General features: G+C 41.5%; 15 non-coding genes across 15 annotated transcripts; all 15 read left to right on the top strand.

Annotated features, from left to right (window-relative positions):
• Positions 1 to 8,623: 8,623 nt before the first annotated feature.
• TRNAY-GUA (transfer RNA tyrosine (anticodon GUA)) lies at positions 8,624 to 8,709 on the top strand. The gene is given in 2 exon segments: positions 8,624 to 8,660; positions 8,674 to 8,709. It is a non-coding gene; the product is annotated as a tRNA-Tyr (tRNA).
• A 5,036-nt stretch (positions 8,710 to 13,745) lies between these two features.
• Positions 13,746 to 13,831, top strand: TRNAY-GUA (transfer RNA tyrosine (anticodon GUA)). The gene is given in 2 exon segments: positions 13,746 to 13,782; positions 13,796 to 13,831. It is a non-coding gene; the product is annotated as a tRNA-Tyr (tRNA).
• Positions 13,832 to 16,327: 2,496 nt separating this feature from the next.
• TRNAY-GUA (transfer RNA tyrosine (anticodon GUA)) lies at positions 16,328 to 16,413 on the top strand. Its single transcript is given in 2 exon segments — positions 16,328 to 16,364; positions 16,378 to 16,413. It is a non-coding gene; the product is annotated as a tRNA-Tyr (tRNA).
• A 1,835-nt stretch (positions 16,414 to 18,248) lies between these two features.
• TRNAY-GUA (transfer RNA tyrosine (anticodon GUA)) lies at positions 18,249 to 18,334 on the top strand. Its single transcript is given in 2 exon segments — positions 18,249 to 18,285; positions 18,299 to 18,334. It is a non-coding gene; the product is annotated as a tRNA-Tyr (tRNA).
• Positions 18,335 to 22,769: 4,435 nt separating this feature from the next.
• Positions 22,770 to 22,855, top strand: TRNAY-GUA (transfer RNA tyrosine (anticodon GUA)). Its single transcript is given in 2 exon segments — positions 22,770 to 22,806; positions 22,820 to 22,855. It is a non-coding gene; the product is annotated as a tRNA-Tyr (tRNA).
• A 1,835-nt stretch (positions 22,856 to 24,690) lies between these two features.
• Positions 24,691 to 24,776, top strand: TRNAY-GUA (transfer RNA tyrosine (anticodon GUA)). The gene is given in 2 exon segments: positions 24,691 to 24,727; positions 24,741 to 24,776. It is a non-coding gene; the product is annotated as a tRNA-Tyr (tRNA).
• Positions 24,777 to 27,920: 3,144 nt separating this feature from the next.
• TRNAY-GUA (transfer RNA tyrosine (anticodon GUA)) lies at positions 27,921 to 28,006 on the top strand. Its single transcript is given in 2 exon segments — positions 27,921 to 27,957; positions 27,971 to 28,006. It is a non-coding gene; the product is annotated as a tRNA-Tyr (tRNA).
• Positions 28,007 to 33,731: 5,725 nt separating this feature from the next.
• TRNAY-GUA (transfer RNA tyrosine (anticodon GUA)) lies at positions 33,732 to 33,817 on the top strand. The gene is given in 2 exon segments: positions 33,732 to 33,768; positions 33,782 to 33,817. It is a non-coding gene; the product is annotated as a tRNA-Tyr (tRNA).
• Positions 33,818 to 42,402: 8,585 nt separating this feature from the next.
• On the top strand, positions 42,403 to 42,488 carry TRNAY-GUA (transfer RNA tyrosine (anticodon GUA)). The gene is given in 2 exon segments: positions 42,403 to 42,439; positions 42,453 to 42,488. It is a non-coding gene; the product is annotated as a tRNA-Tyr (tRNA).
• A 1,851-nt stretch (positions 42,489 to 44,339) lies between these two features.
• TRNAY-GUA (transfer RNA tyrosine (anticodon GUA)) lies at positions 44,340 to 44,425 on the top strand. The gene is given in 2 exon segments: positions 44,340 to 44,376; positions 44,390 to 44,425. It is a non-coding gene; the product is annotated as a tRNA-Tyr (tRNA).
• A 1,206-nt stretch (positions 44,426 to 45,631) lies between these two features.
• Positions 45,632 to 45,717, top strand: TRNAY-GUA (transfer RNA tyrosine (anticodon GUA)). The gene is given in 2 exon segments: positions 45,632 to 45,668; positions 45,682 to 45,717. It is a non-coding gene; the product is annotated as a tRNA-Tyr (tRNA).
• A 545-nt stretch (positions 45,718 to 46,262) lies between these two features.
• On the top strand, positions 46,263 to 46,348 carry TRNAY-GUA (transfer RNA tyrosine (anticodon GUA)). Its single transcript is given in 2 exon segments — positions 46,263 to 46,299; positions 46,313 to 46,348. It is a non-coding gene; the product is annotated as a tRNA-Tyr (tRNA).
• A 5,346-nt stretch (positions 46,349 to 51,694) lies between these two features.
• On the top strand, positions 51,695 to 51,780 carry TRNAY-GUA (transfer RNA tyrosine (anticodon GUA)). The gene is given in 2 exon segments: positions 51,695 to 51,731; positions 51,745 to 51,780. It is a non-coding gene; the product is annotated as a tRNA-Tyr (tRNA).
• Positions 51,781 to 52,986: 1,206 nt separating this feature from the next.
• Positions 52,987 to 53,072, top strand: TRNAY-GUA (transfer RNA tyrosine (anticodon GUA)). The gene is given in 2 exon segments: positions 52,987 to 53,023; positions 53,037 to 53,072. It is a non-coding gene; the product is annotated as a tRNA-Tyr (tRNA).
• A 1,191-nt stretch (positions 53,073 to 54,263) lies between these two features.
• TRNAY-GUA (transfer RNA tyrosine (anticodon GUA)) lies at positions 54,264 to 54,349 on the top strand. The gene is given in 2 exon segments: positions 54,264 to 54,300; positions 54,314 to 54,349. It is a non-coding gene; the product is annotated as a tRNA-Tyr (tRNA).
• The last annotated feature ends 2,618 nt before the right edge of the window (positions 54,350 to 56,967 follow it).

Here is a 56,967-nt window from a genome sequence, read left to right as displayed (position 1 = left end):
TACTCTGAGGAGATGGCCTGTGAGGTGCCGCCTTTCAACTTTTCCCCCTTAGTATGGTGGTCAGTAACATGCGGGAGACTGCGGAGGGGGTCATTTTTTTAATTGGGAACTGATGTGCTTTTACTCAATTCGGGAACCTCACAAGCCAAATTTGTAGTATTTTGCACGAATTGCAAGAGATGTTTGAATGTCGACGGTTGAAGTGGAAGCTCGTATTGAGCTTGCTAGAGACTGATTTGCCAAGCCTTCGATAGCTCAGTTGGTAGAGCAGAGGACTGTAGTGGTAAAACAGGCATCCTTAGGTCGCTGGTTCAAATCCAGATTGAAGGACTTTTGCCAAATGCAAATTTTATTGAATACTTGGAAAGTAAAATGCTTGGAAAATAAAATAACAGACAATTTATAATTATATTATATTTCATCACTGAAAATAGATGCCTTTTGCTTTGAGGCTGTCGCCACGTTATGTTTCTGTCCAACACCAATCTTCATTGGTTTCCTGTGAGGTGTTTTGGATCCCCATCTCTTGCTATGAACTGAGAAAACAGCAGAATCCCCTTGACAATCTTGATTTCTCAAGGGAAATGGGAGAACACTATACAACATCCAAGATATTAAAATATTGTCAAGGCCCAACACGGCTGAATACTCTGAGGAGATGGCCTGTGAGGCGCGCCTTTCAACTTTTCCCCCTTAGTATGGTGGTCAGTAACATGCGGGAGACTGCGGAGGGGGTCATTTTTTTAATTGGGAACTGATGTGCTTTTACCCAATTCGGGAACCTCACAAGCCAAATTTGTAGTATTTTGCACGAATTGCAAGAGATGTTTACAAGTCGACGGTTGAAGTGGAAGCTCGTATTGAGTTTGCTAGAGAATGATTTGCCAAGCCTTTGATAGCTCAGTTGGTAGAGCGGAGGACTGTAGTGGTAAAACAGGCATCCTTAGGTTGCTGGTTCAAATCCGGCTCAAAGCACTTTTGCCAAATGCACATTTTATTGAATGCTTGGAAAGTAAAATACTTGGAATGTAAAATAACAGACAATTTATAATTATATTATATTTCATCACTGAAAATAGATGCCTTTTGCTTTGAGGCTGTGGCCACGTTATTTTTCTGTCCGACACCAATCTTCGTTGGTTTCCTGTGAGGTATTTTGGATCCCCATCTCTTGCTATGAACTGACAAAACAGCAGAATCCCCTTGACAATCTTGATTTCTCAAGGGAAATGGGAGAACACTATACACCATCCAAGATATTAAAATATTGTCAAGGCCGAACACTGATGAATACTCTGAGGAGATGGCCTGTGAGGCGCCGCCTTTCAACTTTTCCTCCTTTGTATGGTGGTCAGTAACATGCGGGAGACTGCGGAGGGGGTCATTTTTTTAATTGTGAACTGATGTGCTTTTACTCAATTCGGGAACCTCACAAGCCAAATTTGTAGTATTTTGCACGAATTGCAAGAGATGTTTGAATGTCGACGGTTGAAGTGGAAGCTCGTATTGAGCTTGCTAGAGACTGGTTTGCCAAGCCTTCGATAGCTCAGTTGGTAGAGTGGAGGACTGTAGGGGTAAAACAGGCATCCTTAGGTCACTGGTTCAAATCCGGCTCGAAGGACTTTTGCCAAATGCACATTTTATTGAATACTTGGAAAGTAAAATACTTGGAAAGTAAAATAACAGACAATTTATAATTATATTATATTTCATCACTGAAAATAGATGCCTTTTGCTTTGAGGCTGTGACCACGTTATTTTTCTGTCCAACACGAATCTTCATTGGTTTCCTGTCAGGTGTTTTGGATCCCCATCTCTTGCTATGAACTGGCAAAACAGCAGAATCCCCTTGACAATCTTGATTTCTCAAGGGAAATGAGAGAACACTATACACCATCCAAGATATTAAAATATTGTCAAGGCCCAACGCGGCTGAATACTCTGAGGAGATGGCCTGTGAGGTGCCGCCTTTCAACTTTTCCCCCTTAGTATGGTGGTCAGTAACATGCGGGAGACTGCGGAGGGGGTCATTTTTTTAATTGGGAACTGATGTGCTTTTACTCAATTCGGGAACCTCACAAGCCAAATTTGTAGTATTTTGCACGAATTGCAAGAGATGTTTACAAGTCGACGGTTGAAGTGGAAGCTCGTATTGAGTTTGCTAGAGTTGATTTGCCAAGCCTTCGATAGCTCAGTTGGTAGAGCGGAGGAATGTAGTGGTAAAACAGGCATCCTTAGGTCGCTGGTTCAAATCCGGCTCGAAGCACTTTTGCCAAATGCACATTTTATTGAATACTTGGAAAGTAAAATACTTGGAAAGTAAAATAACAGACAATTTATAATTGTATTATATTTCATCACTGAAAATAGATGCCTTTTGCTTTGAGGCTGTGGCCACGTTATTTTTCTGTCCAACACGAATCTTCATTGGTTTCCTGTGAGGTGTTTTGGATCCCCATCTCTTGCTATGAACTGGCAAAACAGCAGAATCCCCTTGACAATCTTGATTTCTCAAGGGAAATGGGAGAACACCATACACCATCCAAGATATTAAAATATTGTCAAGGCCGAACACTGATGAATACTCTGAGGAGATGGCCTGTGAGGCGCCGCCTTTCAACTTTTCCTCCTTAGTATGGTGGTCAGTAACATGCGGGAGACTGCGGAGGCGGTCATTTTTTTAATTGGGAACTGATGTGCTTTTACTCAATTCGGGAACCTCACAAGCCAAATTTGTAGTATTTTGTACGAATTGCAAGAGATGTTTGCATGTCGACGGTTGAAGTGGAAGCTCGAATTGAGCTTGCTAGAGAACGGTTTGCCAAGCCTTCGATAGCTCAGTTGGTAGAGGGGAGGACTGTAGTGGTAAAACAGGCATCCTTAGGTCGCTGGTTCAAATTCGGCTCAAAGGACTTTTGCCAAATGCAAATTTTATTGAATACTTGGAAAATAACATAACAGACAATTTATAATTATATTATATTTCATCACTGAAAATAGATGCCTTTTGCTTTGAGGCTGTGACCACGTTATTTTTCTGTCCAACACGAATCTTCATTGGTTTCCTGTGAGGTGTTTTGGATCCCCATCTCTTGCTATGAACTGGCAAAACAGCAGAATCCCCTTGACAATCTTGATTTCTCAAGGGAAATGAGAGAACACTATACACCATCCAAGATATTAAAATATTGTCAAGGCCCAACACGGCTGAATACTCTGAGGAGATGGCCTGTGAGGGGCCGCCTTTCAGCTTTTCCCCCTTAGTATGGTGGTCATTAACATGTGGGAGACTGAGGAGGGGGTCATTTTTTTAATTGGGAACTGATGTGCTTTTACTCAATTCGGGAACCTCACAAGCCAAATTTGTAGTATTTTGCACGAATTGCAAGAGATGTTTGAATGTCGACGGTTGAAGTGGAAGCTCGTATTGAGTTTGCTAGAGAATGATTTGCCAAGCCTTCGATAGCTCAGTTGGTAGAGCGGAGGAGTGTAGTAGTAAAACAGGCATCCTTAGGTCGCTGGTTCAAATCCGGCTCGAAGGACTTTTGCCAAATGCAAATTTTATTGAATACTTGGAAAGTGAAATACTTGGAAAGTAAAATAACAGACAATTTATAATTATATTATATTTCATCACTGAAAATAGATGCCTTTTGCTTTGAGGCTGTGGCCACGTTATTTTTCTGTCCGACACCAATCTTCGTTGGTTTCCTGTGAGGTGTTTTGGATCCCCATCTCTTGCTATGAACTGACAAAACAGCAGAATCCCCTTGACAATCTTGATTTCTCAAGGGAAATGGGAGAACACCATACACCATCCAAGATATTAAAATATTGTCAAGGCCGAACACTGATGAATACTCTGAGGAGATGGCCTGTGAGGCGCCGCCTTTCAACTTTTCCTCCTTAGTATGGTGGTCAGTAACATGCGGGAGACTGCGGAGGCGGTCATTTTTTTAATTGGGAACTGATGTGCTTTTACTCAATTCGGGAACCTCACAAGCCAAATTTGTAGTATTTTGTACGAATTGCAAGAGATGTTTGCATGTCGACGGTTGAAGTGGAAGCTCGAATTGAGCTTGCTAGAGAACGGTTTGCCAAGCCTTCGATAGCTCAGTTGGTAGAGGGGAGGACTGTAGTGGTAAAACAGGCATCCTTAGGTCGCTGGTTCAAATTCGGCTCGAAGGACTTTTGCCAAATGCAAATTTTATTGAATACTTGGAAAGTAAAATACTTGGAAAATAACATAACAGACAATTTATAATTATATTATATTTCATCACTGAAAATAGATGCCTTTTGCTTTGAGGCTGTGACCACGTTATTTTTCTGTCCAACACGAATCTTCATTGGTTTCCTGTGAGGTGTTTTGGATCCCCATCTCTTGCTATGAACTGGCAAAACAGCAGAATCCCCTTGACAATCTTGATTTCTCAAGGGAAATGAGAGAACACTATACACCATCCAAGATATTAAAATATTGTCAAGGCCCAACGCGGCTGAATACTCTGAGGAGATGGCCTGTGAGGTGCCGCCTTTCAACTTTTCCCCCTTAGTATGGTGGTCAGTAACATGCGGGAGACTGCGGAGGGGGTCATTTTTTTAATTGGGAACTGATGTGCTTTTACTCAATTCGGGAACCTCACAAGCCAAATTTGTAGTATTTTGCACGAATTGCAAGAGATGTTTACAAGTCGACGGTTGAAGTGGAAGCTCGTATTGAGTTTGCTAGAGAATGATTTGCCAAGCCTTCGATAGCTCAGTTGGTAGAGCGGAGGACTGTAGTAGTACAACAGGCATCCTTAGGTCGCTGTTTCAAATCCGGCTCGAAGGACTTTTGCCAAATGCAAATTTTATTAAATACTTGGAAAGTAAAATACTTGGAAAGTAAAATAACAGACAATTTATAATTATATTATATTTCATCACTGAAAATAGATGCCTGTTGCTTTGAGGCTGTGGCCACGTTATGTTTCTGTCCAACACGAATCTTCATTGGTTTCATGTGAGGTGTTTTGGATCCCCATCTCTTGCTATGAACTGGCAAAACAGCAGAATCCCCTTGACAATCTTGATTTCTCAAGGGAAATGAGAGAACACTATACACCATCCAAGATATTAAAATATTGTCAAGGCCCAACACAGCTGAATACTCTGAGGAGATGGCCTGTGAGGCGCCGCCTTTCAACTTTTCCCCCTTAGTATGGTGGTCAGTAACATGCGGGAGACTGCGGAGGGGGTCATTTTTTTAATTGGGAACTGATGTGCTTTTACTCAATTCGGGAACCTCACAAGCCAAATTTGTAGTATTTTGCACGAATTGCAAGAGATGTTTACAAGTCGACGGTTGAAGTGGAAGCTCGTATTGAGTTTGCTAGAGAATGATTTGCCAAGCATTTGATAGCTCAGTTGGTAGAGCGGAGGACTGTAGTGGTAAAACAGGCATCCTTAGGTCGCTGGTTCAAATCCGGCTCGAAGGACTTTTGCCAAATGCACATTTTATTGAATACTTGGAAAGTAAAATACTTGGAAAGTAAAATAACAGACAATTTATAATTATATTATATTTCATCACTGAAAATAGATGCCTTTTGCTTTGAGGCTGTGGCCACGTTATTTTTCTGTCCGACACCAATCTTCGTTGGTTTCCTGTGAGGTATTTTGGATCCCCATCTCTTGCTATGAACTGACAAAACAGCAGAATCCCCTTGACAATCTTGATTTCTCAAGGGAAATGGGAGAACACTATACACCATCCAAGATATTAAAATATTGTCAAGGCCGAACACTGATGAATACTCTGAGGAGATGGCCTGTGAGGCGCCGCCTTTCAACTTTTCCTCCTTTGTATGGTGGTCAGTAACATGCGGGAGACTGCGGAGGGGGTCATTTTTTTAATTGTGAACTGATGTGCTTTTACTCAATTTGGGAACCTCACAAGCCAAATTTGTAGTATTTTGCACGAATTGCAAGAGATGTTTGAATGTCGACGGTTGAAGTGGAAGCTCGTATTGAGCTTGCTAGAGGTTGATTTGCCAAGCCTTCGATAGCTCAGTTGGTAGAGCCGAGGACTGTAGTGGTAAAACAGGCATCTTTAGGTCACTGGTTCAAATCCGGCTCGAAGGACTTTTGCCAAATGCACATTTTATTGAATACTTGGAAAGTAAAATACTTGGAAAGTAAAATAACAGACAATTTATAATTATATTATATTTCATCACTGAAAATAGATGCCTTTTGCTTTGAGGCTGTGACCACGTTATTTTTCTGTCCAACACGAATCTTCATTGGTTTCCTGTGAGGTGTTTTGGATCCCCATCTCTTGCTATGAACTGGCAAAACAGCAGAATCCCCTTGACAATCTTGATTTCTCAAGGGAAATGAGAGAACACTATACACCATCCAAGATATTAAAATATTGTCAAGGCCCAACGCGGCTGAATACTCTGAGGAGATGGCCTGTGAGGTGCCGCCTTTCAACTTTTCCCCCTTAGTATGGTGGTCAGTAACATGCGGGAGACTGCGGAGGGGGTCATTTTTTTAATTGGGAACTGATGTGCTTTTACTCAATTCGGGAACCTCACAAGCCAAATTTGTAGTATTTTGCACGAATTGCAAGAGATGTTTACAAGTCGACGGTTGAAGTGGAAGCTCGTATTGAGTTTGCTAGAGAATGATTTGCCAAGCCTTCGATAGCTCAGTTGGTAGAGCGGAGGACTGTAGTAATACAACAGGCATCCTTAGGTCGCTGTTTCAAATCCGGCTCGAAGGACTTTTGCCAAATGCAAATTTTATTAAATACTTGGAAAGTAAAATACTTGGAAAGTAAAATAACAGACAATTTATAATTATATTATATTTCATCACTGAAAATAGATGCCTGTTGCTTTGAGGCTGTGGCCACGTTATGTTTCTGTCCAACACGAATCTTCATTGGTTTCATGTGAGGTGTTTTGGATCCCCATCTCTTGCTATGAACTGGCAAAACAGCAGAATCCCCTTGACAATCTTGATTTCTCAAGGGAAATGAGAGAACACTATACACCATCCAAGATATTAAAATATTGTCAAGGCCCAACACAGCTGAATACTCTGAGGAGATGGCCTGTGAGGCGCCGCCTTTCAACTTTTCCCCCTTAGTATGGTGGTCAGTAACATGCGGGAGACTGCGGAGGGGGTCATTTTTTTAATTGGGAACTGATGTGCTTTTACTCAATTCGGGAACCTCACAAGCCAAATTTGTAGTATTTTGCACGAATTGCAAGAGATGTTTACAAGTCGACGGTTGAAGTGGAAGCTCGTATTGAGTTTGCTAGAGAATGATTTGCCAAGCATTTGATAGCTCAGTTGGTAGAGCGGAGGACTGTAGTGGTAAAACAGGCATCCTTAGGTCGCTGGTTCAAATCCGGCTCGAAGGACTTTTGCCAAATGCACATTTTATTGAATACTTGGAAAGTAAAATACTTGGAAAGTAAAATAACAGACAATTTATAATTATATTATATTTCATCACTGAAAATAGATGCCTTTTGCTTTGAGGCTGTGGCCACGTTATTTTTCTGTCCGACACCAATCTTCGTTGGTTTCCTGTGAGGTATTTTGGATCCCCATCTCTTGCTATGAACTGACAAAACAGCAGAATCCCCTTGACAATCTTGATTTCTCAAGGGAAATGGGAGAACACTATACACCATCCAAGATATTAAAATATTGTCAAGGCCGAACACTGATGAATACTCTGAGGAGATGGCCTGTGAGGCGCCGCCTTTCAACTTTTCCTCCTTTGTATGGTGGTCAGTAACATGCGGGAGACTGCGGAGGGGGTCATTTTTTTAATTGTGAACTGATGTGCTTTTACTCAATTCGGGAACCTCACAAGCCAAATTTGTAGTATTTTGCACGAATTGCAAGAGATGTTTGAATGTCGACGGTTGAAGTGGAAGCTCGTATTGAGCTTGCTAGAGGTTGATTTGCCAAGCCTTCGATAGCTCAGTTGGTAGAGCTGAGGACTGTAGTGGTAAAACAGGCATCTTTAGGGCACTGGTTCAAATCCGGCTCGAAGGACTTTTGCCAAATGCACATTTTATTGAATACTTGGAAAGTAAAATACTTGGAAAGTAAAATAACAGACAATTTATAATTATATTATATTTCATCACTGAAAATAGATGCCTTTTGCTTTGAGGCTGTGACCACGTTATTTTTCTGTCCAACACGAATCTTCATTGGTTTCCTGTGAGGTGTTTTGGATCCCCATCTCTTGCTATGAACTGGCAAAACAGCAGAATCCCCTTGACAATCTTGATTTCTCAAGGGAAATGAGAGAACACTATACACCATCCAAGATATTAAAATATTGTCAAGGCCCAACGCGGCTGAATACTCTGAGGAGATGGCCTGTGAGGTGCCGCCTTTCAACTTTTCCCCCTTAGTATGGTGGTCAGTAACATGCGCGAGACTGCGGAGGGGGTCATTTTTTTAATTGGAAACTGATGTGCTTTTACTCAATTCAGGAACCTCACAAGCCAAATTTGTAGTATTTTGCACGAATTGCAAGAGATGTTTACAAGTCGACGGTTGAAGTGGAAGCTCGTATTGAGTTTGCTAGAGTTGATTTGCAAAGCCTTCGATAGCTCAGTTGGTAGAGCGGAGGACTGTAGTGGTAAAACAGGCATCCTTAGGTTGCTGGTTCAAATCCGGCTCGAAGGACTCTTGCCAAATGCACATTTTATTGAATACTTGGAAAGTAAAATAACAGACAATTTATAATTATATTATATTTCATCACTGAAAATAGATGCCTTTTGCTTTGAGGCTGTGGCCACGTTATTTTTCTGTCCGACACCAATCTTCGTTGGTTTCCTGTGAGGTGTTTTGGATCCCCATCTCTTGCTATGAACTGACAAAACAGCAGAATCCCCTTGACAATCTTGATTTCTCAAGGGAAATGGGAGAACACCATACACCATCCAAGATATTAAAATATTGTCAAGGCCGAACACTGATGAATACTCTGAGGAGAAGGCCTGTGAGGCGCCGCCTTTCAACTTTTCCTCCTTAGTATGGTGGTCATTAACATGTGGGAGACTGAGGAGGGGGTCATTTTTTTAATTGGGAACTGATGTGCTTTTACTCAATTCGGGAACCTCACAAGCCAAATTTGTAGTATTTTGCACGAATTGCAAGAGATGTTTACAAGTCGACGGTTGAAGTGGAAGCTCGTATTGAGTTTGCTAGAGAATGATTTGCCAAGCCATCGATAGCTCAGTTGGTAGAGCGGAGGACTGTAGTGGTAAAACAGGCATCCTTAGGTCGCTGGTTCAAATCCGGCTCGAAGGACTTTTGCCAAATGCAAATTTTATTGAATACTTGGAAAGTAAAATACTTGGAAAATAAAATAACAGACAATTTATAATTATATTATATTTCATCACTGAAAATAGATGCCTTTTGCTTTGAGGCTGTGGCCACGTTATGTTTCTGTCCAACACCAATCTTCATTGGTTTCCTGTGAGGTGATTCAGATCCCCATCTCTTGCTATGAACTGGCAAAACAGCAGAATCCCCTTGACAATCTTGATTTCTCAAGGGAAATGAGAGAACAGTATACACCATCCAAGATATTAAAATATTGTCAAGGCCCAACACGGCTGAATACTCTGAGGAGATGGCCTGTGAGGCGCCGCCTTTCAACTTTTCCCCCTTAGTATGGTGGTCAGTAACATGCAGGAGACTGCGGAGGGGGTCATTTTTTTAATTGGGAACTGATATGCTTTTACTCAATTCGGGAACGTCACAAGCCAAATTTGTAGTATTTTGCACGAATTGCAAGAGATGTTTACAAGTCGACGGTTGAAGTGAAAGCTCGTATTGAGTTTGCTAGAAAACGATTTGTCAAGCCTTCGATAGCTCACTTGGTAGAGCGGAGGACTGTAGTGGTAAAACAGGCATCCTTAGGTCGCTGGTTCAAATCTGGCTCGAAGGACTTTTGCCAAATGCACATTTTATTAAATACTTGGAAAGTAAAATAACAGACAATTTATAATTATATTATATTTCATCACTGAAAATAGATGCCTTTTGCTTTGAGGCTGTGGCCACGTTATTTTTCTGTCCAACACCAATCTTCTTTGGTTTCCTGTGAGGTGTTTTTTTGATCCCCATCTCTTGCTATGAACTGGCAAAACAGCAGAATCCCCTTGACAATCTTGATTTCTCAAGGAAAATGAGAGAACACTATACACCATCCAAGATATTAAAATATTGTCAAGGCTCAACACGGCTGAATACTCTGAGGAGATGGCCTGTGAGGCGCGCCTTTCAACTTTTCCCCCTTAGTATGGTGGTCAGTAACATGCGGGAGACTGCGGAGGGGGTCATTTTTTTAATTGGGAACTGATATGCTTTTACTCAATTCGGGAACCTCACAAGCCAAATTTGTAGTATTTTGCACGAATTACAAGAGATGTTTACAAGTCGACGGTTGAAGTGGAAGCTCGTATTGAGTTTGCTAGAGAATGATTTGCCAAGCCTTCGATAGCTCAGTTGGTAGAGCCGAGGACTGTAGTGGTAAAACAGGCATCCTTAGGTCGCTGGTTCAAATCCGGCTCGAAGGACTTTTGCCAAATGCACATTTTATTGAATACTTGGAAAGTAAAATACTTGGAAAGTAAAATAACAGACAATTTATAATTATATTATATTTCATCACTGAAAATAGATGCCTTTTGCTTTGAGGCTGTGGCCATGTTATTTTTCTGTCCGACACCAATCTTCGTTGGTTTCCTGTGAGGTATTTTGGATCCCCATCTCTTGCTATGAACTGGCAAAACAGCAGAATCCCCTTGACAATCTTGATTTCTCAAGGGAAATGAGAGAACACTATACACCATCCAAGATATTAAAATATTGTCAAGGCCCAACGCGGCTGAATACTCTGAGGAGATGGCCTGTGAGGTGCCGCCTTTCAACTTTTCCCCCTTAGTATGGTGGTCAGTAACATGCGGGAGACTGCGGAGGGGGTCATTTTTTTAATTGGGAACTGATGTGCTTTTACTCAATTCGGGAACCTCACAAGCCAAATTTGTAGTATTTTGCACGAATTGCAAGAGATGTTTACAAGTCGACGGTTGAAGTGGAAGCTCGTATTGAGTTTGCTAGAGAATGATTTGCCAAGCCTTCGATAGCTCAGTTGGTAGAGCGGAGGACTGTAGTAATACAACAGGCATCCTTAGGTCGCTGTTTCAAATCCGGCTCGAAGGACTTTTGCCAAATGCAAATTTTATTAAATACTTGGAAAGTAAAATACTTGGAAAGTAAAATAACAGACAATTTATAATTATATTATATTTCATCACTGAAAATAGATGCCTGTTGCTTTGAGGCTGTGGCCACGTTATGTTTCTGTCCAACACGAATCTTCATTGGTTTCATGTGAGGTGTTTTGGATCCCCATCTCTTGCTATGAACTGGCAAAACAGCAGAATCCCCTTGACAATCTTGATTTCTCAAGGGAAATGAGAGAACACTATACACCATCCAAGATATTAAAATATTGTCAAGGCCCAACACAGCTGAATACTCTGAGGAGATGGCCTGTGAGGCGCCGCCTTTCAACTTTTCCCCCTTAGTATGGTGGTCAGTAACATGCGGGAGACTGCGGAGGGGGTCATTTTTTTAATTGGGAACTGATGTGCTTTTACTCAATTCGGGAACCTCACAAGCCAAATTTGTAGTATTTTGCACGAATTGCAAGAGATGTTTACAAGTCGACGGTTGAAGTGGAAGCTCGTATTGAGTTTGCTAGAGAATGATTTGCCAAGCATTTGATAGCTCAGTTGGTAGAGCGGAGGACTGTAGTGGTAAAACAGGCATCCTTAGGTCGCTGGTTCAAATCCGGCTCGAAGGACTTTTGCCAAATGCACATTTTATTGAATACTTGGAAAGTAAAATACTTGGAAAGTAAAATAACAGACAATTTATAATTATATTATATTTCATCACTGAAAATAGATGCCTTTTGCTTTGAGGCTGTGGCCACGTTATTTTTCTGTCCGACACCAATCTTCGTTGGTTTCCTGTGAGGTATTTTGGATCCCCATCTCTTGCTATGAACTGACAAAACAGCAGAATCCCCTTGACAATCTTGATTTCTCAAGGGAAATGGGAGAACACTATACACCATCCAAGATATTAAAATATTGTCAAGGCCGAACACTGATGAATACTCTGAGGAGATGGCCTGTGAGGCGCCGCCTTTCAACTTTTCCTCCTTTGTATGGTGGTCAGTAACATGCGGGAGACTGCGGAGGGGGTCATTTTTTTAATTGTGAACTGATGTGCTTTTATTCAATTCGGGAACCTCACAAGCCAAATTTGTAGTATTTTGCACGAATTGCAAGAGATGTTTGAATGTCGACGGTTGAAGTGGAAGCTCATATTGAGCTTGCTAGAGGTTGATTTCCCAAGCCTTCGATAGCTCAGTTGGTAGAGCTGAGGACTGTAGTGGTAAAACAGGCATCTTTAGGGCACTGGTTCAAATCCGGCTCGAAGGACTTTTGCCAAATGCACATTTTATTGAATACTTGGAAAGTAAAATACTTGGAAAATAAAATAACAGACAATTTATAATTATATTATATTTCATCACTGAAAATAGATGCCTTTTGCTTTGAGGCTGTGGCCACGTTATGTTTCTGTCCAACACCAATCTTCATTGGTTTCCTGTGAGGTGATTCAGATCCCCATCTCTTGCTATGAACTGGCAAAACAGCAGAATCCCCTTGACAATCTTGATTTCTCAAGGGAAATGAGAGAACAGTATACACCATCCAAGATATTAAAATATTGTCAAGGCCCAACACGGCTGAATACTCTGAGGAGATGGCCTGTGAGGCGCCGCCTTTCAACTTTTCCCCCTTAGTATGGTGGTCAGTAACATGCAGGAGACTGCGGAGGGGGTCATTTTTTTAATTGGGAACTGATATGCTTTTACTCAATTCGGGAACGTCACAAGCCAAATTTGTAGTATTTTGCACGAATTGCAAGAGATGTTTACAAGTCGACGGTTGAAGTGAAAGCTCGTATTGAGTTTGCTAGAAAACGATTTGTCAAGCCTTCGATAGCTCACTTGGTAGAGCGGAGGACTGTAGTGGTAAAACAGGCATCCTTAGGTCGCTGGTTCAAATCCGGCTCGAAGGACTTTTGCCAAATGCACATTTTATTAAATACTTGGAAAGTAAAATAACAGACAATTTATAATTATATTATATTTCATCACTGAAAATAGATGCCTTTTGCTTTGAGGCTGTGGCCACGTTATTTTTCTGTCCAACACCAATCTTCTTTGGTTTCCTGTGAGGTGTTTTTTTGATCCCCATCTCTTGCTATGAACTGGCAAAACAGCAGAATCCCCTTGACAATCTTGATTTCTCAAGGAAAATGAGAGAACACTATACACCATCCAAGATATTAAAATATTGTCAAGGCTCAACACGGCTGAATACTCTGAGGAGATGGCCTGTGAGGCGCGCCTTTCAACTTTTCCCCCTTAGTATGGTGGTCAGTAACATGCGGGAGACTGCGGAGGGGGTCATTTTTTTAATTGGGAACTGATATGCTTTTACTCAATTCGGGAACCTCACAAGCCAAATTTGTAGTATTTTGCACGAATTACAAGAGATGTTTACAAGTCGACGGTTGAAGTGGAAGCTCGTATTGAGTTTGCTAGAGAATGATTTGCCAAGCCTTCGATAGCTCAGTTGGTAGAGCAGAGGACTGTAGTGGTAAAACAGGCATCCTTAGGTCGCTGGTTCAAATCCGGCTCGAAGGACTTTTGCCAAATGCACATTTTATTGAATACTTGGAAAGTAAAATACTTGGAAAGTAAAATAACAGACAATTTATAATTATATTATATTTCATCACTGAAAATAGATGCCTTTTGCTTTGAGGCTGTGGCCATGTTATTTTTCTGTCCGACACCAATCTTCGTTGGTTTCCTGTGAGGTATTTTGGATCCCCATCTCTTGCTATGAACTGACAAAACAGCAGAATCCCCTTGACAATCTTGATTTCTCAAGGGAAATGGGAGAACACTATACACCATCCAAGATACTAAAATATTGTCAAGGCCGAATACTGATGAATACTCTGAGGAGATGGCCTGTGAGGCGCCGCCTTTCAACTTTTCCTCCTTTGTATGGTGGTCAGTAACATGCGGGAGACTGCGGAGGGGGTCATTTTTTTAATTGTGAACTGATGTGCTTTTACTCAATTCGGGAACCTCACAAGCCAAATTTGTAGTATTTTGCACGAATTGCAAGAGATGTTTGAATGTCGACGGTTGAAGTGGAAGCTCGTATTGAGCTTGCTAGAGACTGATTTGCCAAGCCTTCGATAGCGCAGTTGGTAGAGCGGAGGACTGTAGTGGTAAAACAGGCATCCTTAGGTCGCTGGTTCAAATCTGGCTCGAAGGACTTTTGCCAAATGCACATTTTATTGAATACTTGGAAAGTAAAATACTTGGAAAGTAAAATAACAGACAATTTATAATTATATTATATTTCATCACTGAAAATAGATGCCTTTTGCTTGAGGCTGTGACCACGTTATTTTTCTGTCCAACACGAATCTTCATTGGTTTCCTGTGAGGTGTTTTGGATCCCCATCTCTTGCTATGAACTGGCAAAACAGCAGAATCCCCTTGACAATCTTGATTTCTCAAGGGAAATGAGAGAACACTATACACCATCCAAGATATTAAAATATTGTCAAGGCCCAACGCGGCTGAATACTCTGAGGAGATGGCCAGTGAGGTGCCGCCTTTCAACTTTTCCCCCTTAGTATGGTGGTCAGTAACATGCGGGAGACTGCGGAGGGGGTCACTTTTTTAATTGGGAACTGATGTGCTTTTACTCAATTCGGGAACCTCACAAGCCAAATTTGTAGTATTTTGCACGAATTGCAAGAGATGTTTACAAGTCGACGGTTGAAGTGGAAGCTCGTATTGAGTTTGCTAGAGTTGATTTGCCAAGCCTTCGATAGCTCAGTTGGTAGAGCGGAAGACTGTAGTGGTAAAACAGGCATCCTTAGGTCGCTGGTTCAAATCCGGCTCGAAGGACTTTTGCCAAATGCACATTTTATTGAATACTTGGAAAGTAAAATACTTGGAAAGTAAAATAACAGACAATTTATAATTATATTATATTTCATCACTGAAAATAGATGCCTTTTGCTTTGAGGCTGTGGCCACGTTATTTTTCTGTCCGACACCAATCTTCGTTGGTTTCCTGTGAGGTATTTTGGATCCCCATCTCTTGCTATGAACTGACAAAACAGCAGAATCCCCTTGACAATCTTGATTTCTCAAGGGAAATGGGAGAACACTATACACCATCCAAGATATTAAAATATTGTCAAGGCCGAACACTGATGAATACTCTGAGGAGATGGCCTGTGAGGCGCCGCCTTTCAACTTTTCCTCCTTTGTATGGTGGTCAGTAACATGCGGGAGACTGCGGAGGGGGTCATTTTTTTAATTGTGAACTGATGTGCTTTTACTCAATTCGGGAACCTCACAAGCCAAATTTGTAGTATTTTGCACGAATTGCAAGAGATGTTTGAATGTCGACGGTTGAAGTGGAAGCTCGTATTGAGCTTGCTAGAGGTTGATTTGCCAAGCCTTCGATAGCTCAGTTGGTAGAGCCGAGGACTGTAGTGGTAAAACAGGCATCTTTAGGTCACTGGTTCAAATCCGGCTCGAAGGACTTTTGCCAAATGCACATTTTATTGAATACTTGGAAAGTAAAATACTTGGAAAGTAAAATAACAGACAATTTATAATTATATTATATTTCATCACTGAAAATAGATGCCTTTTGCTTTGAGGCTGTGACCACGTTATTTTTCTGTCCAACACGAATCTTCATTGGTTTCCTGTGAGGTGTTTTGGATCCCCATCTCTTGCTATGAACTGGCAAAACAGCAGAATCCCCTTGACAATCTTGATTTCTCAAGGGAAATGAGAGAACACTATACACCATCCAAGATATTAAAATATTGTCAAGGCCCAACGCGGCTGAATACTCTGAGGAGATGGCCTGTGAGGTGCCGCCTTTCAACTTTTCCCCCTTAGTATGGTGGTCAGTAACATGCGGGAGACTGCGGAGGGGGTCATTTTTTTAATTGGGAACTGATGTGCTTTTACTCAATTCGGGAACCTCACAAGCCAAATTTGTAGTATTTTGCACGAATTGCAAGAGATGTTTACAAGTCGACGGTTGAAGTGGAAGCTCGTATTGAGTTTGCTAGAGAATGATTTGCCAAGCCTTCGATAGCTCAGTTGGTAGAGCGGAGGACTGTAGTGGTAAAACAGGCATCCTTAGGTCGCTGGTTCAAATCCGGCTCGAAGGACTTTTGCCAAATGCACATTTTATTGAATACTTGGAAAGTAAAATACTTGGAAAGTAAAATAACAGACAATTTATAATTATATTATATTTCATCACTGAAAATAGATGCCTTTTGCTTTGAGGCTGTGGCCACGTTATTTTTCTGTCCGACACCAATCTTCGTTGGTTTCCTGTGAGGTATTTTGGATCCCCATCTCTTGCTATGAACTGACAAAACAGCAGAATCCCCTTGACAATCTTGATTTCTCAAGGGAAATGGGAGAACACTATACACCATCCAAGATATTAAAATATTGTCACGGCCGAACACTGATGAATACTCTGAGGAGATGGCCTGTGAGGCGCCGCCTTTCAACTTTTCCTCCTTTGTATGGTGGTCAGTAACATGCGGGAGACTGCGGAGGGGGTCATTTTTTTAATTGTGAACTGATGTGCTTTTACTCAATTCGGGAACCTCACAAGCCAAATTTGTAGTATTTTGCACGAATTGCAAGAGATGTTTGAATGTCGACGGTTGAAGTGGAAGCTCGTATTGAGCTTGCTAGAGGTTGATTTGCCAAGCCTTCGATAGCTCAGTTGGTAGAGCCGAGGACTGTAGTGGTAAAACAGGCATCTTTAGGGCACTGGTTCAAATCCGGCTCGAAGGACTTTTGCCAAATGCACATTTTATTGAATACTTGGAAAGTAAAATACTTGGAAAGTAAAATAACAGACAATTTATAATTATATTATATTTCATCACTGAAAATAGATGCCTTTTGCTTTGAGGCTGTGACCACGTTATTTTTCTGTCCAACACGAATCTTCATTGGTTTCCTGTGAGGTGTTTTGGATCCCCATCTCTTGCTATGAACTGGCAAAACAGCAGAATCCCCTTGACAATCTTGATTTCTCAAGGGAAATGAGAGAACACTATACACCATCCAAGATATTAAAATATTGTCAAGGCCCAACGCGGCTGAATACTCTGAGGAGATGGCCTGTGAGGTGCCGCCTTTCAACTTTTCCCCCTTAGTATGGTGGTCAGTAACATGCGCGAGACTGCGGAGGGGGTCATTTTTTTAATTGGGAACTGATGTGCTTTTACTCAATTCAGGAACCTCACAAGCCAAATTTGTAGTATTTTGCACGAATTGCAAGAGATGTTTACAAGTCGACGGTTGAAGTGGAAGCTCGTATTGAGTTTGCTAGAGTTGATTTGCAAAGCCTTCGATAGCTCAGTTGGTAGAGTGGAGGACTGTAGTGGTAAAACAGGCATCCTTAGGTTGCTGGTTCAAATCCGGCTCGAAGGACTCTTGCCAAATGCACATTTTATTGAATACTTGGAAAGTAAAATAACAGACAATTTATAATTATATTATATTTCATCACTGAAAATAGATGCCTTTTGCTTTGAGGCTGTGGCCACGTTATTTTTCTGTCCGACACCAATCTTCGTTGGTTTCCTGTGAGGTGTTTTGGATCCCCATCTCTTGCTATGAACTGACAAAACAGCAGAATCCCCTTGACAATCTTGATTTCTCAAGGGAAATGGGAGAACACCATACACCATCCAAGATATTAAAATATTGTCAAGGCCGAACACTGATGAATACTCTGAGGAGAAGGCCTGTGAGGCGCCGCCTTTCAACTTTTCCTCCTTAGTATGGTGGTCATTAACATGTGGGAGACTGAGGAGGGGGTCATTTTTTTAATTGGGAACTGATGTGCTTTTACTCAATTCGGGAACCTCACAAGCCAAATTTGTAGTATTTTGCACGAATTGCAAGAGATGTTTACAAGTCGACGGTTGAAGTGGAAGCTCGTATTGAGTTTGCTAGAGAATGATTTGCCAAGCCTTCGATAGCTCAGTTGGTAGAGCGGAGGACTGTAGTGGTAAAACAGGCATCCTTAGGTCGCTGGTTCAAATCCGGCTCGAAGGACTTTTGCCAAATGCAAATTTTATTGAATACTTGGAAAGTAAAATACTTGGAAAATAAAATAACAGACAATTTATAATTATATTATATTTCATCACTGAAAATAGATGCCTTTTGCTTTGAGGCTGTGGCCACGTTATGTTTCTGTCCAACACCAATCTTCATTGGTTTCCTGTGAGGTGATTCGGATCCCCATCTCTTGCTATGAACTGGCAAAACAGCAGAATCCCCTTGACAATCTTGATTTCTCAAGGGAAATGAGAGAACAGTATACACCATCCAAGATATTAAAATATTGTCAAGGCCCAACACGGCTGAATACTCTGAGGAGATGGCCTGTGAGGCGCCGCCTTTCAACTTTTCCCCCTTAGTATGGTGGTCAGTAACATGCAGGAGACTGCGGAGGGGGTCATTTTTTTAATTGGGAACTGATATGCTTTTACTCAATTCGGGAACGTCACAAGCCAAATTTGTAGTATTTTGCACGAATTGCAAGAGATGTTTACAAGTCGACGGTTGAAGTGGAAGCTCGTATTGAGTTTGCTAGAGAATGGTTTGTCAAGCCTTCGATAGCTCACTTGGTAGAGCGGAGGACTGTAGTGGTAAAACAGGCATCCTTAGGTCGCTGGTTCAAATCCGGCTCGAAGGACTTTTGCCAAATGCACATTTTATTGAATACTTGGAAAGTAAAATACTTGGAAAGTAAAATAACAGACAATTTATAATTATATTATATTTCATCACTGAAAATAGATGCCTTTTGCTTTGAGGCTGTGGCCATGTTATTTTTCTGTCCGACACCAATCTTCGTTGGTTTCCTGTGAGGTATTTTGGATCCCCATCTCTTGCTATGAACTGACAAAACAGCAGAATCCCCTTGACAATCTTGATTTCTCAAGGGAAATGGGAGAACACTATACACCATCCAAGATACTAAAATATTGTCAAGGCCGAATACTGATGAATACTCTGAGGAGATGGCCTGTGAGGCGCCGCCTTTCAACTTTTCCTCCTTTGTATGGTGGTCAGTAACATGCGGGAGACTGCGGAGGGGGTCATTTTTTTAATTGTGAACTGATGTGCTTTTACTCAATTCGGGAACCTCACAAGCCAAATTTGTAGTATTTTGCACGAATTGCAAGAGATGTTTGAATGTCGACGGTTGAAGTGGAAGCTCGTATTGAGCTTGCTAGAGACTGATTTGCCAAGCCTTCGATAGCGCAGTTGGTAGAGCGGAGGACTGTATTGGTAAAACAGGCATCCTTAGGTCGCTGGTTCAAATCTGGCTCGAAGGACTTTTGCCAAATGCACATTTTATTGAATACTTGGAAAGTAAAATACTTGGAAAGTAAAATAACAGACAATTTATAATTATATTATATTTCATCACTGAAAATAGATGCCTTTTGCTTTGAGGCTGTGGCCACGTTATTTTTCTGTCCGACACCAATCTTCGTTGGTTTCCTGTGAGGTGTTTTGGATCCCCATCTCTTGCTATGAACTGACAAAACAGCAGAATCCCCTTGACAATCTTGATTTCTCAAGGGAAATGGGAGAACACCATACACCATCCAAGATATTAAAATATTGTCAAGGCCGAACACTGATGAATACTCTGAGGAGATGACCTGTGAGGCGCCGCCTTTCAACTTTTCCTCCTTAGTATGGTGGTCAGTAACATGCGGGAGACTGCGGAGGCGGTCATTTTTTTAATTGGGAACTGATGTGCTTTTACTCAATTCGGGAACCTCACAAGCCAAATTTGTAGTATTTTGTACGAATTGCAAGAGATGTTTGCATGTCGACGGTTGAAGTGGAAGCTCGAATTGAGCTTGCTAGAGAACGGTTTTCCAAGCCTTCGATAGCTCAGTTGGTAGAGGGGAGGACTGTAGTGGTAAAACAGGCATCCTTAGGTCGCTGGTTCAAATTCGGCTCGAAGGACTTTTGCCAAATGCAAATTTTATTGAATACTTGGAAAGTAAAATACTTGGAAAATAACATAACAGACAATTTATAATTATATTATATTTCATCACTGAAAATAGATGCCTTTTGCTTTGAGGCTGTGACCACGTTATTTTTCTGTCCAACACGAATCTTCATTGGTTTCCTGTGAGGTGTTTTGGATCCCCATCTCTTGCTATGAACTGGCAAAACAGCAGAATCCCCTTGACAATCTTAATTTCTCAAGGGAAATGAGAGAACACTATACACCATCCAAGATATTAAAATATTGTCAAGGCCCAACGCGGCTGAATACTCTGAGGAGATGGCCTGTGAGGTGCCGCCTTTCAACTTTTCCCCCTTAGTATGGTGGTCAGTAACATGCGGGAGACTGCGGAGGGGTCATTTTTTTAATTGGGAACTGATGTGCTTTTACTCAATTCGGGAACCTCACAAGCCAAATTTGTAGTATTTTGCACGAATTGCAAGAGATGTTTACAAGTCGACGGTTGAAGTGGAAGCTCGTATTGAGTTTGCTAGAGAATGGTTTGTCAAGCCTTCGATAGCTCACTTGGTAGAGCGGAGGACTGTAGTGGTAAAACAGGCATCCTTAGGTCGCTGGTTCAAATCCGGCTCGAAGGACTTTTGCCAAATGCACATTTTATTGAATACTTGGAAAGTAAAATACTTGGAAAGTAAAATAACAGACAATTTATAATTATATTATATTTCATCACTGAAAATAGATGCCTTTTGCTTTGAGGCTGTGGCCATGTTATTTTTCTGTCCGACACCAATCTTCGTTGGTTTCCTGTGAGGTATTTTGGATCCCCATCTCTTGCTATGAACTGACAAAACAGCAGAATCCCCTTGACAATCTTGATTTCTCAAGGGAAATGGGAGAACACTATACACCATCCAAGATACTAAAATATTGTCAAGGCCGAATACTGATGAATACTCTGAGGAGATGGCCTGTGAGGCGCCGCCTTTCAACTTTTCCTCCTTTGTATGGTGGTCAGTAACATGCGGGAGACTGCGGAGGGGGTCATTTTTTTAATTGTGAACTGATGTGCTTTTACTCAATTCGGGAACCTCACAAGCCAAATTTGTAGTATTTTGCACGAATTGCAAGAGATGTTTGAATGTCGACGGTTGAAGTGGAAGCTCGTATTGAGCTTGCTAGAGACTGATTTGCCAAGCCTTCGATAGCGCAGTTGGTAGAGCGGAGGACTGTAGTGGTAAAACAGGCATCCTTAGGTCGCTGGTTCAAATCTGGCTCGAAGGACTTTTGCCAAATGCACATTTTATTGAATACTTGGAAAGTAAAATACTTGGAAAGTAAAATAACAGACAATTTATAATTATATTATATTTCATCACTGAAAATAGATGCCTTTTGCTTTGAGGCTGTGGCCACGTTATTTTTCTGTCCGACACCAATCTTCGTTGGTTTCCTGTGAGGTGTTTTGGATCCCCATCTCTTGCTATGAACTGACAAAACAGCAGAATCCCCTTGACAATCTTGATTTCTCAAGGGAAATGGGAGAACACCATACACCATCCAAGATATTAAAATATTGTCAAGGCCGAACACTGATGAATACTCTGAGGAGATGGCCTGTGAGGCGCCGCCTTTCAACTTTTCCTCCTTAGTATGGTGGTCAGTAACATGCGGGAGACTGCGGAGGCGGTCATTTTTTTAATTGGGAACTGATGTGCTTTTACTCAATTCGGGAACCTCACAAGCCAAATTTGTAGTATTTTGTACGAATTGCAAGAGATGTTTGCATGTCGACGGTTGAAGTGGAAGCTCGAATTGAGCTTGCTAGAGAACGGTTTTCCAAGCCTTCGATAGCTCAGTTGGTAGAGGGGAGGACTGTAGTGGTAAAACAGGCATCCTTAGGTCGCTGGTTCAAATTCGGCTCGAAGGACTTTTGCCAAATGCAAATTTTATTGAATACTTGGAAAGTAAAATACTTGGAAAATAACATAACAGACAATTTATAATTATATTATATTTCATCACTGAAAATAGATGCCTTTTGCTTTGAGGCTGTGACCACGTTATTTTTCTGTCCAACACGAATCTTCATTGGTTTCCTGTGAGGTGTTTTGGATCCCCATCTCTTGCTATGAACTGGCAAAACAGCAGAATCCCCTTGACAATCTTGATTTCTCAAGGGAAATGAGAGAACACTATACACCATCCAAGATATTAAAATATTGTCAAGGCCCAACGCGGCTGAATACTCTGAGGAGATGGCCTGTGAGGTGCCGCCTTTCAACTTTTCCCCCTTAGTATGGTGGTCAGTAACATGCGGGAGACTGCGGAGGGGGTCATTTTTTTAATTGGGAACTGATGTGCTTTTACTCAATTCGGGAACCTCACAAGCCAAATTTGTAGTATTTTGCACGAATTGCAAGAGATGTTTACAAGTCGACGGTTGAAGTGGAAGCTCGTATTGAGTTTGCTAGAGAATGATTTGCCAAGCCTTTGATAGCTCAGTTGGTAGAGCGGAGGACTGTAGTGGTAAAACACGCATCCTTAGGTCGCTGGTTCAAATCCGGCTCGAAGGACTTTTGCCAAATGCACATTTTATTGAATACTTGGAAAGTAAAATACTTGGAAAGTAAAATAACAGACAATTTATAATTATATTATATTTCATCACTGAAAATAGATGCCTTTTGCTTTGAGGCTGTGGCCACGTTATTTTTCTGTCCGACACCAATCTTCGTTGGTTTCCTGTGAGGTATTTTGGATCCCCATCTCTTGCTATGAACTGACAAAACAGCAGAATCCCCTTGACAATCTTGATTTCTCAAGGGAAATGGGAGAACACTATACACCATCCAAGATATTAAAATATTGTCACGGCCGAACACTGATGAATACTCTGAGGAGATGGCCTGTGAGGCGCCGCCTTTCAACTTTTCCTCCTTTGTATGGTGGTCAGTAACATGCGGGAGACTGCGGAGGGGGTCATTTTTTTAATTGTGAACTGATGTGCTTTTACTCAATTCGGGAACCTCACAAGCCAAATTTGTAGTATTTTGCACGAATTGCAAGAGATGTTTGAATGTCGACGGTTGAAGTGGAAGCTCGTATTGAGCTTGCTAGAGGTTGATTTGCCAAGCCTTCGATAGCTCAGTTGGTAGAGCCGAGGACTGTAGTGGTAAAACAGGCATCTTTAGGGCACTGGTTCAAATCCGGCTCGAAGGACTTTTGCCAAATGCACATTTTATTGAATACTTGGAAAGTAAAATACTTGGAAAGTAAAATAACAGACAATTTATAATTATATTATATTTCATCACTGAAAATAGATGCCTTTTGCTTTGAGGCTGTGACCACGTTATTTTTCTGTCCAACACGAATCTTCATTGGTTTCCTGTGAGGTGTTTTGGATCCCCATCTCTTGCTATGAACTGGCAAAACAGCAGAATCCCCTTGACAATCTTGATTTCTCAAGGGAAATGAGAGAACACTATACACCATCCAAGATATTAAAATATTGTCAAGGCCCAACGCGGCTGAATACTCTGAGGAGATGGCCTGTGAGGTGCCGCCTTTCAACTTTTCCCCCTTAGTATGGTGGTCAGTAACATGCGCGAGACTGCGGAGGGGGTCATTTTTTTAATTGGGAACTGATGTGCTTTTACTCAATTCAGGAACCTCACAAGCCAAATTTGTAGTATTTTGCACGAATTGCAAGAGATGTTTACAAGTCGACGGTTGAAGTGGAAGCTCGTATTGAGTTTGCTAGAGTTGATTTGCAAAGCCTTCGATAGCTCAGTTGGTAGAGTGGAGGACTGTAGTGGTAAAACAGGCATCCTTAGGTTGCTGGTTCAAATCCGGCTCGAAGGACTCTTGCCAAATGCACATTTTATTGAATACTTGGAAAGTAAAATAACAGACAATTTATAATTATATTATATTTCATCACTGAAAATAGATGCCTTTTGCTTTGAGGCTGTGGCCACGTTATTTTTCTGTCCGACACCAATCTTCGTTGGTTTCCTGTGAGGTGTTTTGGATCCCCATCTCTTGCTATGAACTGACAAAACAGCAGAATCCCCTTGACAATCTTGATTTCTCAAGGGAAATGGGAGAACACCATACACCATCCAAGATATTAAAATATTGTCAAGGCCGAACACTGATGAATACTCTGAGGAGAAGGCCTGTGAGGCGCCGCCTTTCAACTTTTCCTCCTTAGTATGGTGGTCATTAACATGTGGGAGACTGAGGAGGGGGTCATTTTTTTAATTGGGAACTGATGTGCTTTTACTCAATTCGGGAACCTCACAAGCCAAATTTGTAGTATTTTGCACGAATTGCAAGAGATGTTTACAAGTCGACGGTTGAAGTGGAAGCTCGTATTGAGTTTGCTAGAGAATGATTTGCCAAGCCTTCGATAGCTCAGTTGGTAGAGCGGAGGACTGTAGTGGTAAAACAGGCATCCTTAGGTCGCTGGTTCAAATCCGGCTCGAAGGACTTTTGCCAAATGCAAATTTTATTGAATACTTGGAAAGTAAAATACTTGGAAAATAAAATAACAGACAATTTATAATTATATTATATTTCATCACTGAAAATAGATGCCTTTTGCTTTGAGGCTGTGGCCACGTTATGTTTCTGTCCAACACCAATCTTCATTGGTTTCCTGTGAGGTGATTCGGATCCCCATCTCTTGCTATGAACTGGCAAAACAGCAGAATCCCCTTGACAATCTTGATTTCTCAAGGGAAATGAGAGAACAGTATACACCATCCAAGATATTAAAATATTGTCAAGGCCCAACACGGCTGAATACTCTGAGGAGATGGCCTGTGAGGCGCCGCCTTTCAACTTTTCCCCCTTAGTATGGTGGTCAGTAACATGCAGGAGACTGCGGAGGGGGTCATTTTTTTAATTGGGAACTGATATGCTTTTACTCAATTCGGGAACGTCACAAGCCAAATTTGTAGTATTTTGCACGAATTGCAAGAGATGTTTACAAGTCGACGGTTGAAGTGGAAGCTCGTATTGAGTTTGCTAGAGAATGGTTTGTCAAGCCTTCGATAGCTCACTTGGTAGAGCGGAGGACTGTAGTGGTAAAACAGGCATCCTTAGGTCGCTGGTTCAAATCCGGCTCGAAGGACTTTTGCCAAATGCACATTTTATTGAATACTTGGAAAGTAAAATACTTGGAAAGTAAAATAACAGACAATTTATAATTATATTATATTTCATCACTGAAAATAGATGCCTTTTGCTTTGAGGCTGTGGCCATGTTATTTTTCTGTCCGACACCAATCTTCGTTGGTTTCCTGTGAGGTATTTTGGATCCCCATCTCTTGCTATGAACTGACAAAACAGCAGAATCCCCTTGACAATCTTGATTTCTCAAGGGAAATGGGAGAACACTATACACCATCCAAGATACTAAAATATTGTCAAGGCCGAATACTGATGAATACTCTGAGGAGATGGCCTGTGAGGCGCCGCCTTTCAACTTTTCCTCCTTTGTATGGTGGTCAGTAACATGCGGGAGACTGCGGAGGGGGTCATTTTTTTAATTGTGAACTGATGTGCTTTTACTCAATTCGGGAACCTCACAAGCCAAATTTGTAGTATTTTGCACGAATTGCAAGAGATGTTTGAATGTCGACGGTTGAAGTGGAAGCTCGTATTGAGCTTGCTAGAGACTGATTTGCCAAGCCTTCGATAGCGCAGTTGGTAGAGCGGAGGACTGTAGTGGTAAAACAGGCATCCTTAGGTCGCTGGTTCAAATCTGGCTCGAAGGACTTTTGCCAAATGCACATTTTATTGAATACTTGGAAAGTAAAATACTTGGAAAGTAAAATAACAGACAATTTATAATTATATTATATTTCATCACTGAAAATAGATGCCTTTTGCTTTGAGGCTGTGGCCACGTTATTTTTCTGTCCGACACCAATCTTCGTTGGTTTCCTGTGAGGTGTTTTGGATCCCCATCTCTTGCTATGAACTGACAAAACAGCAGAATCCCCTTGACAATCTTGATTTCTCAAGGGAAATGGGAGAACACCATACACCATCCAAGATATTAAAATATTGTCAAGGCCGAACACTGATGAATACTCTGAGGAGATGGCCTGTGAGGCGCCGCCTTTCAACTTTTCCTCCTTAGTATGGTGGTCAGTAACATGCGGGAGACTGCGGAGGCGGTCATTTTTTTAATTGGGAACTGATGTGCTTTTACTCAATTCGGGAACCTCACAAGCCAAATTTGTAGTATTTTGTACGAATTGCAAGAGATGTTTGCATGTCGACGGTTGAAGTGGAAGCTCGAATTGAGCTTGCTAGAGAACGGTTTTCCAAGCCTTCGATAGCTCAGTTGGTAGAGGGGAGGACTGTAGTGGTAAAACAGGCATCCTTAGGTCTCTGGTTCAAATTCGGCTCGAAGGACTTTTGCCAAATGCAAATTTTATTGAATACTTGGAAAGTAAAATACTTGGAAAATAACATAACAGACAATTTATAATTATATTATATTTCATCACTGAAAATAGATGCCTTTTGCTTTGAGGCTGTGACCACGTTATTTTTCTGTCCAACACGAATCTTCATTGGTTTCCTGTGAGGTGTTTTGGATCCCCATCTCTTGCTATGAACTGGCAAAACAGCAGAATCCCCTTGACAATCTTGATTTCTCAAGGGAAATGAGAGAACACTATACACCATCCAAGATATTAAAATATTGTCAAGGCCCAACGCGGCTGAATACTCTGAGGAGATGGCCTGTGAGGTGCCGCCTTTCAACTTTTCCCCCTTAGTATGGTGGTCAGTAACATGCGGGAGACTGCGGAGGGGGTCATTTTTTTAATTGGGAACTGATGTGCTTTTACTCAATTCGGGAACCTCACAAGCCAAATTTGTAGTATTTTGCACGAATTGCAAGAGATGTTTACAAGTCGACGGTTGAAGTGGAAGCTCGTATTGAGTTTGCTAGAGATTGATTTGCCAAGCCTTCGATAGCTCAGTTGGTAGAGCGGAGGACTGTAGTAGTACAACAGGCATCCTTAGGTCGCTGTTTCAAATCCGGCTCGAAGGACTTTTGCCAAATGCAAATTTTATTAAATACTTGGAAAGTAAAATACTTGGAAAGTAAAATAACAGACAATTTATAATTATATTATATTTCATCACTGAAAATAGATGCCTGTTGCTTTGAGGCTGTGGCCACGTTATGTTTCTGTCCAACACGAATCTTCATTGGTTTCATGTGAGGTGTTTTGGATCCCCATCTCTTGCTATGAACTGGCAAAACAGCAGAATCCCCTTGACAATCTTGATTTCTCAAGGGAAATGAGAGAACACTATACACCATCCAAGATATTAAAATATTGTCAAGGCCCAACACAGCTGAATACTCTGAGGAGATGGCCTGTGAGGCGCCGCCTTTCAACTTTTCCCCCTTAGTATGGTGGTCAGTAACATGCGGGAGACTGCGGAGGGGGTCATTTTTTTAATTGGGAACTGATCTGCTTTTACTCAATTCGGGAACCTCACAAGCCAAATTTGTAGTATTTTGCACGAATTGCAAGAGATGTTTACAAGTCGATGGTTGAAGTGGAAGCTCGTATTGAGTTTGCTAGAGAATGATTTGCCAAGCCTTCGATAGCTCAGTTGGTAGAGCGGAGGACTGTAGTGGTAAAACAGGCATCCTTAGGTCGCTGGTTCAAATCCGGCTCGAAGGACTTTTGCCAAATGCACATTTTATTGAATACTTGGAAAGTAAAATACTTGGAAAGTAAAATAACAGACAATTTATAATTATATTATATTTCATCACTGAAAATAGATGCCTTTTGCTTTGAGGCTGTGGCCACGTTATTTTTCTGTCCAACACAAATCTTCATTGGTTTCCTGTGAGGTGTTTTGGATCCCCATCTCTTGCTATGAACTGGCAAAACAGCAGAATCCCCTTGACAATCTTGATTTCTCAAGGGAAATGAGAGAACACTATACACCATCCAAGATATTAAAATATTGTCAAGGCCCAACACGGCTGAATACTCTGAGGAGATGGCCTGTGAGGGGCCGCCTTTCAACTTTTCCCCCTTAGTATGGTGGTCATTAACATGTGGGAGACTGAGGAGGGGGTCATTTTTTTAATTGGGAACTGATGTGCTTTTACTCAATTCGGGAACCTCACAAGCCAAATTTGTAGTATTTTGCACGAATTGCAAGAGATGTTTGAATGTCGACGGTTGAAGTGGAAGCTCGTATTGAGCTTGCTAGAGACTGATTTGCCAAGCCTTCGATAGCTCAGTTGGTGGAGCGGAGGACTGTAGTGGTAAAACAGGCATCCTTAGGTCGCTGGTTCAAATCTGGCTCGAAGGACTTTTGCCAAATGCACATTTTATTGAATACTTGGAAAGTAAAATACTTGGAAAGTAAAATAACAGACAATTTATAATTATATTATATTTCATCACTGAAAATAGATGCCTTTTGCTTTGAGGCTGTGACCACGTTATTTTTCTGTCCAACACGAATCTTCATTGGTTTCCTGTGAGGTGTTTTGGATCCCGATCTCTTGCTATGAACTGGCAAAACAGCAGAATCCCCTTGACAATCTTGATTTCTCAAGGGAAATGAGAGAACACTATACACCATCCAAGATATTAAAATATTGTCAAGGCCCAACGCGGCTGAATACTCTGAGGAGATGGCCAGTGAGGTGCCGCCTTTCAACTTTTCCCCCTTAGTATGGTGGTCAGTAACATGCGGGAGACTGCGGAGGGGGTCACTTTTTTAATTGGGAACTGATGTGCTTTTACTCAATTCGGGAACCTCACAAGCCAAATTTGTAGTATTTTGCACGAATTGCAAGAGATGTTTACAAGTCGACGGTTGAAGTGGAAGCTCGTATTGAGTTTGCTAGAGATTGATTTGCCAAGCCTTCGATAGCTCAGTTGGTAGAGCGGAGGACTGTAGTAGTACAACAGGCATCCTTAGGTCGCTGTTTCAAATCCGGCTCGAAGGACTTTTGCCAAATGCAAATTTTATTAAATACTTGGAAAGTAAAATACTTGGAAAGTAAAATAACAGACAATTTATAATTATATTATATTTCATCACTGAAAATAGATGCCTTTTGCTTTGAGGCTGTGGCCACGTTATTTTTCTGTCCAACACGAATCTTCATTGGTTTCCTGTGAGGTGTTTTGGATCCCCATCTCTTGCTATGAACTGGCAAAACAGCAGAATCCCCTTGACAATCTTGATTTCTCAAGGGAAATGAGAGAACACTATACACCATCCAAGATATTAAAATATTGTCAAGGCCCAACGCGGCTGAATACTCTGAGGAGATGGCCAGTGAGGTGCCGCCTTTCAACTTTTCCCCCTTAGTATGGTGGTCAGTAACATGCGGGAGACTGCGGAGGGGGTCACTTTTTTAATTGGGAACTGATGTGCTTTTACTCAATTCGGGAACCTCACAAGCCAAATTTGTAGTATTTTGCACGAATTGCAAGAGATGTTTACAAGTCGACGGTTGAAGTGGAAGCTCGTATTGAGTTTGCTAGAGTTGATTTGCCAAGCCTTCGATAGCTCAGTTGGTAGAGCGGAAGACTGTAGTGGTAAAACAGGCATCCTTAGGTCGCTGGTTCAAATCCGGCTCGAAGGACTTTTGCCAAATGCACATTTTATTGAATACTTGGAAAGTAAAATACTTGGAAAGTAAAATAACAGACAATTTATAATTATATTATATTTCATCACTGAAAATAGATGCCTTTTGCTTTGAGGCTGTGGCCACGTTATTTTTCTGTCCAACACGAATCTTCATTGGTTTCCTGTCAGGTGTTTTGGATCCCCATCTCTTGCTATGAACTGGCAAAACAGCAGAATCCCCTTGACAATCTTGATTTCTCAAGGGAAATGAGAGAACACTATACACCATCCAAGATATTAAAATATTGTCAATGCCCAACGCGGCTGAATACTCTGAGGAGATGGCCTGTGAGGTGCCGCCTTTCAACTTTTCCCCCTTAGTATGGTGGTCAGTAACATGCGGGAGACTGCGGAGGGGGTCATTTTTTTAATTGGGAACTGATGTGCTTTTACTCAATTCGGGAACCTCACAAGCCAAATTTGTAGTATTTTGCACGAATTGCAAGAGATGTTTGAATGTCGACGGTTGAAGTGGAAGCTCGTATTGAGCTTGCTAGAGACTGATTTGCCAAGCCTTCGATAGCTCAGTTGGTAGAGCAGAGGACTGTAGTGGTAAAACAGGCATCCTTAGGTCGCTGGTTCAAATCCAGATTGAAGGACTTTTGCCAAATGCAAATTTTATTGAATACTTGGAAAGTAAAATGCTTGGAAAATAAAATAACAGACAATTTATAATTATATTATATTTCATCACTGAAAATAGATGCCTTTTGCTTTGAGGCTGTCGCCACGTTATGTTTCTGTCCAACACCAATCTTCATTGGTTTCCTGTGAGGTGTTTTGGATCCCCATCTCTTGCTATGAACTGACAAAACAGCAGAATCCCCTTGACAATCTTGATTTCTCAAGGGAAATGGGAGAACACTATACAACATCCAAGATATTAAAATATTGTCAAGGCCCAACACGGCTGAATACTCTGAGGAGATGGCCTGTGAGGCGCGCCTTTCAACTTTTCCCCCTTAGTATGGTGGTCAGTAACATGCGGGAGACTGCGGAGGGGGTCATTTTTTTAATTGGGAACTGATGTGCTTTTACCCAATTCGGGAACCTCACAAGCCAAATTTGTAGTATTTTGCACGAATTGCAAGAGATGTTTACAAGTCGACGGTTGAAGTGGAAGCTCGTATTGAGTTTGCTAGAGAATGATTTGCCAAGCCTTTGATAGCTCAGTTGGTAGAGCGGAGGACTGTAGTGGTAAAACAGGCATCCTTAGGTTGCTGGTTCAAATCCGGCTCAAAGCACTTTTGCCAAATGCACATTTTATTGAATGCTTGGAAAGTAAAATACTTGGAATGTAAAATAACAGACAATTTATAATTATATTATATTTCATCACTGAAAATAGATGCCTTTTGCTTTGAGGCTGTGGCCACGTTATTTTTCTGTCCAACACGAATCTTCATTGGTTTCCTGTGAGGTGTTTTGGATCCCCATCTCTTGCTATGAACTGGCAAAACAGCAGAATCCCCTTGACAATCTTGATTTCTCAAGGGAAATGAGAGAACACTATACACCATCCAAGATATTAAAATATTGTCAAGGCCCAACACGGCTGAATACTCTGAGGAGATGGCCTGTGAGGGGCCGCCTTTCAACTTTTCCCCCTTAGTATGGTGGTCATTAACATGTGGGAGACTGAGGAGGGGGTCATTTTTTTAATTGGGAACTGATGTGCTTTTACTCAATTCGGGAACCTCACAAGCCAAATTTGTAGTATTTTGCACGAATTGCAAGAGATGTTTGAATGTCGACGGTTGAAGTGGAAGCTCGTATTGAGCTTGCTAGAGACTGATTTGCCAAGCCTTCGATAGCTCAGTTGGTGGAGCGGAGGACTGTAGTGGTAAAACAGGCATCCTTAGGTCGCTGGTTCAAATCTGGCTCGAAGGACTTTTGCCAAATGCACATTTTATTGAATACTTGGAAAGTAAAATACTTGGAAAGTAAAATAACAGACAATTTATAATTATATTATATTTCATCACTGAAAATAGATGCCTTTTGCTTTGAGGCTGTGACCACGTTATTTTTCTGTCCAACACGAATCTTCATTGGTTTCCTGTGAGGTGTTTTGGATCCCGATCTCTTGCTATGAACTGGCAAAACAGCAGAATCCCCTTGACAATCTTGATTTCTCAAGGGAAATGAGAGAACACTATACACCATCCAAGATATTAAAATATTGTCAAGGCCCAACGCGGCTGAATACTCTGAGGAGATGGCCAGTGAGGTGCCGCCTTTCAACTTTTCCCCCTTAGTATGGTGGTCAGTAACATGCGGGAGACTGCGGAGGGGGTCACTTTTTTAATTGGGAACTGATGTGCTTTTACTCAATTCGGGAACCTCACAAGCCAAATTTGTAGTATTTTGCACGAATTGCAAGAGATGTTTACAAGTCGACGGTTGAAGTGGAAGCTCGTATTGAGTTTGCTAGAGATTGATTTGCCAAGCCTTCGATAGCTCAGTTGGTAGAGCGGAGGACTGTAGTAGTACAACAGGCATCCTTAGGTCGCTGTTTCAAATCCGGCTCGAAGGACTTTTGCCAAATGCAAATTTTATTAAATACTTGGAAAGTAAAATACTTGGAAAGTAAAATAACAGACAATTTATAATTATATTATATTTCATCACTGAAAATAGATGCCTTTTGCTTTGAGGCTGTGGCCACGTTATTTTTCTGTCCAACACGAATCTTCATTGGTTTCCTGTGAGGTGTTTTGGATCCCCATCTCTTGCTATGAACTGGCAAAACAGCAGAATCCCCTTGACAATCTTGATTTCTCAAGGGAAATGAGAGAACACTATACACCATCCAAGATATTAAAATATTGTCAAGGCCCAACGCGGCTGAATACTCTGAGGAGATGGCCAGTGAGGTGCCGCCTTTCAACTTTTCCCCCTTAGTATGGTGGTCAGTAACATGCGGGAGACTGCGGAGGGGGTCACTTTTTTAATTGGGAACTGATGTGCTTTTACTCAATTCGGGAACCTCACAAGCCAAATTTGTAGTATTTTGCACGAATTGCAAGAGATGTTTACAAGTCGACGGTTGAAGTGGAAGCTCGTATTGAGTTTGCTAGAGTTGATTTGCCAAGCCTTCGATAGCTCAGTTGGTAGAGCGGAAGACTGTAGTGGTAAAACAGGCATCCTTAGGTCGCTGGTTCAAATCCGGCTCGAAGGACTTTTGCCAAATGCACATTTTATTGAATACTTGGAAAGTAAAATACTTGGAAAGTAAAATAACAGACAATTTATAATTATATTATATTTCATCACTGAAAATAGATGCCTTTTGCTTTGAGGCTGTGGCCACGTTATTTTTCTGTCCAACACGAATCTTCATTGGTTTCCTGTCAGGTGTTTTGGATCCCCATCTCTTGCTATGAACTGGCAAAACAGCAGAATCCCCTTGACAATCTTGATTTCTCAAGGGAAATGAGAGAACACTATACACCATCCAAGATATTAAAATATTGTCAAGGCCCAACACGGCTGAATACTCTGAGGAGATGGCCTGTGAGGCGCCGCCTTTCAACTTTTCCCCCTTAGTATGGTGGTCATTAACATGTGGGAGACTGAGGAGGGGGTCATTTTTTTAATTGGGAACTGATGTGCTTTTACTCAATTCGGGAACCTCACAAGCCAAATTTGTAGTATTTTGCACGAATTGCAAGAGATGTTTGAATGTCGACGGTTGAAGTGGAAGCTCGTATTGAGCTTGCTAGAGACTGATTTTCCAAGCCTTCGATAGCTCAGTTGGTAGAGCGGAGGACTGTAGTGGTAAAACAGGCATCCTTAGGTCGCTGGTTCAAATCCAGCTCGAAGGACTTTTGCCAAATGCACATTTTATTGAATACTTGGAAAGTAAAATACTTGGAAAGTAAAATAACAGACAATTTATAATTATATTATATTTCATCACTGAAAATAGATGCCTTTTGCTTTGAGGCTGTGACCACGTTATTTTTCTGTCCAACACGAATCATCATTGGTTTCCTGTGAGGTGTTTTGGATCCCCATCTCTTGCTATGAACTGGCAAAACAGCAGAATCCCCTTGACAATCTTGATTTCTCAAGGGAAATGAGAGAACACTATACACCATCCAAGATATTAAAATATTGTCAAGGCCCAACGCGGCTGAATACTCTGAGGAGATGGCCTGTGAGGTGCCGCCTTTCAACTTTTCCCCCTTAGTATGGTGGTCAGTAACATGCGGGAGACTGCGGAGGGGGTCATTTTTTTAATTGGGAACTGATGTGCTTTTACTCAATTCGGGAACCTCACAAGCCAAATTTGTAGTATTTTGCACGAATTGCAAGAGATGTTTGAATGTCGACGGTTGAAGTGGAAGCTCGTATTGAGCTTGCTAGAGACTGATTTGCCAAGCCTTCGATAGCTCAGTTGGTAGAGCAGAGGACTGTAGTGGTAAAACAGGCATCCTTAGGTCGCTGGTTCAAATCCAGATTGAAGGACTTTTGCCAAATGCAAATTTTATTGAATACTTGGAAAGTAAAATGCTTGGAAAATAAAATAACAGACAATTTATAATTATATTATATTTCATCACTGAAAATAGATGCCTTTTGCTTTGAGGCTGTCGCCACGTTATGTTTCTGTCCAACACCAATCTTCATTGGTTTCCTGTGAGGTGTTTTGGATCCCCATCTCTTGCTATGAACTGACAAAACAGCAGAATCCCCTTGACAATCTTGATTTCTCAAGGGAAATGGGAGAACACTATACAACATCCAAGATATTAAAATATTGTCAAGGCCCAACACGGCTGAATACTCTGAGGAGATGGCCTGTGAGGCGCGCCTTTCAACTTTTCCCCCTTAGTATGGTGGTCAGTAACATGCGGGAGACTGCGGAGGGGGTCATTTTTTTAATTGGGAACTGATGTGCTTTTACCCAATTCGGGAACCTCACAAGCCAAATTTGTAGTATTTTGCACGAATTGCAAGAGATGTTTACAAGTCGACGGTTGAAGTGGAAGCTCGTATTGAGTTTGCTAGAGAATGATTTGCCAAGCCTTTGATAGCTCAGTTGGTAGAGCGGAGGACTGTAGTGGTAAAACAGGCATCCTTAGGTTGCTGGTTCAAATCCGGCTCAAAGCACTTTTGCCAAATGCACATTTTATTGAATGCTTGGAAAGTAAAATACTTGGAATGTAAAATAACAGACAATTTATAATTATATTATATTTCATCACTGAAAATAGATGCCTTTTGCTTTGAGGCTGTGGCCACGTTATTTTTCTGTCCGACACCAATCTTCGTTGGTTTCCTGTGAGGTATTTTGGATCCCCATCTCTTGCTATGAACTGACAAAACAGCAGAATCCCCTTGACAATCTTGATTTCTCAAGGGAAATGGGAGAACACTATACACCATCCAAGATATTAAAATATTGTCAAGGCCGAACACTGATGAATACTCTGAGGAGATGGCCTGTGAGGCGCCGCCTTTCAACTTTTCCTCCTTTGTATGGTGGTCAGTAACATGCGGGAGACTGCGGAGGGGGTCATTTTTTTAATTGTGAACTGATGTGCTTTTACTCAATTCGGGAACCTCACAAGCCAAATTTGTAGTATTTTGCACGAATTGCAAGAGATGTTTGAATGTCGACGGTTGAAGTGGAAGCTCGTATTGAGCTTGCTAGAGACTGATTTGCCAAGCTTTCGATAGCTCAGTTGGTAGAGCAGAGGACTGTAGTGGTAAAACAGGCATCCTTAGGTCGCTGGTTCAAATCCAGCTTGAAGGACTTTTGCCAAATGCAAATTGTATTGAATACTTGGAAAGTAAAATGCTTGGAAAATAAAATAACAGACAATTTATAATTATATTATATTTCATCACTGAAAATAGATGCCTTTTGCTTTGAGGCTGTGACCACGTTATTTTTCTGTCCAACACGAATCTTCATTGGTTTCCTGTCAGGTGTTTTGGATCCCCATCTCTTGCTATGAACTGGCAAAACAGCAGAATCCCCTTGACAATCTTGATTTCTCAAGGGAAATGAGAGAACACTATACACCATCCAAGATATTAAAATATTGTCAAGGCCCAACACGGCTGAATACTCTGAGGAGATGGCCTGTGAGGCGCCGCCTTTCAACTTTTCCCCCTTTGTATGGTGGTCATTAACATGCGGGAGACTGCGGAGGAGGTCATTTTTTTAATTGGGAACTGATGTGCTTTTACTCAATTCGGGAACCTCACAAGCCAAATTTGTAGTATTTTGCACGAATTGCAAGAGATGTTTACAAGTCGACGGTTGAAGTGGAAGCTCGTATTGAGTTTGCTAGAGAATGATTTGCCAAGCCTTCGATAGCTCAGTTGGTAGAGCGGAGGAGTGTAGTAGTAAAACAGGCATCCTTAGGTCGCTGGTTCAAATCCGGCTCGAAGGACTTTTGCCAAATGCAAATTTTATTGAATACTTGGAAAGTGAAATACTTGGAAAGTAAAATAACAGACAATTTATAATTATATTATATTTCATCACTGAAAATAGATGCCTTTTGCTTTGAGGCTGTGGCCACGTTATTTTTCTGTCCGACACCAATCTTCGTTGGTTTCCTGTGAGGTGTTTTGGATCCCCATCTCTTGCTATGAACTGACAAAACAGCAGAATCCCCTTGACAATCTTGATTTCTCAAGGGAAATGGGAGAACACCATACACCATCCAAGATATTAAAATATTGTCAAGGCCGAACACTGATGAATACTCTGAGGAGATGGCCTGTGAGGCGCCGCCTTTCAACTTTTCCTCCTTAGTATGGTGGTCAGTAACATGCGGGAGACTGCGGAGGCGGTCATTTTTTTAATTGGGAACTGATGTGCTTTTACTCAATTCGGGAACCTCACAAGCCAAATTTGTAGTATTTTGTACGAATTGCAAGAGATGTTTGCATGTCGACGGTTGAAGTGGAAGCTCGAATTGAGCTTGCTAGAGAACGGTTTGCCAAGCCTTCGATAGCTCAGTTGGTAGAGGGGAGGACTGTAGTGGTAAAACAGGCATCCTTAGGTCGCTGGTTCAAATTCGGCTCGAAGGACTTTTGCCAAATGCAAATTTTATTGAATACTTGGAAAGTAAAATACTTGGAAAATAACATAACAGACAATTTATAATTATATTATATTTCATCACTGAAAATAGATGCCTTTTGCTTTGAGGCTGTGACCACGTTATTTTTCTGTCCAACACGAATCTTCATTGGTTTCCTGTGAGGTGTTTTGGATCCCCATCTCTTGCTATGAACTGGCAAAACAGCAGAATCCCCTTGACAATCTTGATTTCTCAAGGGAAATGAGAGAACACTATACACCATCCAAGATATTAAAATATTGTCAAGGCCCAACGCGGCTGAATACTCTGAGGAGATGGCCTGTGAGGTGCCGCCTTTCAACTTTTCCCCCTTAGTATGGTGGTCAGTAACATGCGGGAGACTGCGGAGGGGGTCATTTTTTTAATTGGGAACTGATGTGCTTTTACTCAATTCGGGAACCTCACAAGCCAAATTTGTAGTATTTTGCACGAATTGCAAGAGATGTTTACAAGTCGACGGTTGAAGTGGAAGCTCGTATTGAGTTTGCTAGAGAATGATTTGCCAAGCCTTCGATAGCTCAGTTGGTAGAGCGGAGGACTGTAGTAATACAACAGGCATCCTTAGGTCGCTGTTTCAAATCCGGCTCGAATGTCTTTTGCCAAATGCAAATTTTATTAAATACTTGGAAAGTAAAATACTTGGAAAGTAAAATAACAGACAATTTATAATTATATTATATTTCATCACTGAAAATAGATGCCTGTTGCTTTGAGGCTGTGGCCACGTTATGTTTCTGTCCAACACGAATCTTCATTGGTTTCATGTGAGGTGTTTTGGATCCCCATCTCTTGCTATGAACTGGCAAAACAGCAGAATCCCCTTGACAATCTTGATTTCTCAAGGGAAATGAGAGAACACTATACACCATCCAAGATATTAAAATATTGTCAAGGCCCAACACAGCTGAATACTCTGAGGAGATGGCCTGTGAGGCGCCGCCTTTCAACTTTTCCCCCTTAGTATGGTGGTCAGTAACATGCGGGAGACTGCGGAGGGGGTCATTTTTTTAATTGGGAACTGATGTGCTTTTACTCAATTCGGGAACCTCACAAGCCAAATTTGTAGTATTTTGCACGAATTGCAAGAGATGTTTACAAGTCGACGGTTGAAGTGGAAGCTCGTATTGAGTTTGCTAGAGAACGGTTTGCCAAGCCTTCGATAGCTCAGTTGGTAGAGGGGAGGACTGTAGTGGTAAAACAGGCATCCTTAGGTCGCTGGTTCAAATTCGGCTCGAAGGACTTTTGCCAAATGCAAATTTTATTGAATACTTGGAAAGTAAAATACTTGGAAAATAACATAACAGACAATTTATAATTATATTATATTTCGTCACTGAAAATAGATGCCTTTTGCTTTGAGGCTGTGACCACGTTATTTTTCTGTCCGACACCAATCTTCGTTGGTTTCCTGTGAGGTGTTTTGGATCCCCATCTCTTGCTATGAACTGACAAAACAGCAGAATCCCCTTGACAATCTTGATTTCTCAAGGGAAATGGGAGAACACTATACAACATCCAAGATATTAAAATATTGTCAAGGAGGAACACTGATGAATACTCTGAGGAGATGGCCTGTGAGGCGCCGCCTTTCAACTTTTCCTCCTTTGTATGGTGGTCAGTAACATGCGGGAGACTGCGGAGGGGGTCATTTTTTTAATTGTGAACTGATGTGCTTTTACTCAATTCGGGAACCTCACAAGCCAAATTTGTAGTATTTTGCACGAATTGCAAGAGATGTTTACAAGTCGACGGTTGAAGTGGAAGCTCGTATTGAGTTTGCTAGAGAATGATTTGCCAAGCCTTTGATAGCTCAGTTGGTAGAGCCGAGGACTGTAGTGGTAAAACAGGCATCTTTAGGTCACTGGTTCAAATCCGGCTCAAAGCACTTTTGCCAAATGCACATTTTATTGAATGCTTGGAAAGTAAAATACTTGGAATGTAAAATAACAGACAATTTATAATTATATTATATTTCATCACTGAAAATAGATGCCTTTTGCTTTGAGGCTGTGGCCACGTTATTTTTCTGTCCGACACCAATCTTCGTTGGTTTCCTGTGAGGTATTTTGGATCCCCATCTCTTGCTATGAACTGACAAAACAGCAGAATCCCCTTGACAATCTTGATTTCTCAAGGGAAATGGGAGAACACTATACACCATCCAAGATATTAAAATATTGTCAAGGCCGAACACTGATGAATACTCTGAGGAGATGGCCTGTGAGGCGCCGCCTTTCAACTTTTCCTCCTTTGTATGGTGGTCAGTAACATGCGGGAGACTGCGGAGGGGGTCATTTTTTTAATTGTGAACTGATGTGCTTTTACTCAATTCGGGAACCTCACAAGCCAAATTTGTAGTATTTTGCACGAATTGCAAGAGATGTTTGAATGTCGACGGTTGAAGTGGAAGCTCGTATTGAGCTTGCTAGAGACTGATTTGCCAAGCCTTCGATAGCTCAGTTGGTAGAGTGGAGGACTGTAGGGGTAAAACAGGCATCCTTAGGTCACTGGTTCAAATCCGGCTCGAAGGACTTTTGCCAAATGCACATTTTATTGAATACTTGGAAAGTAAAATACTTGGAAAGTAAAATAACAGACAATTTATAATTATATTATATTTCATCACTGAAAATAGATGCCTTTTGCTTTGAGGCTGTGACCACGTTATTTTTCTGTCCAACACGAATCTTCATTGGTTTCCTGTCAGGTGTTTTGGATCCCCATCTCTTGCTATGAACTGGCAAAACAGCAGAATCCCCTTGACAATCTTGATTTCTCAAGGGAAATGAGAGAACACTATACACCATCCAAGATATTAAAATATTGTCAAGGCCCAACACGGCTGAATACTCTGAGGAGATGGCCTGTGAGGCGCCGCCTTTCAACTTTTCCCCCTTTGTATGGTGGTCATTAACATGCGGGAGACTGCGGAGGAGGTCATTTTTTTAATTGGGAACTGATGTGCTTTTACTCAATTCGGGAACCTCACAAGCCAAATTTGTAGTATTTTGCACGAATTGCAAGAGATGTTTACAAGTCGACGGTTGAAGTGGAAGCTCGTATTGAGTTTGCTAGAGAATGATTTGCCAAGCCTTCGATAGCTCAGTTGGTAGAGCGGAGGAGTGTAGTAGTAAAACAGGCATCCTTAGGTCGCTGGTTCAAATCCGGCTCGAAGGACTTTTGCCAAATGCAAATTTTATTGAATACTTGGAAAGTGAAATACTTGGAAAGTAAAATAACAGACAATTTATAATTATATTATATTTCATCACTGAAAATAGATGCCTTTTGCTTTGAGGCTGTGGCCACGTTATTTTTCTGTCCGACACCAATCTTCGTTGGTTTCCTGTGAGGTGTTTTGGATCCCCATCTCTTGCTATGAACTGACAAAACAGCAGAATCCCCTTGACAATCTTGATTTCTCAAGGGAAATGGGAGAACACCATACACCATCCAAGATATTAAAATATTGTCAAGGCCGAACACTGATGAATACTCTGAGGAGATGGCCTGTGAGGCGCCGCCTTTCAACTTTTCCTCCTTAGTATGGTGGTCAGTAACATGCGGGAGACTGCGGAGGCGGTCATTTTTTTAATTGGGAACTGATGTGCTTTTACTCAATTCGGGAACCTCACAAGCCAAATTTGTAGTATTTTGTACGAATTGCAAGAGATGTTTGCATGTCGACGGTTGAAGTGGAAGCTCGAATTGAGCTTGCTAGAGAACGGTTTGCCAAGCCTTCGATAGCTCAGTTGGTAGAGGGGAGGACTGTAGTGGTAAAACAGGCATCCTTAGGTCGCTGGTTCAAATTCGGCTCGAAGGACTTTTGCCAAATGCAAATTTTATTGAATACTTGGAAAGTAAAATACTTGGAAAATAACATAACAGACAATTTATAATTATATTATATTTCATCACTGAAAATAGATGCCTTTTGCTTTGAGGCTGTGGCCACGTTATTTTTCTGTCCAACACGAATCTTCATTGGTTTCCTGTCAGGTGTTTTGGATCCCCATCTCTTGCTATGAACTGGCAAAACAGCAGAATCCCCTTGACAATCTTGATTTCTCAAGGGAAATGAGAGAACACTATACACCATCCAAGATATTAAAATATTGTCAAGGCCCAACACGGCTGAATACTCTGAGGAGATGGCCCGTGAGGGGCCGCCTTTCAACTTTTCCCCCTTAGTATGGTGGTCATTAACATGTGGGAGACTGAGGAGGGGGTCATTTTTTTAATTGGGAACTGATGTGCTTTTACTCAATTCGGGAACCTCACAAACCAAATTTGTAGTATTTTGCACGAATTGCAAGAGATGTTTACAAGTCAATCTTGATTTCTCAAGGGAAATGAGAGAACAGTATACACCATCCAAGATATTAAAATATTGTCAAGGCCCAACACGGCTGAATACTCTGAGGAGATGGCCTGTGAGGCGCCGCCTTTCAACTTTTCCCCCTTAGTATGGTGGTCAGTAACATGCGGGAGACTGCGGAGGGGGTCATTTTTTTAATTGGGAACTGATATGCTTTTACTCAATTCGGGAACGTCACAAGCCAAATTTGTAGTATTTTGCACGAATTGCAAGAGATGTTTACAAGTCGACGGTTGAAGTGGAAGCTCGTATTGAGTTTGCTAGAGAACGATTTGCCAAGCCTTCGATAGCTCAGTTGGTAGAGCGGAGGACTGTAGTGGTAAAACAGGCATCCTTAGGTCGCTGGTTCAAATCTGGCTCGAAGGACTTTTGCCAAATGCACATTTTATTGAATACTTGGAAAGTAAAATACTTGGAAAGTAAAATAACAGACAATTTATAATTATATTATATTTCATCACTGAAAATAGATGCCTTTTGCTTTGAGGCTGTGACCACGTTATTTTTCCGTCCAACACGAATCTTCATTGGTTTCCTGTGAGGTGTTTTGGATCCCCATCTCTTGCTATGAACTGGCAAAACAGCAGAATCCCCTTGACAATCTTGATTTCTCAAGGGAAATGAGAGAACACTATACACCATCCAAGATATTAAAATATTGTCAAGGCCCAACGCGGCTGAATACTCTGAGGAGATGGCCTGTGAGGTGCCGCCTTTCAACTTTTCCCCCTTAGTATGGTGGTCAGTAACATGCGGGAGACTGCGGAGGGGGTCATTTTTTTAATTGGGAACTGATGTGCTTTTACTCAATTCGGGAACCTCACAAGCCAAATTTGTAGTATTTTGCACGAATTGCAAGAGATGTTTACAAGTCGACGGTTGAAGTGGAAGCTCGTATTGAGTTTGCTAGAGTTGATTTGCCAAGCCTTCGATAGCTCAGTTGGTAGAGCGGAGGACTGTAGTGGTAAAACAGGCATCCTTAGGTCGCTGGTTCAAATCCGGCTCGAAGGACTTTTGCCAAATGCACATTTTATTGAATACTTGGAAAGTAAAATACTTGGAAAGTAAAATAACAGACAATTTATAATTATATTATATTTCATCACTGAAAATAGATGCCTTTTGCTTTGAGGCTGTGGCCACGTTATTTTTCTGTCCAACACGAATCTTCATTGGTTTCCTGTGAGGTGTTTTGGATCCCCATCTCTTGCTATGAACTGGCAAAACAGCAGAATCCCCTTGACAATCTTGATTTCTCAAGGGAAATGAGAGAACACTATACACCATCCAAGATATTAAAATATTGTCAAGGCCCAACACGGCTGAATACTCTGAGGAGATGGCCTGTGAGGGGCCGCCTTTCAACTTTTCCCCCTTAGTATGGTGGTCATTAACATGTGGGAGACTGAGGAGGGGGTCATTTTTTTAATTGGGAACTGATGTGCTTTTACTCAATTCGGGAACCTCACAAGCCAAATTTGTAGTATTTTGCACGAATTGCAAGAGATGTTTGAATGTCGACGGTTGAAGTGGAAGCTCGTATTGAGCTTGCTAGAGACTGATTTGCCAAGCCTTCGATAGCTCAGTTGGTGGAGCGGAGGACTGTAGTGGTAAAACAGGCATCCTTAGGTCGCTGGTTCAAATCTGGCTCGAAGGACTTTTGCCAAATGCACATTTTATTGAATACTTGGAAAGTAAAATACTTGGAAAGTAAAATAACAGACAATTTATAATTATATTATATTTCATCACTGAAAATAGATGCCTTTTGCTTTGAGGCTGTGACCACGTTATTTTTCTGTCCAACACGAATCTTCATTGGTTTCCTGTGAGGTGTTTTGGATCCCGATCTCTTGCTATGAACTGGCAAAACAGCAGAATCCCCTTGACAATCTTGATTTCTCAAGGGAAATGAGAGAACACTATACACCATCCAAGATATTAAAATATTGTCAAGGCCCAACGCGGCTGAATACTCTGAGGAGATGGCCAGTGAGGTGCCGCCTTTCAACTTTTCCCCCTTAGTATGGTGGTCAGTAACATGCGGGAGACTGCGGAGGGGGTCACTTTTTTAATTGGGAACTGATGTGCTTTTACTCAATTCGGGAACCTCACAAGCCAAATTTGTAGTATTTTGCACGAATTGCAAGAGATGTTTACAAGTCGACGGTTGAAGTGGAAGCTCGTATTGAGTTTGCTAGAGTTGATTTGCCAAGCCTTCGATAGCTCAGTTGGTAGAGCGGAAGACTGTAGTGGTAAAACAGGCATCCTTAGGTCGCTGGTTCAAATCCGGCTCGAAGGACTTTTGCCAAATGCACATTTTATTGAATACTTGGAAAGTAAAATACTTGGAAAGTAAAATAACAGACAATTTATAATTATATTATATTTCATCACTGAAAATAGATGCCTTTTGCTTTGAGGCTGTGGCCACGTTATTTTTCTGTCCAACACGAATCTTCATTGGTTTCCTGTCAGGTGTTTTGGATCCCCATCTCTTGCTATGAACTGGCAAAACAGCAGAATCCCCTTGACAATCTTGATTTCTCAAGGGAAATGAGAGAACACTATACACCATCCAAGATATTAAAATATTGTCAAGGCCCAACACGGCTGAATACTCTGAGGAGATGGCCTGTGAGGCGCCGCCTTTCAACTTTTCCCCCTTAGTATGGTGGTCATTAACATGTGGGAGTCTGAGGAGGGGGTCATTTTTTTAATTGGGAACTGATGTGCTTTTACTCAATTCGGGAACCTCACAAGCCAAATTTGTAGTATTTTGCACGAATTGCAAGAGATGTTTGAATGTCGACGGTTGAAGTGGAAGCTCGTATTGAGCTTGCTAGAGACTGATTTGCCAAGCCTTCGATAGCTCAGTTGGTAGAGCGGAGGACTGTAGTGGTAAAACAGGCATCCTTAGGTCGCTGGTTCAAATCCGGCTCGAAGGACTTTTGCCAAATGCACATTTTATTGAATACTTGGAAAGTAAAATACTTGGAAAGTAAAATAACAGACAATTTATAATTATATTATATTTCATCACTGAAAATAGATGCCTTTTGCTTTGAGGCTGTGACCACGTTATTTTTCTGTCCAACACGAATCATCATTGGTTTCCTGTGAGGTGTTTTGGATCCCCATCTCTTGCTATGAACTGGCAAAACAGCAGAATCCCCTTGACAATCTTGATTTCTCAAGGGAAATGAGAGAACACTATACACCATCCAAGATATTAAAATATTGTCAAGGCCCAACGCGGCTGAATACTCTGAGGAGATGGCCTGTGAGGTGCCGCCTTTCAACTTTTCCCCCTTAGTATGGTGGTCAGTAACATGCGGGAGACTGCGGAGGGGGTCATTTTTTTAATTGGGAACTGATGTGCTTTTACTCAATTCGGGAACCTCACAAGCCAAATTTGTAGTATTTTGCACGAATTGCAAGAGATGTTTGAATGTCGACGGTTGAAGTGGAAGCTCGTATTGAGCTTGCTAGAGACTGATTTGCCAAGCCTTCGATAGCTTAGTTGGTAGAGCAGAGGACTGTAGTGGTAAAACAGGCATCCTTAGGTCGCTGGTTCAAATCCAGATTGAAGGACTTTTGCCAAATGCAAATTTTATTGAATACTTGGAAAGTAAAATGCTTGGAAAATAAAATAACAGACAATTTATAATTATATTATATTTCATCACTGAAAATAGATGCCTTTTGCTTTGAGGCTGTCGCCACGTTATGTTTCTGTCCAACACCAATCTTCATTGGTTTCCTGTGAGGTGTTTTGGATCCCCATCTCTTGCTATGAACTGACAAAACAGCAGAATCCCCTTGACAATCTTGATTTCTCAAGGGAAATGGGAGAACACTATACAACATCCAAGATATTAAAATATTGTCAAGGCCCAACACGGCTGAATACTCTGAGGAGATGGCCTGTGAGGCGCCGCCTTTCAACTTTTCCCCCTTAGTATGGTGGTCAGTAACATGCGGGAGACTGCGGAGGGGGTCATTTTTTTAATTGGGAACTGATATGCTTTTACTCAATTCGGGAACGTCACAAGCCAAATTTGTAGTATTTTGCACGAATTGCAAGAGATGTTTACAAGTCGACGGTTGAAGTGAAAGCTCGTATTGAGTTTGCTAGAAAACGATTTGTCAAGCCTTCGATAGCTCAGTTGGTAGAGCGGAGGACTGTAGTGGTAAAACAGGCATCCTTAGGTCGCTGGTTCAAATCCGGCTCGAAGGACTTTTGCCAAATGCACATTTTATTAAATACTTGGAAAGTAAAATAACAGACAATTTATAATTATATTATATTTCATCACTGAAAATAGATGCCTTTTGCTTTGAGGCTGTGGCCACGTTATTTTTCTGTCCAACACCAATCTTCTTTGGTTTCCTGTGAGGTGTTTTTTTGATCCCCATCTCTTGCTATGAACTGGCAAAACAGCAGAATCCCCTTGACAATCTTGATTTCTCAAGGAAAATGAGAGAACACTATACACCATCCAAGATATTAAAATATTGTCAAGGCCCAACGCGGCTGAATACTCTGAGGAGATGGCCTGTGAGGTGCCGCCTTTCAACTTTTCCCCCTTAGTATGGTGGTCAGTAACATGCGGGAGACTGCGGAGGGGGTCATTTTTTTAATTGGGAACTGATGTGCTTTTACTCAATTCGGGAACCTCACAAGCCAAATTTGTAGTATTTTGCACGAATTGCAAGAGATGTTTACAAGTCGACGGTTGAAGTGGAAGCTCGTATTGAGTTTGCTAGAGTTGATTTGCCAAGCCTTCGATAGCTCAGTTGGTAGAGCGGAGGACTGTAGTGGTAAAACAGGCATCCTTAGGTCGCTGGTTCAAATCCGGCTCGAAGGACTTTTGCCAAATGCACATTTTATTGAATACTTGGAAAGTAAAATACTTGGAAAGTAAAATAACAGACAATTTATAATTATATTATATTTCATCACTGAAAATAGATGCCTTTTGCTTTGAGGCTGTGGCCACGTGATTTTTCTGTCCAACACGAATCTTCATTGGTTTCCTGTGAGGTGTTTTGGATCCCCATCTCTTGCTATGAACTGGCAAAACAGCAGAATCCCCTTGACAATCTTGATTTCTCAAGGGAAATGAGAGAACACTATACACCATCCAAGATATTAAAATATTGTCAAGGCCCAACACGGCTGAATACTCTGAGGAGATGGCCTGTGAGGCGCCGCCTTTCAACTTTTCCCCCTTAGTATGGTGGTCATTAACATGTGGGAGACTGAGGAGGGGGTCATTTTTTTAATTGGGAACTGATGTGCTTTTACTCAATTCGGGAACCTCACAAGCCAAATTTGTAGTATTTTGCACGAATTGCAAGAGATGTTTGAATGTCGACGGTTGAAGTGGAAGCTCGTATTGAGCTTGCTAGAGACTGATTTGCCAAGCCTTCGATAGCTCAGTTGGTAGGACTGTAGTGGTAAAACAGGCATCCTTAGGTCGCTGGTTCAAATCCGGCTCGAAGGACTTTTGCCAAATGCACATTTTATTGAATACTTGGAAAGTAAAATACTTGGAAAGTAAAATAACAGACAATTTATAATTATATTATATTTCATCACTGAAAATAGATGCCTTTTGCTTTGAGGCTGTGACCACGTTATTTTTCTGTCCAACACGAATCTTCATTGGTTTCCTGTGAGGTGTTTTGGATCCCCATCTCTTGCTATGAACTGGCAAAACAGCAGAATCCCCTTGACAATCTTGATTTCTCAAGGGAAATGAGAGAACACTATACACCATCCAAGATATTAAAATATTGTCAAGGCCCAACGCGGCTGAATACTCTGAGGAGATGGCCAGTGAGGTGCCGCCTTTCAACTTTTCCCCCTTAGTATGGTGGTCAGTAACATGCGGGAGACTGCGGAGGGGGTCACTTTTTTAATTGGGAACTGATGTGCTTTTACTCAATTCGGGAACCTCACAAGCCAAATTTGTAGTATTTTGCACGAATTGCAAGAGATGTTTACAAGTCGACGGTTGAAGTAGAAGCTCGTATTGAGTTTGCTAGAGTTGATTTGCCAAGCCTTCGATAGATCAGTTGGTAGAGCGGAGGACTGTAGTGGTAAAACAGGCATCCTTAGGTCGCTGGTTCAAATCCGGCTCGAAGGACTTTTGCCAAATGCACATTTTATTGAATACTTGGAAAGTAAAATACTTGGAAAATAACATAACAGACAATTTATAATTATATTATATTTCATCACTGAAAATAGATGCCTTTTGCTTTGAGGCTGTGGCCACGTTATTTTTCTGTCCAACACGAATCTTCATTGGTTTCCTGTCAGGTGTTTTGGATCCCCATCTCTTGCTATGAACTGGCAAAACAGCAGAATCCCCTTGACAATCTTGATTTCTCAAGGGAAATGAGAGAACACTATACACCATCCAAGATATTAAAATATTGTCAAGGCCCAACACGGCTGAAAACTCTGAGGAGATGGCCTGTGAGGGGCCGCCTTTCAACTTTTCCCCCTTAGTATGGTGGTCATTAACATGTGGGAGACTGAGGAGGGGGTCATTTTTTTAATTGGGAACTGATGTGCTTTTACTCAATTCGGGAACCTCACAAACCAAATTTGTAGTATTTTGCACGAATTGCAAGAGATGTTTACAAGTCAATCTTGATTTCTCAAGGGAAATGAGAGAACAGTATACACCATCCAAGATATTAAAATATTGTCAAGGCCCAACACGGCTGAATACTCTGAGGAGATGGCCTGTGAGGCGCCGCCTTTCAACTTTTCCCCCTTAGTATGGTGGTCAGTAACATGCGGGAGACTGCGGAGGGGGTCATTTTTTTAATTGGGAACTGATATGCTTTTACTCAATTCGGGAACGTCACAAGCCAAATTTGTAGTATTTTGCACGAATTGCAAGAGATGTTTACAAGTCGACGGTTGAAGTGGAAGCTCGTATTGAGTTTGCTAGAGAACGATTTGCCAAGCCTTCGATAGCTCAGTTGGTAGAGCGGAGGACTGTAGTGGTAAAACAGGCATCCTTAGGTCGCTGGTTCAAATCTGGCTCGAAGGACTTTTGCCAAATGCACATTTTATTGAATACTTGGAAAGTAAAATACTTGGAAAGTAAAATAACAGACAATTTATAATTATATTATATTTCATCACTGAAAATAGATGCCTTTTGCTTTGAGGCTGTGACCACGTTATTTTTCTGTCCAACACGAATCTTCATTGGTTTCCTGTGAGGTGTTTTGGATCCCCATCTCTTGCTATGAACTGGCAAAACAGCAGAATCCCCTTGACAATCTTGATTTCTCAAGGGAAATGAGAGAACACTATACACCATCCAAGATATTAAAATATTGTCAAGGCCCAACGCGGCTGAATACTCTGAGGAGATGGCCTGTGAGGTGCCGCCTTTCAACTTTTCCCCCTTAGTATGGTGGTCAGTAACATGCGGGAGACTGCGGAGGGGGTCATTTTTTTAATTGGGAACTGATGTGCTTTTACTCAATTCGGTAACCTCACAAGCCAAATTTGTAGTATTTTGCACGAATTGCAAGAGATGTTTACAAGTCGACGGTTGAAGTGGAAGCTCGTATTGAGTTTGCTAGAGTTGATTTGCCAAGCCTTCGATTGCTCAGTTGGTAGAGCGGAGGACTGTAGTGGTAAAACAGGCATCCTTAGGTCGCTGGTTCAAATCCGGCTCGAAGGACTTTTGCCAAATGCACATTTTATTGAATACTTGGAAAGTAAAATACTTGGAAAGTAAAATAACAGACAATTTATAATTATATTATATTTCATCACTGAAAATAGATGCCTTTTGCTTTGAGGCTGTGGCCACGTTATTTTTCTGTCCAACACGAATCTTCATTGGTTTCCTGTGAGGTGTTTTGGATCCCCATCTCTTGCTATGAACTGGCAAAACAGCAGAATCCCCTTGACAATCTTGATTTCTCAAGGGAAATGAGAGAACACTATACACCATCCAAGATATTAAAATATTGTCAAGGCCCAACACGGCTGAATACTCTGAGGAGATGGCCTGTGAGGGGCCGCCTTTCAACTTTTCCCCCTTAGTATGGTGGTCATTAACATGTGGGAGACTGAGGAGGGGGTCATTTTTTTAATTGGGAACTGATGTGCTTTTACTCAATTCGGGAACCTCACAAGCCAAATTTGTAGTATTTTGCACGAATTGCAAGAGATGTTTGAATGTCGACGGTTGAAGTGGAAGCTCGTATTGAGCTTGCTAGAGACTGATTTGCCAAGCCTTCGATAGCTCAGTTGGTGGAGCGGAGGACTGTAGTGGTAAAACAGGCATCCTTAGGTCGCTGGTTCAAATCTGGCTCGAAGGACTTTTGCCAAATGCACATTTTATTGAATACTTGGAAAGTAAAATACTTGGAAAGTAAAATAACAGACAATTTATAATTATATTATATTTCATCACTGAAAATAGATGCCTTTTGCTTTGAGGCTGTGACCACGTTATTTTTCTGTCCAACACGAATCTTCATTGGTTTCCTGTGAGGTGTTTTGGATCCCGATCTCTTGCTATGAACTGGCAAAACAGCAGAATCCCCTTGACAATCTTGATTTCTCAAGGGAAATGAGAGAACACTATACACCATCCAAGATATTAAAATATTGTCAAGGCCCAACGCGGCTGAATACTCTGAGGAGATGGCCAGTGAGGTGCCGCCTTTCAACTTTTCCCCCTTAGTATGGTGGTCAGTAACATGCGGGAGACTGCGGAGGGGGTCACTTTTTTAATTGGGAACTGATGTGCTTTTACTCAATTCGGGAACCTCACAAGCCAAATTTGTAGTATTTTGCACGAATTGCAAGAGATGTTTACAAGTCGACGGTTGAAGTGGAAGCTCGTATTGAGTTTGCTAGAGTTGATTTGCCAAGCCTTCGATAGCTCAGTTGGTAGAGCGGAAGACTGTAGTGGTAAAACAGGCATCCTTAGGTCGCTGGTTCAAATCCGGCTCGAAGGACTTTTGCCAAATGCACATTTTATTGAATACTTGGAAAGTAAAATACTTGGAAAGTAAAATAACAGACAATTTATAATTATATTATATTTCATCACTGAAAATAGATGCCTTTTGCTTTGAGGCTGTGGCCACGTTATTTTTCTGTCCAACACGAATCTTCATTGGTTTCCTGTCAGGTGTTTTGGATCCCCATCTCTTGCTATGAACTGGCAAAACAGCAGAATCCCCTTGACAATCTTGATTTCTCAAGGGAAATGAGAGAACACTATACACCATCCAAGATATTAAAATATTGTCAAGGCCCAACACGGCTGAATACTCTGAGGAGATGGCCTGTGAGGCGCCGCCTTTCAACTTTTCCCCCTTAGTATGGTGGTCATTAACATGTGGGAGACTGAGGAGGGGGTCATTTTTTTAATTGGGAACTGATGTGCTTTTACTCAATTCGGGAACCTCACAAGCCAAATTTGTAGTATTTTGCACGAATTGCAAGAGATGTTTACAAGTCGACGGTTGAAGTGGAAGCTCGTATTGAGTTTGCTAGAGTTGATTTGCCAAGCCTTCGATAGCTCAGTTGGTAGAGCGGAAGACTGTAGTGGTAAAACAGGCATCCTTAGGTCGCTGGTTCAAATCCGGCTCGAAGGACTTTTGCCAAATGCACATTTTATTGAATACTTGGAAAGTAAAATACTTGGAAAGTAAAATAACAGACAATTTATAATTATATTATATTTCATCACTGAAAATAGATGCCTTTTGCTTTGAGGCTGTGGCCACGTTATTTTTCTGTCCAACACGAATCTTCATTGGTTTCCTGTCAGGTGTTTTGGATCCCCATCTCTTGCTATGAACTGGCAAAACAGCAGAATCCCCTTGACAATCTTGATTTCTCAAGGGAAATGAGAGAACACTATACACCATCCAAGATATTAAAATATTGTCAAGGCCCAACACGGCTGAATACTCTGAGGAGATGGCCTGTGAGGCGCCGCCTTTCAACTTTTCCCCCTTAGTATGGTGGTCATTAACATGTGGGAGTCTGAGGAGGGGGTCATTTTTTTAATTGGGAACTGATGTGCTTTTACTCAATTCGGGAACCTCACAAGCCAAATTTGTAGTATTTTGCACGAATTGCAAGAGATGTTTGAATGTCGACGGTTGAAGTGGAAGCTCGTATTGAGCTTGCTAGAGACTGATTTGCCAAGCCTTCGATAGCTCAGTTGGTAGAGCGGAGGACTGTAGTGGTAAAACAGGCATCCTTAGGTCGCTGGTTCAAATCCGGCTCGAAGGACTTTTGCCAAATGCACATTTTATTGAATACTTGGAAAGTAAAATACTTGGAAAGTAAAATAACAGACAATTTATAATTATATTATATTTCATCACTGAAAATAGATGCCTTTTGCTTTGAGGCTGTGACCACGTTATTTTTCTGTCCAACACGAATCATCATTGGTTTCCTGTGAGGTGTTTTGGATCCCCATCTCTTGCTATGAACTGGCAAAACAGCAGAATCCCCTTGACAATCTTGATTTCTCAAGGGAAATGAGAGAACACTATACACCATCCAAGATATTAAAATATTGTCAAGGCCCAACGCGGCTGAATACTCTGAGGAGATGGCCTGTGAGGTGCCGCCTTTCAACTTTTCCCCCTTAGTATGGTGGTCAGTAACATGCGGGAGACTGCGGAGGGGGTCATTTTTTTAATTGGGAACTGATGTGCTTTTACTCAATTCGGGAACCTCACAAGCCAAATTTGTAGTATTTTGCACGAATTGCAAGAGATGTTTGAATGTCGACGGTTGAAGTGGAAGCTCGTATTGAGCTTGCTAGAGACTGATTTGCCAAGCCTTCGATAGCTTAGTTGGTAGAGCAGAGGACTGTAGTGGTAAAACAGGCATCCTTAGGTCGCTGGTTCAAATCCAGATTGAAGGACTTTTGCCAAATGCAAATTTTATTGAATACTTGGAAAGTAAAATGCTTGGAAAATAAAATAACAGACAATTTATAATTATATTATATTTCATCACTGAAAATAGATGCCTTTTGCTTTGAGGCTGTCGCCACGTTATGTTTCTGTCCAACACCAATCTTCATTGGTTTCCTGTGAGGTGTTTTGGATCCCCATCTCTTGCTATGAACTGACAAAACAGCAGAATCCCCTTGACAATCTTGATTTCTCAAGGGAAATGGGAGAACACTATACAACATCCAAGATATTAAAATATTGTCAAGGCCCAACACGGCTGAATACTCTGAGGAGATGGCCTGTGAGGCGCCGCCTTTCAACTTTTCCCCCTTAGTATGGTGGTCAGTAACATGCGGGAGACTGCGGAGGGGGTCATTTTTTTAATTGGGAACTGATATGCTTTTACTCAATTCGGGAACGTCACAAGCCAAATTTGTAGTATTTTGCACGAATTGCAAGAGATGTTTACAAGTCGACGGTTGAAGTGAAAGCTCGTATTGAGTTTGCTAGAAAACGATTTGTCAAGCCTTCGATAGCTCAGTTGGTAGAGCGGAGGACTGTAGTGGTAAAACAGGCATCCTTAGGTCGCTGGTTCAAATCCGGCTCGAAGGACTTTTGCCAAATGCACATTTTATTAAATACTTGGAAAGTAAAATAACAGACAATTTATAATTATATTATATTTCATCACTGAAAATAGATGCCTTTTGCTTTGAGGCTGTGGCCACGTTATTTTTCTGTCCAACACCAATCTTCTTTGGTTTCCTGTGAGGTGTTTTTTTGATCCCCATCTCTTGCTATGAACTGGCAAAACAGCAGAATCCCCTTGACAATCTTGATTTCTCAAGGAAAATGAGAGAACACTATACACCATCCAAGATATTAAAATATTGTCAAGGCTCAACACGGCTGAATACTCTGAGGAGATGGCCTGTGAGGCGCGCCTTTCAACTTTTCCCCCTTAGTATGGTGGTCAGTAACATGCGGGAGACTGCGGAGGGGGTCATTTTTTTAATTGGGAACTGATGTGCTTTTACTCAATTCGGGAACCTCACAAGCCAAATTTGTAGTATTTTGCACGAATTGCAAGAGATGTTTACAAGTCGACGGTTGAAGTGGAAGCTCGTATTGAGTTTGCTAGAGATTGATTTGCCAAGCCTTCGATAGCTCAGTTGGTAGAGCGGAGGACTGTAGTAGTACAACAGGCATCCTTAGGTCGCTGTTTCAAATCCGGCTCGAAGGACTTTTGCCAAATGCAAATTTTATTAAATACTTGGAAAGTAAAATACTTGGAAAGTAAAATAACAGACAATTTATAATTATATTATATTTCATCACTGAAAATAGATGCCTGTTGCTTTGAGGCTGTGGCCACGTTATGTTTCTGTCCAACACGAATCTTCATTGGTTTCATGTGAGGTGTTTTGGATCCCCATCTCTTGCTATGAACTGGCAAAACAGCAGAATCCCCTTGACAATCTTGATTTCTCAAGGGAAATGAGAGAACACTATACACCATCCAAGATATTAAAATATTGTCAAGGCCCAACACAGCTGAATACTCTGAGGAGATGGCCTGTGAGGCGCCGCCTTTCAACTTTTCCCCCTTAGTATGGTGGTCAGTAACATGCGGGAGACTGCGGAGGGGGTCATTTTTTTAATTGGGAACTGATCTGCTTTTACTCAATTCGGGAACCTCACAAGCCAAATTTGTAGTATTTTGCACGAATTGCAAGAGATGTTTACAAGTCGACGGTTGAAGTGGAAGCTCGTATTGAGTTTGCTAGAGAATGATTTGCCAAGCCTTCGATAGCTCAGTTGGTAGAGCGGAGGACTGTAGTGGTAAAACAGGCATCCTTAGGTCGCTGGTTCAAATCCGGCTCGAAGGACTTTTGCCAAATGCACATTTTATTGAATACTTGGAAAGTAAAATACTTGGAAAGTAAAATAACAGACAATTTATAATTATATTATATTTCATCACTGAAAATAGATGCCTTTTGCTTTGAGGCTGTGGCCACGTTATTTTTCTGTCCAACACAAATCTTCATTGGTTTCCTGTGAGGTGTTTTGGATCCCCATCTCTTGCTATGAACTGGCAAAACAGCAGAATCCCCTTGACAATCTTGATTTCTCAAGGGAAATGAGAGAACACTATACACCATCCAAGATATTAAAATATTGTCAAGGCCCAACACGGCTGAATACTCTGAGGAGATGGCCTGTGAGGGGCCGCCTTTCAACTTTTCCCCCTTAGTATGGTGGTCATTAACATGTGGGAGACTGAGGAGGGGGTCATTTTTTTAATTGGGAACTGATGTGCTTTTACTCAATTCGGGAACCTCACAAGCCAAATTTGTAGTATTTTGCACGAATTGCAAGAGATGTTTGAATGTCGACGGTTGAAGTGGAAGCTCGTATTGAGCTTGCTAGAGACTGATTTGCCAAGCCTTCGATAGCTCAGTTGGTGGAGCGGAGGACTGTAGTGGTAAAACAGGCATCCTTAGGTCGCTGGTTCAAATCTGGCTCGAAGGACTTTTGCCAAATGCACATTTTATTGAATACTTGGAAAGTAAAATACTTGGAAAGTAAAATAACAGACAATTTATAATTATATTATATTTCATCACTGAAAATAGATGCCTTTTGCTTTGAGGCTGTGACCACGTTATTTTTCTGTCCAACACGAATCTTCATTGGTTTCCTGTGAGGTGTTTTGGATCCCGATCTCTTGCTATGAACTGGCAAAACAGCAGAATCCCCTTGACAATCTTGATTTCTCAAGGGAAATGAGAGAACACTATACACCATCCAAGATATTAAAATATTGTCAAGGCCCAACGCGGCTGAATACTCTGAGGAGATGGCCAGTGAGGTGCCGCCTTTCAACTTTTCCCCCTTAGTATGGTGGTCAGTAACATGCGGGAGACTGCGGAGGGGGTCACTTTTTTAATTGGGAACTGATGTGCTTTTACTCAATTCGGGAACCTCACAAGCCAAATTTGTAGTATTTTGCACGAATTGCAAGAGATGTTTACAAGTCGACGGTTGAAGTGGAAGCTCGTATTGAGTTTGCTAGAGATTGATTTGCCAAGCCTTCGATAGCTCAGTTGGTAGAGCGGAGGACTGTAGTAGTACAACAGGCATCCTTAGGTCGCTGTTTCAAATCCGGCTCGAAGGACTTTTGGCAAATGCAAATTTTATTAAATACTTGGAAAGTAAAATACTTGGAAAGTAAAATAACAGACAATTTATAATTATATTATATTTCATCACTGAAAATAGATGCCTTTTGCTTTGAGGCTGTGGCCACGTTATTTTTCTGTCCAACACGAATCTTCATTGGTTTCCTGTGAGGTGTTTTGGATCCCCATCTCTTGCTATGAACTGGCAAAACAGCAGAATCCCCTTGACAATCTTGATTTCTCAAGGGAAATGAGAGAACACTATACACCATCCAAGATATTAAAATATTGTCAAGGCCCAACGCGGCTGAATACTCTGAGGAGATGGCCAGTGAGGTGCCGCCTTTCAACTTTTCCCCCTTAGTATGGTGGTCAGTAACATGCGGGAGACTGCGGAGGGGGTCACTTTTTTAATTGGGAACTGATGTGCTTTTACTCAATTCGGGAACCTCACAAGCCAAATTTGTAGTATTTTGCACGAATTGCAAGAGATGTTTACAAGTCGACGGTTGAAGTGGAAGCTCGTATTGAGTTTGCTAGAGTTGATTTGCCAAGCCTTCGATAGCTCAGTTGGTAGAGCGGAAGACTGTAGTGGTAAAACAGGCATCCTTAGGTCGCTGGTTCAAATCCGGCTCGAAGGACTTTTGCCAAATGCACATTTTATTGAATACTTGGAAAGTAAAATACTTGGAAAGTAAAATAACAGACAATTTATAATTATATTATATTTCATCACTGAAAATAGATGCCTTTTGCTTTGAGGCTGTGGCCACGTTATTTTTCTGTCCAACACGAATCTTCATTGGTTTCCTGTCAGGTGTTTTGGATCCCCATCTCTTGCTATGAACTGGCAAAACAGCAGAATCCCCTTGACAATCTTGATTTCTCAAGGGAAATGAGAGAACACTATACACCATCCAAGATATTAAAATATTGTCAATGCCCAACGCGGCTGAATACTCTGAGGAGATGGCCTGTGAGGTGCCGCCTTTCAACTTTTCCCCCTTAGTATGGTGGTCAGTAACATGCGGGAGACTGCGGAGGGGGTCATTTTTTTAATTGGGAACTGATGTGCTTTTACTCAATTCGGGAACCTCACAAGCCAAATTTGTAGTATTTTGCACGAATTGCAAGAGATGTTTGAATGTCGACGGTTGAAGTGGAAGCTCGTATTGAGCTTGCTAGAGACTGATTTGCCAAGCCTTCGATAGCTCAGTTGGTAGAGCAGAGGACTGTAGTGGTAAAACAGGCATCCTTAGGTCGCTGGTTCAAATCCAGATTGAAGGACTTTTGCCAAATGCAAATTTTATTGAATACTTGGA

This window comes from Ambystoma mexicanum, chromosome 1p, assembly GCF_040938575.1.
Source record: "Ambystoma mexicanum isolate Mex_15411 chromosome 1p, UKY_AmexF1_1, whole genome shotgun sequence".
NCBI classification, from domain to species: domain Eukaryota; kingdom Metazoa; phylum Chordata; class Amphibia; order Caudata; family Ambystomatidae; genus Ambystoma; species Ambystoma mexicanum.
This window is presented reverse-complemented; position numbering and strand designations above follow the sequence as displayed.